The 59,856-nt window shown below is 39.2% G+C and overlaps 2 protein-coding genes across 2 annotated transcripts; one reads left to right on the forward strand and one right to left on the reverse strand.

Moving 5' to 3' along the window:
- Positions 1–1,337: 1,337 nt before the first annotated feature.
- Positions 1,338–5,088, forward strand: fem1b (fem-1 homolog b). The gene is made up of 3 exons (XM_053641234.1): positions 1,338–1,710; positions 1,790–2,190; positions 2,837–5,088. Exons 2-3 carry the CDS (start codon positions 1,943–1,945, stop codon positions 4,470–4,472), a joined length of 1,884 nt encoding a protein of 627 aa, XP_053497209.1. The 5' UTR covers positions 1,338–1,710; positions 1,790–1,942; the 3' UTR covers positions 4,473–5,088.
- Positions 5,089–7,770: 2,682 nt separating this feature from the next.
- itga11b (integrin, alpha 11b) lies at positions 7,771–42,013 on the reverse strand. Its single transcript, XM_053641233.1, has 30 exons — positions 41,879–42,013; positions 40,052–40,163; positions 37,192–37,301; positions 36,983–37,074; positions 36,240–36,354; positions 35,952–36,079; positions 34,942–35,090; positions 34,575–34,719; positions 31,332–31,494; positions 31,041–31,111; positions 28,051–28,195; positions 27,104–27,252; positions 25,812–25,955; positions 25,479–25,682; positions 25,242–25,372; positions 24,759–24,925; positions 19,310–19,449; positions 18,988–19,098; positions 18,778–18,863; positions 18,411–18,615; positions 17,796–17,894; positions 16,497–16,573; positions 15,518–15,601; positions 14,819–14,900; positions 14,583–14,696; positions 13,479–13,562; positions 13,094–13,204; positions 10,983–11,078; positions 10,221–10,334; positions 7,771–8,667 (listed from the first exon to the last, which is right to left on the reverse strand). The coding sequence occupies exons 1-30, from the start codon at positions 41,967–41,969 to the stop codon at positions 8,605–8,607; spliced, it is 3,582 nt and encodes a 1,193-aa protein (XP_053497208.1). The 5' UTR covers positions 41,970–42,013; the 3' UTR covers positions 7,771–8,604.
- Between the last annotated feature and the right edge of the window lie 17,843 nt (positions 42,014–59,856).

The following is a 59,856-nucleotide window of genomic DNA, read 5'->3' on the forward strand; positions in this document are numbered from 1 at the left end:
GTCCATGTTGATATGATTGCTTCACGCAATTCCTGCAGATTTTTCAGGTGCACTTTCATGCTGTGACTCTCCCGTTCTACCACGTCCCAAAGGTGATCCACTGGATTCAGATCCGGTGACTGGGAAGGCCACTAAAGAACATTGAACTCAATGTCATGTTCATGAAACCAGTTTGAGACGACTTTTGCTTTGTGACATGGTGCATTTAGTAGATGGGTAAATTGTGACCATGTAGGGATGCACATGGTCAACAACAATACTCAAATAATCTGTGGCATTCAAGCGATGATTGTTTAGTATTAATGAGCCCAAAGTGTCCCAAGAATACATTCCCTACACCATTACACCACCTCCACCAGCCTGGTAGGCTGGGTCCATGGATTCATGCTGTTGGTGCCAAATTCTGACCCTACCATCTGTGTGCCTCAACATCCATATACGTAACATTTTATCCTAATAATTAGCGTGTGACGTGCATAAGAATATGGACAGATTACTTAAAAGAAAAGCTCCAGATGCTTCTGGAACATCAACTTCATCCTCATGTAGTTAAAGCCTTGTTTATACTTTTTCCCGGCTCCGCAGCGCGAGCCTCCATTAACAGCGCGCGCACCTGCACAATCGCACGAGGCGTTTATACTTGATGCGCTCGCGGTTGTAATATTCTTTGAAACGAAAGGGGGCGACTCCGAGTAATCGTCCTATAAACCAAAAGGAAATAGCTCAGAGAAGTAGTTTGTCGGAATAACCACAGCAACGCTTACAAACATGGCGTCTCGCGTGGAGTTGCTGAATGCTGAAGAGGAATTGTCGTGTTTGTTGTTGACGATGTTTGTTTTCAATAAACTTCACTAAAACCCACAGTATGAAAGACAGAGTCATATAAGAATCATATACAACCCAGTAAACCTTGAGATTATCACTTGTCACATTACAACAAAATATAGCTATAAATATGAGAACATGTATAAAACTAAATTGAACAACCTCAATTTAAAAAAAAAATATTTTATTAATTTAATGAAGATTTTTTTTATTATTATTAAACACTGACCTTTACTGTCATTAAATATACTTATTATTTCTTGTAGGTTCATTTTGTAAATGTGAGCAATTACTATAGACATCAGCAAAAAGTGGGATCTTCCTACAAATGTCCTTTCTTACATTTACACTTACTTACATTTATTATTTTTAATTAATTTATTTTTTAAGTATCGATACATACCTGTTCACATGCTCATAAATGACTATTGGGCTCTGTACCTGCTTTTGTTCGAACTTTTCTTTTGAAATATTTTCTTGAGCTCAACCGGAAGTGAACAACAGAACTAGTTTTTCTGCTACTAACTCCGGAAACTGCTAGCTTAGCTTTGTGGCAGTTTAATATAAAGGTTAAACGTGTACGTGTTGTGTTTGCGGTTTTGTTTCTTTTATAGCGAAAACTCACGAACACAATTCGATACCGTTAATACGTTAATACGTTAATACGTTAATACGCAGAGCGCTTAGGAAGGACCAACAGGAAGTCTTCCTGTGTCGAGTCACCTGTAGTTAGCTGGCTAAGAACATCATTAACGTTAGCTAGCTAGCTGTCTAAATGCTTATACAGTCTCTAAACGGAGGGAAGCAGTGTATGTGATGGATATTTTTATTGTAATGTGTGCTTTGGCTTGAGAGTATTCAGTGTGGAGAGTGTAACCCTGCCAGGTTTGTTGACATCTCAGACTAGTTAACAGTATTATTATTATTATTATTATTATTATTATTATTTGTGTCGGTTTGTTAGGAGTTAGCATGCAGTCATGCGTCAAATCGAGCACATGAGGATGTTTCTCATGAGCTTGTGAGCTCAGACTGACTTTTTAATGGGAGCCGAGCCGCGTTTTTGTCAGACCTGTGGGCGATACTCACGCAGACGGAAGAAGAACCGGCGGCCCGAATGGAGTCGTTGGCAAGCTACGTTTATAAAGCGGCCAGTGAAGGCAGAGTCCTGACCCTAGCTGCTCTTTTACTCAACCATTCTGCCTTGGAGACTCGGTACCTGTTGGACTATGTAACCCAGCTGGCTGGTCAACGCTCCACTCCTCTCATCATAGCAGCAAGGAACGGCCATGACAAAGTGGTCCGGCTCCTTCTGGACCACTACAGAGTGGACACTGAGCAGACTGGGACAGTCAGGTTTGACGGGTAAGAGCACTATAATGTTTACAGCTCGATCGATACTGGATTTTACTGATACCGATACTGATAACTAAGTTGTGGCGGTACCGACCTGCTTATAATCAAACGGTAGTTTTTAAAATTGATACTGAATGAAAACACAACACTCAGTGTAAAGTACTGCTGAGCTTTATTTAAAAAATAAACATTACTGCCTGTACCATGAAAATGTACTGTGTGTATATATACACATGTATATGTGTGTGTGTGTGTGTAATTAATATATATATATATATATATATAGACATGGAGATATGGGGTGGCCCTAATCCAAACTGAACCAAAAAGTAGCACCCCACATAACAAATAAAAAGTGAGGCATCCAAAATAATTATTAAAAAAAACACTTCAAATAACACAACACAGTTTGTCAGTGATAGATTTTATTTGGCCTCTAGAGGCCGCTCTCGTACTTGTATAAGGACAGCGGACCCTTCTCAGCCGCTCACACTATGGATGCAACTGGGGAAACTATTGGTGTGGATTTTTGTGATCTTTAATAATATTGAACGAATAGCTCATGTACAGATTTCCTAGTTCTTGATGAATTAATCTGACTTTGAAGAATGAACAATCACAAATTCCTTTCCTCGCTCTGTACCCTTTTCTCCAGGTATGTAATCGACGGAGCCACGGCGCTCTGGTGCGCAGCAGGTGCTGGACACTTCGAAGTCGTGCGGCTTCTTGTGTCTCACAACGCCAACGTAAACCACACCACCCTGACCAACTCCACCCCTCTCAGGGCAGCCTGCTTCGACGGTCGGCTAGACATCGTGCGCTACCTGGTGGAACATAACGCCGACATCAGCATTGCCAATAAGTACGACAATACCTGCTTGATGATAGCTGCTTATAAGGGACACCCAGACGTCGTGCGCTTTTTGCTTGAGGAAAACGCCGACCCAAACGCGAAGGCCCACTGTGGCGCCACGGCGCTGCACTTCGCCGCTGAGGCTGGCCATCTGGAAATCGTGAAGGAGCTGGTGCGATGTCAGGCAGCCATGGTGGTGAACGGCCACGGCATGACGCCGCTCAAAGTGGCGGCAGAAAGCTGCAAGGCAGACGTTGTCGAGTTGCTTCTGTCGCATGCTGACTGTGACTCTCACAGCCGTATCGAAGCGTTGGAGCTGCTCGGAGCTTCCTTTGCTAACGACCGTGAGAATTATGACATCCTCAAGACATACCATTACTTGTATCTGGCCATGCTGGAGCGCTACCGCAACCCTGAAAGGGTCATTGCCAAAGAGCTCCCACCACCCGTGGAAGCTTACGGTGGCCGCATGGAGTGTAGGACCCCTCAGGATCTGGAGGCCATCAGGCAGGACCGTGACGCGCTACACATGGAAGGTCTGATGGTCCGTGAACGCATCCTTGGATCGGACAGCGTAGACGTTTCGCATCCCATCATATACCGTGGTGCCGTCTATGCCGACAACATGGAGTTTGAACAGTGCATTAAGCTGTGGCTACATGCCTTGCACCTGCGCCAACGAAGCAACCGTAACACGCACAAGGACCTCTTGCGCTTTGCACAAGTTTTTTCACAGATGGTACACCTGAAGGAGCCAGTTCAGGCGCCCGATGTCGAGCAGGTGTTGTGCTGCAGTGTCTTGGAGATCCGGCGCAGCATGGCGCGCTTGGAAACGGCCTCCGAGGCTGAACGTCCAGCCTGCTCTGACAGCTATGAGTCAAACATTTTTACATTTCTCTACCTGGTGTGCATCTCCACCAAGACGCAGTGCGACAACGAGGACCGTGCACGCATCAACAAGCAAATTTACGATCTAATCCGACTCGACCCACGCACCCGAGAAGGCTCGTCGCTGCTCCACCTGGCCGCCAGCTCCAGCACTCCAGTGGATGATTTCCACACGAACGATGTGTGCAGCTTCCCCAATGCGCAAGTCACTAAGATACTGCTGGACTGTGGCGCACAGGTGAACTGCGTAGATAATGAAGGAAACAGTCCTCTGCACCTCATCGTGCAGTACAATCGGCCCATCAGTGACTTCCTCACCCTGCACGCCATCATCATCAGTCTAGTGGAGGCCGGAGCTCACACTGACATGACCAACAAGCAGAAGAAGACGCCGTTGGAGAAGAGCACCACGGGTGTCTCGGAGATCCTCCTGAAAACGCAGATGAAAATGAGTCTAAAGTGCCTGGCTGCTCGGGCCGTCCGTCAGCATCACATCCTCTACCGAAACCAGATTCCTAAAAGCCTAGAGGAGTTTGTTGAGTTTCATTAATCTATTATATTTCTTTCAGTTTCTGAAGTTTTTAGCTGATCTGATGGTGCTGGTTATTCTTGATCAAGTTTTTTTTTTTTTTTTTTTTTAAAACAACAAACTCTCTTCCCCTTTGTTAAAAGTGCTCGTCACATGGATCTAAAAATGACCTTCACACTCATATGCATCTGATGTACAGATTTATCTAGACTGATCCCCCACCCCGGCCATCGTTTACACTCACTTCATACAAAGTAATGGGGTGCAACATACGATATTGAAATAACCACTCAGTGCATTTTGGGGGCCATAGCTAAGGAACTGAAATGAAACTGTCGTTTTTATGTGAATGACAAAATCCCCAGAGAGAACAGCTTTTTACTGACTGCACTTTGCGTAGGATGATTTCGTTAATTTTGTTTTATTAACATATTTTATTAAAAAATTATTTAAAACATAAGATCTATTTTCTAAGGAATCTTTAGCAGATTGGTGTACTAAAATTGAAACTTTCTTTGCCAGGCTGTACACAAATTTCTTTTATAAATAAATACACTAAGCTGTGCCTCTGATGGGTTCTTTTACATTTTTTTTTTACTTTTTTTTTTTTTTTAGTTCTTTCATTTTTCAACGTTTCCCATCATGCCATTGTAAAGTCATTTGATATCTACATGACCGTGTGCTGCTGTGCCTTGTCCTGGATGGTGCTTGGATCTTTTCATTAAAGTCTGAGAAGCAACATCATGTTGCATGTGGATCTCTGTGCAAGGAAGAGGCGGAGTCTGCAAACTTTGACTTTAAATGTTGAGTCTTTGCTTTCTGTCTTTGAGAACTAGTGATTGTAACGAGGTTGTACTTTTTATTTTTAATCTAATGAACCGAGATTAAGCCAACATTAAATGTTTTGTCATCTCTTCTTTACACAGTCTGATTCAAGAGGTCATGTGTTCAGTTCATGTTCTCAGTAGCCATTTTATTAGGTACACCTTAGACTGTACGATAACGTGTGTTGTTTGTATACATCATCCATTCATATGATTTATACATATACATATATGTATGGAGAATGCAATGTGATGCAGTCCACCTTAAATTGGATTTTAAAAATGTGCTCACCTTGCTCAGGTAGCACAACGGATTTTAACCCTCTTACCCCTAAGTCCCCACAGTATTAGGTCCCATAACCCTATATTCCCCAGAGAAACAGCACGCCAACCCTGAGTTCCTGGGCCAAAATCAACATTTTAATTTTAACATTTTTAGGCCTTGAAACAACTTATAATAATGTATTTGTGTAATATTACTTTGAAAATGAAGCAGTTCAGTGTTTTACTAAACTTAGAGCACAATTCTTAACTAGAGAAATTACGAAAAAATGCTTGCTAAAATCCTTCTACTAATTTAGAAGTACCATACGAGCATCAGCGTGGTCAATGCCTTTATAAATAATAAATAAATAAATGCATTTTAGCGCCAAAAGTCAAGTTTCTGGTGATAATCAGACCAGCAGGTAGTGTTTTCACGAATGCACAGAAATGGTCCCGTTATGACTCCAGACCCCTGCAGTGTCGGTCTGACTGGTTGATGCTGAAGATGAAGACGGATCAGGGTCTGAATCAGGAGAGTTTGCGTCTCTATCAGTTTCAGTTTCGGTTTCGGTTTCAACATCGCCTGAACTTTCACTGCTGTCACTATCTAGAATCCTCGCTCTCGCCTGTGTGACTGTGTATGTTTTCTTTTTTTTCACTATTTTAGATGTACCTGTGTTCACTGTAGGTGTAACTTTAGCTGGAACACGATTAGCTTTTCGCTTTGGCATTTTTAGTTCACTTCTACTATTACACCTATATTCACGCTTGGATCAGCTTCATCGTAATGCCGGCGTAATAACGTAATCACGTCGTGACGTCATCAACCTTCCGGGTCAAAAAATAATAATTAAATAAGTAAGGAATCATAGCAGAGTAATGCCGGTACACTGGCCTTACGGGGATAACGTTTACACTGTAAATCCTCTATATCGGCCTTACGGGGATTTGGCATAGACGACCAAGCCGGTCTATCGTCCTTACGGGAATAGATCAAAGACGGGCAAGCCGGTTTTTCGGCCATACGGGGTAAGAGGGTTAAGTCTAAATTTGTTACAGATTCAAATTCGTGCCTTTTTTCCCCTCCGATGTCCAGATACTGGCTATGAGATCGGTGCCGTCTATTGCAATAACTATATTGGTCGGCATGTAAATCAAAACACCTGAATCTATAGTATGGAATAATACTAAATTTGTCCTTCATGTACAGTCCTGGGGGGAAAAGAAAAATGGTCCAAGTCCAAAATGCCAAAATATTAAGCTTTTAATAGTCTTATACAAATTATTGGTCAGGAAATTAGCAAGAATTAAACAAACAGATAAAGTAACTTTTGTAAGGGATATTTTTTCCCCTTTGATTTCTTTAAATGTTTAAACCTTTTTATTTTATTGATTTTATTTTAATTTGTACACTCAGAAATATGTTTGCCTGAATTTGACATCAAACATTTTAATCGTTCTCATGATTTTCCCTTCGAGTACTTGAAGACTACATAAGTAAATTTCCCAAACAGTTCACTGCAGTAAAAGTAAACAAGCACATGGTGCCACAGGAGGTCTCAGGAGTACCTTTGTTTAATTCTTGTTAATTGTCTGACCAATGATTTGTTGTTAAGACCATTAAAATGAAGACCATTTTGAACTTGGCCTATTTTATTTTATTTTTGCCCAGGAGTATATAAGCCTATTTGAAATTGTTAGTGTAGGTCGACCTAAAAATAAACAGCCAACCTACTTCATGCATTTGCTGTGATTGTAAGTATGTAAAAAAAGAACCCCCCCCCCCTTTTTTTATTAGGTGACCAATAACTAAGTGCTCACATGAGCAGTAAACTGACTTTCTGACTACAACAAGAGCATTTAAATAGCGCCGTTAAAATTGTACTAAAAAAGATCGTAGCCTAATAAGTAGAGCAGATGCAATGATGTGACTGTAATATTTAATAAGCTGCTTGTTAAATACTTACGTTATTGTTAAATGCTTTGAACGACTTTGAGTTTTTAACATGAAACGCATACTTTGGTTTTTAAGTAAAATATTAGCGTAATGACATCATAAATGTTCATCGCAAGCCATTGATTGTTGCTGTCTGCTTTTATTCCCTATAGCGGTGTAAACTGAGGCAAATTTCATATGATTCAATTATCCAATATAATATCTTCTCAGTCAAGACCAACACATCAACCTGTCCATCTTAGTGTTAACTCCAGGAGAATATACAACAGGCCTCTCACGCAGATATATTCTTTTAATTTAGTAAATTTAAGAAGAAGCCATTTCAAAATAACACCAACAAACAAACAAAAAATGAACCAACAACACAGTTATCCCAACAGTTGGCCTTTATTCTACCCAACAGTAGCTCATTGCCTTATCTTCTTGTGCTGTATCAAATAAAGTCGCTGTTAAATGTAAAATGTATGATTAAAAAGTGTGATATCTGCTTCACTTACAGTCATTAGATGGTAAATGTCAGCCTGAAGTAAAGAAGATGCATCCATGGAGGAAGTGAAGTTCCTTTAAGGTGCAATGGAACATCTCCATTAAAGCAGATATGTAATGTATTTTATATTACCTTGCCATAATTCATTCCAAAAGGAAATGTCTTTGTCACTGGTTAGTTACTAGTTCAAGTCTATATGTACAAGTGCATCCACATGAATTTATGCTACTGCAACTATTGAGCGATTATGTGCGATCACTACAATGCAAAACGCGTTCTAAATGATCTGTTTAAGCATTTGATTGTACTTCCATCTAGTACTGTACATTTGTTACATTTACAAATCCCACATTTCTTTTTAACTCTGTATTCTTAAAATAGCTAACAGATCTAAGGTCTTGTATTGTCAAGGCCTTGCAAGGTTTAAGAATTTGGTCATAAGTTACGACTCGTCAGAGATCCGCATCTTTACTGCATTCAAACGTTTTGGTCCTGTGAGAAAGTGGGAGGGCTCAGCAGTGCATGACGAATGTCAGATGGCCGGAGTTCTGCGAAGACGGACCCATGCTCCTGGAGCATCCCTGAGTTACAGCCTTGTGAAAGAAAGAGCACACCGTGGCTTTACCGCTGCTCTGTGGTCTTCTCATCTTTTTCACGTTGTCTCTCCCTGTGAAAGAATCCCAGCTACAGAAAAACAGACAGAGCCTATTGTGAGTTTTTCCCTAATGTGTACATATCCATTATGACTGACTTCAAAGACTAAGATGTAAGGCAGTGGTCACCAACCCTGTTCCCGGAGCTCTATCTTCCTGAAGACTTTAGCTCCAACCATAATCGTGTCCACCTGACCATCTAATCATGCCTTAAGAAGTTCTTGATCAACTAAAACAGGTGCTGTAGAGTTTGTGGTTGGACATGAAACCAGCAGGAAGGTAGATCTCCAGGAACATCTCAAGGAAGAGCATTGGTGAGCACTGAAGTAAGGAACAACACACTCCAGACCCTGCTGTTATACAAACAAAAGGCATGCAACAGCATGTTCTGGAGTGTGTTGTTCTGCTTAGACCACAGTGATTTGCCAACAATTACAATGTTTAATTTATTAATGAACACACCATGCATTATAATGGTTTCTGCTAGTTAGATTTAAACTTGTGGAACATCTGAGAAACAAGTTGTTCCAGTTCTCCCATGTTATAATGATAATGAGTCTTTATTGGTCACCTATACCTTATAGCACAGTGATTATAGCTTATAGCTGATTCCTCTCTCTCTCTCTCTCTCGGCTACTGAGTGCGCTTACAACTGATACTCCTTCCATAAATGTTAATGTCTCCTACCAAAGGACTTCACTACATCAGTTATAAGAATAACTTTGTTAAACAACAACCCATTTTACACAACAAATCTATTTATTATTAGATTATATGGAGCTTCTGCCCTGTGTATGAACCGTTACTATAGAAACAACAATACATTAGTGTATTAATATGAATTGTTCGTTACGACCTTTGCTGTTATACGAAAATAATGCACACCTACTGACCAATCAAATTCAAGCATTCAACCATGTTGTAGTATATATATACTCAGTTTCCACATAGCTTATAGTTATGTAGTTTTTGGTAACACATTTAAAAAAATATTATTAGCCCTTTTATCAGTTGGAACAAACATATTGGTCACTTTGTACACAGTTACCTGTCTGTTGCTATGAATAATTTGTCAGCCATTTTCTACCCTGTCCTATAGGAGTGGTGAACATTCTCAACACAGCAGTGACTGGCATTAGTGTTGCACTGGTACAAGTGTATCTGGCTCTGATAGAGTTTTTAAATACTGGGTATTTTACTGATCTGTTTATTAGACAAATCGACATTATTGTTGCACCTTGTAGGTGTACACCAAGAGACTATAATTTTTGTCTTATCCATATGCATGTCACTGAGATCATTAAACATTTAACACTGAGGTGTTTAAAACCCCCAACAGTGCTGCTGTACCTAATAGACCCATACCAGAGTAACACACACTGCTATGTCAGTGTTAATGTGGTGTGGTGAAAATAGTGTGATAAATATTTGGTTACCAGTTACTATATTAGTCCTTGGTAAAGGGGGACTGACTAACTGCAAAGCAATAGATGGGTTACAGTCATCAATTCTACTCTACATGCAGGTTTACCTGATTAATACAATATAATGGATGTTGTATAATAATGAATCAGGATAACATGCCTTCCAGAGAGCTAGTACCAGCAGAGCCAAAAGCTGTAGGCCTCCCAAAGTGCTTCCGATTATAATCCAGATGGGAATTCTGTAATCTTCATCCTTTCTAATCTCCAGAATTATCTGCACACAAGACAAGACAAAAATAAATGCTTAATCCTGGATATACAGTATGTGCATATATGGATGTATGAAAAAAAGGCTGAGTCTATATATATATATATATATATATATATATATATATATATATATATATATATATATATATATATATATATATATATATAATATAGTGGGGGAGATAAGTATTGGACATGTCAACATTTCTGTTGCCTATCCCAGGGAACTCGGGGCACAAGGTGGGGATACCCTGGACACAGTACCAACACACATTCACACACTATGGACAAATTTTAAATGCCAGTCAGACTACAGTGCATTCGGGGAAACCCCCGAAGCACAGGGAGAACATGCAAACTCCACACACACAGGGTGGCGGTGGGAATTGAACCCCCAACCCTGGAGGTGTGAGCCACTGTGCCCCCTATTATTATTATTATTATTATTGGGTGATCTTGTTAGGGAATGTAACTCTCTTTTTATTGTAAACATGTTCAATATTATTCAAGAAAGTAGACATACATGTGCACATATGATGAAAACTTTTATTCTCTATTATTATATGTTTTCATCCTTATTGTTTTACTACTTGGCGTTTATTAAATGCTTTACAGGGTTTGTTTGTGAATAGAATTATTTTGTAGTGCTCACATGTCTTGTAGGTCTTTCCTCATGCAGGAACACAGGGCTGTTTGGGCTCAACTCGATGGCTGCCATTATCACCAACTCCAAAGCCTTGAAGTTTATCTGGGCAAAACAGAAGTACTTTTTTTTCCCCACTCAAACTTTGTGTTGTTTGGTTTTATGGGTGATTGCTTTCCACACCCTTTTTCTTTCAAGTGATTTGCTGCACTCAAAATATTTTACATTACTATTTTACATAAGGATCAGAGGAATGGTAATTAAGATTGTTGATTCAAGCCTAGTTCACACTACATGATTTTAAACCCGATTTGCAAGTCGCTGAGCTTGCCGATAAAAACCCTTTTTGTAAAATCGTGAGCAGTCGGCGCTCGCCAATCGGCAGTCGATCGTTATGTGTGAACTATTCAACGACGCATCGAACAGCCTCGGCAACACATCACCGAGGCATCATCGACGCTAGACAGATATTTGGTATGCTAAATATCTGGAGCTGTCGGACAACTCCACATCCTGTGACGTGAAAAGTGTCGTCACTGGCAAGGATTGCGGCGATGAGCTAAAGCCAATGAGAGAGCAAACCATGGGGTGAGGTCACAGTGAGGAATAGAAACCCGCTAAACCTATGGCCTATAAACCATAAATTGAGAAGCACCTCCAACTCTCTCTCCAACTCTCTTTATAGCACACACAATCCCTGCTGCCCGCATGTGCTAATCCGTTCTTTTCCTTTTTGGGGGTTTCTTCAGCACAAATCATCTGCTCGCAAAAAAACAGCTCGCACCACTTGTTTGTATCCTACGTCCATCTTCAAATAAACAACACCTGTTTCTCACTTCATATATCAGTGTCACTTCTCGCATGTGTTTTCGTGACAAAACGTACTTTGGACACCAAATAGTCGTCGGCTGACAAAGCCGTTGTCAGATCGTGTCGTGCGTGACCCCCTGTCGCTGGGCAATCATGTAATGTGAACACCACAACGACTTCAAGACTTCCGATTACAAGACAGAAAGTCGTGTAGTCTGAACAGCACAGCGATCTGCCGACATTGAAAGTCGTGTAGTGTGAACTAGCCTAAGAGACTTCATATAACACTGCCAAGACCGGCTGGTAAAACGTGTTCTGAGAGTTGTGGTAATGGTAGCTCTTCTAGTAATTTCATTTCATAAGAACTTCAGTTGCCTTCTCGAGGTGGGGAAACTGTATAGCATTCTGGCACATAAAGTACACTAAACTAAATTAGGTATAGGACATCTTGCCCAAAATGTGCCATCCAAAAAGAAGTCTCGGTTATATATAATTTTGTTGATGTTGGAACATAGCTGGTATTTCACAAGCAACGTACAAAACAAACAAGAAAAACATGCGGATTCTTTAAAATGAGACCGATAACTTTCCTTATATTGACTTTACACTGACTTTCTAATAATTTACTACATTCTAGTAGTAGCAACACATCATTTTTGTTACGTAGCGTAGACGGAGACAAGCGCGGGCGAGCGGAGAGATGGCGTGTGACTGAACACAGGACGAGAATCGACTCGGGACAGAGCAGGTATGCTGTATATCAGGGACGTAGGCAAAAGCGTAGTGAGAGACGAGCGTGAAGTCGAGCACCAGGGAAAACACTTATAATGAAACCGGCTTGGTAATCAAACAGAGACTAGGCTGCTGAGCGGTTACTTCACAAGCGGGTCATGCTAGGGAGGCCCTTATATAACCTTAGGTGTGTACAGGTGTTCGTAATTAGAACTCCGGCGAACTCGAGCGCGGGTATGAGCGGGAAGTGTAGTCCTCCTCCGCCACGTCCCTGGGCGGCACTACACTTTGTGAGCCGCCGCGCCGATTTTGCCGTGTCTATCACGTATTTAATCAGATCTATCTGATTAAAAAAAAGCCGAAATAGTTGTTTCTTATATGAAATTAGAGACATCATCAGTCGGTATCATCAACAAGCAGAGAGAAGACACCGTGAGAAACGAGTACTGTTTAATGAGAAACATGATATTAGGGTTAGGGCTTGATCTGCCACACTGAACACATTAAAACCTCAATGAGCAAAGAGCAAATTTAATTTCTGAAAAGGAGCCACAATGCATTAAAGTCCAGCCGCTTACTTTCTGTAGCGTGTGGAGGTTTAGCCATCCTGCCACAGTCACTCTGATGTCTTGTTGGGGTAGAAGTATGAGCTTGCACTGTGCAGAAAAAGCTACAGCAGTCGACGAATTCTGTTTCAGTAAACAATAAATAGGGATACAGACGTGTAAATGACAGGGATTGCACTGGGACCTGAAGAGGCAGTACAGGAACAAATCAAGTAGTTTAGTCTTTTTGATTTATGGCCTACTAATTAAAATGATTATAAACACTTTTTTTCAGATCAGTTTTATCTCAGCTAAAAGGATTTTTGCACTTGCTAAACAGTAGCCAGTGTGGACAGGAGCTCTTCAGCTCTTTTTATCAAATCGATCTTTTTATCAAATACAATAAATAGATCATTACCAGCTGTGGTGTGAGCGAGAGGTCTTCATCTGAGGGCACATCTGTTACAGTGACGCGTGGAACTGTACACTGAGAGCCAGAGTTCTGGAGACAGCACAAATACACTGACTCTTACACTGTAAATCATTACTGAAAACCAAAGCACATACACATTAACTTAAAGTGATAGTTGACCCAAAAATGAAAATCCTGTCATCAATTACTCATCCTTATGTCATTCCAAACCTGTAAGACTTTCATTCATCTTCGGAACACAAATGAAGACATCTTTAATGAAACCTGGGAGATTTCTGTCCCTCCATTTACAGTCCATGTAACCAAAATTTTCAAGCTATGAAAAGTTCATAAAGGCATTGTAAAAGTAATCCATGTGACTCCAGTGGTTTAATCCCAGTTTTATGAAACAATACAAATGTTTGTGTGTACACAAAATATCTTTACTTCTGCATAGATCTCCGACGCACATTCACAAGAGAACCATGACGCATGTGAAAGCAGACAAAAAATGCAAGTCTTCCTCTATGTCAAAATCTGCAGACACTTTTTTTTATTTTATTTTTTTTATACACAAAGATTGTTTTAAGTGACTCAGTTTGTGTACAGCGTCCCTCTGCTGTAAACTGTGCAGTGCTTCCAGGTCCGGACGGTCTTGCTATATAACCGGACCCAAAAGCGCTGCACTGTTTACAGCAGAGGAAGAGGGACGCTGCAGATTTCGACATAGAGGAGGACTTGCATTTGTCCGCTCTCACGTCAACACAACACGCATACGTTGTGGTTCTCTTGTGAACGTGCATCGGAGATGAATGAGGAAGTGAAGATATTTTGTGAATAAAGACTAATTTTTAGTTTTATATCACTTCATAATGTTGAGATGAAACCACTGGAGTCACATGGATTGCTTTCACGATGCATTTATGAACTTTGTGGAGCTTGAAAGTTTTGTTTACATGGACTGTAAATGGAGGGAGAGAAATCTCCCGGGTTTCATTAAATAATGTGTTCATTTGTGTTCCTATTTACCAAAGGTGCCAGTGATAGTGGAGGGCACTGTAGGTATTTGACTGGAAACAAATAATTTAAAAATTAACTTTTATTCCATACCTGATCCACATTTATGTCTGAGATGTACAGGAGATGATTGCCCTTTTTAGTCACAGAAAAAACATCTACTGTGAGGAGCAGGTGAGTAACAGGGAACAGACCGAGGTTCTGGAGCTGCAGTGTAACATAAAAAAAAGGGTTTAAAAAACTGTATCACTGAGTGAGATCTTTTTGCGAAGTTGGCATAAAAACACACGAGCAACTTCACAGCAAAAGGAAGAAGAAGTTATTCCTACCTGATAGGACAGATTGAAGGTAGAGCCTGCATAGCCTAGATTAGGCACAGATTTAATTTCAAAGCGAAAAGGGCTGGAATCCCTGGATGATAAAAGTAGTCAAAAAAAAAAATCAAAAAACAGTGAGCTGCATAGATTAGCTTCTAGTATATGGTTTGTACTTATATAAAAGTGTGCACAGTGTACTTTCTCTTTGCTGCACTCACACTGAAAAAATTACTACTTTGCACATTTTGCACATTTGTTCATGATGATATCACTGGGAAGTAATGAATCGCTTCATGCTTGATAGGGCATGGTGTTACAGGAAAATAATCAGCGATGGGGTGGTCTGATGCGGCCCGACATGAAACAATATTACAGTTACAACCTCAAAGAGTTTTATTTTCCAATAACAGCACAACTCTTACTACGGAAATGATAATTTATTAGAACAAGCACATTAATAAAACCCCTAATATACTGTATTGTATAGTAGTGTATAAGATAGGTATATATAATGTAAGATGCTAAGGATAAGAACATAAACATAGGTAAGTTATGTGCTTCATCACTGACCCATAAGACAGTTGTTTAAAAAAAAAAAAAGAAAGTTCATTCATACATTGTCTTATTTCATATAGAAACACTGACAGAGATATTCATGACACAGTCAACTTTATTGTTCTGAATATGAATGTGTTATGTGTGGTTTATTACCTTGTAAAGAGGATATCAGCTTCATGCCTTAAAGGATGATGTATGTTATTGATGTTGTCTTCTGGGGTCACTTCTTCACCATTGCTAGAAAAAAAGAAAAATATTGTTTATCACAGCTAAACTTTTATGATGGATAAAATACACATTTAAAACATCCAAGTTTGCTCACCTGCCAATTCCCACCCATCAGCTAACTCCCTATTACCAACTAGGGGGTGAAGTTTAACACATGTTCCGCCAAAACATGTCAACCCAGCAAACTGCATCTTTTCAAACTACTGCTCACGCATCACAAGACAACTGAATGCGCATGGAAGAAAGTGCTATATACCCTGTTCTGCATACTGTACATGAGCTTACAGATGACCAGCGTCACTGCCAGGGGAGGGAGTTCACCCCTCCCACCCACTGCCAGTTTTGCTCCCTTGGCTCCTGGCTGTGGCATCATCAGGATTTGAACTCGCAACTCCTGACAATGACTATGTTTACATGCACATCAAATTCCCTTTAAGGTCTACATTCGGGTTGCAGAATACGATGTTTATATGCATAGAGGCATTGAAATATTCCTGTATACATGGTTGTTGTAAATACAGTATGCCATTCCTAAATACCTAGCCTACAGCTAAGCGTCTGTTAGCACGCACAATTCCTCGCGGACTGAGCATGCGCATATATCTCCTTTGAGTGGATTTTCTGAATAAGGTGTTTATATGCAACACATTTCCAATTAAAACAGGCATATTCAAGGGGTGGGAGTCAAAATTTGGGGAATCAGAATATTGTCTTAATCTCAATTGGGCAATCGTATTACGGTGTTTGCATGACTCTGTACAAGTCAATAGGGTGAATGCTTTTTCTGTTGCGCCGCTCAGTAGCCCATAAGATAAAATACACATTTAAGAAAAGTGGAGATCAATGTGACTTTTCTGTTTACTGTGTGAGTGCACTATTAAAACAATAATATATTCGTATTCACCTGGAGGCCTTTAGCAAAACTTGCATGTAATCCAGAAAGACTGATCTGCTAAACTCCAATTCCAACCGGAAGGTCACCTAGGATGAAGCACATTCAAACATATGCATACACACCCAAGGTAAATTAAGCAGCAATCTATATTGTTAAGCTTCTATATACAGTAGTAATGCACTTTTTGTTTTTCCAAGTCATGAGACAAAATAATTTGCTTTTACACACTCACAAAACACAAAGCTATCAAACAGTTTAATGACGTGTTTCACAAACAGGTTCATAGGACCCCCTGAAGATCCAGAATTTTGTTCTCCTTTAGATACCAATACAAATAAAGAAACAGAACCCGACACAGGTGTGTGGGAAGCCGTGAGAGTGTAAAAATGAGGACCTGGTTAGAAACTCTGTTTGGGAAAGTGTCTCCTCTATCACGGTTTATATAATTTGACACTAATGGCTCTGAAAATAATACATTGGGTATATTATACGTATATAATTAAAACTCACAGCACCAAAATTATTACGAATTCTGCAAGAACAAAGTAAGGCTTAACAGATTGAACATAAAATATGGAAAAGCAGAGTATAAGGAAAACATTATAATATGGAAAACATTACTGATCTACCACACTGCGGATAAATTAAACCTCACAGGTATAAATGAAATCCTTCGAAAGATAGATAGCTTATGTCTACTTGGAGAGATGAAACTGACTGGAAATTTGGCTGAAATTATTGTTAACCTTTCTAAGAATTATATACTTTCAAGGAATTTACGGATGACAGTCTAATAGATTAATGACCGTTTTCTCTGGACTGCGTCTTTGTTGATGTTCTACAGCTTTTGCTGCAGATCTTTTTATTATTAGCAAAGCCCTGGCCCTTTCCCATCATCAGCCAAGAACCATGTGGGGATATGCCGGTGACAGGCATGTTTATCATGCATACACTGAAGGCTGTATCTCATAATTTCCAAGAAAGAAAGAAAATGCCCCTGAACTTGGAATTCCTACTCAGGAATTTGGGATGGTATCCTCAGTCCTAAGTTCAGCACGTAACATCAAATCAACATGGCTGCTCACAGCATGAAGCAGTTTTTTTTAACCATTAAATGATTTATGTTGTATGTATGAGTATTTCCTTTAGATCAATCAACATACATACATGTTTGCTTGTTAAATCTATAACACTGATTATACAGGTCACTGTTTTGAGGACGTCAATATACATTATTCATCGCAGTTAGCTGGCTAGCTTGTTGCATACAAACATTCCGAGGTAAGTGGGATGCAGCATTTGTCTCACCTGAGCGAGAGACCTCATCAGTGGAGCACTGACATTGCAGTTCCTCTGGAGACTTATTCTTTCTGCTGCCTCACACTTGATTTCTACATCAGGAGGAGTCTGGAATGCAGGACACACTAGCATGTCACCTTGAATGACAAACCATGACACTTTATACTCCTAACTCAACATCCCTCCCTCAGTCTCTTCAAGGCAGTAGTTGAAGTCATGTGGTTGGACTGGCTGACCGATACACACAATAGGTATGTTTACATGCGCCCATTGTCGTCAATCTGAATGAATTCAGTCCAATTGCAGATTCGGAAAGTACTGTTTGTTATATGTGCCCTAAACATTGTAATCTGAGTCAAATATCCATTTACATGTGCACTACATATATTCCGAACAAAACTTCTGTGCAAGCGCAGAGCATCTGTTGTTGCGTTCCACTGCACTGTGCATGTGCGCAAGTTATTTTTTGAAGCCAACTTAGAAAATAGTCGGATTCAAGCATTTACATGGCTATTTTTTTTCCTATTTACCTGATTATTTCAGATCTACACCACCAAAATTTCAATCGGATCAAGCTCAATCAATTGATTGAGGTGCTGTGCATGTGTGTGTGTGGAAGCAAACCTTCACCATCAGGCTGGAGAAGTGCAGGTTCGCTGAATGAGAAATGTGAAGCTGTGTGTTGTAGGCATTTTCTCCTCTATTCTCCAGTCGAACCTCCACCAGCACTCTTCTCCTGCTGGTTTCCACCACACGCTCAGTGTTCCCCCTCGCCCCCTTCAGGCCACACAGTGGGCATGTAGCACACTGTCTCCAAGCACAGAACTGTCTGGAAACAAAAACAGAGACACATACAGTACAAGGCTACCAGGGAGAGCAGTGCACAGCGTAATGTATGTGCTTGTGTGTGAAAGATCACACAAAAACATTACTTCAGATCTGGTATGTGTGCTACAGATTTATCTTTGAGTGTGGTTCCACAACAACACACCTACGGTCCAGTAGGTCAGTGCTGCTCTGTAGCATCAAGTTAGGCGCACATCGATCATCTTCCTCACATCCATTCCAGAACGGCAGCTAAGGAAGGAAAATGTGAGGAAGAAACACCATTAATCTTACACTGCATTAAGCATAGCATTCCAGCAATGAACAATGTTTAGGTAACTTTAGCCATTTAAAGCTTATTTTAGCTGTGAGTCACCTCTGAACGTAGTGAGGTGGACCAACTATCATCCAGCACGGGGCCTTCATCAAGGTTCTGCAGTTCCACGTCCACATTGAATACTACTGGCCGAGTGTAATCGGCAGTTTCCTGTACACACAGTACACAGACTTTGATACACAAACCTGTTAAATCTGTTAAACCATGTAATGTAATAAATGATAAATTGCAAAAATTCTAAATATACAGAATTAAGATAAATATGTCTAGACTGGTATGGATTTGATATCCTTTTTAGTATTAACAAAGTGATAAACTTTGGGAATAGAATATATAAGTTAAGAGGTGATGTCAGACTCACATGCACATGGAAGTAAATGTGCTCACAGTGCGGTGTGTCTGGTAGAACAGTGATATTTGCAGAAGGCTGTCCTTCAGTGTAATCCAGTACTGCTCTGGGGCTGTAGCGTCTCTCTTCAAAAGCCCAGCTCTGTTTAAGAGCTTCAGAGACAAAGAGAGACAAAGAGAAACTCAAATGTGATAAGATGAATGCTTAATAACCACATTCTTGCTTAGTTAACTGGTGTATTTAACATGCATATGCAAAATTTGCAGCATATCCTACAGTTGTATTTATACTCAGCCAAAAAAATAAACGTCCTCTCACATTCAACTGCTTTTATTTCCAGAAAATTTCTTAACCCGTGTAAATATTTATATTAACATAAAAAATTCAACAACTGAGACATAAACTGAACAAGTTTCAGAGACATTTGATGAAGATAATTGTAATAATGAGTCCCTGAATAAAGGGACTCCAGCTGCTGTTAAAAGTAACAGTCAGTATCTGGTGTCCTCCAGCTGCTTTAAGTACTACGGTGCATCTCATCCTCATGGACTGCACCAGATTTGTCAGTACTTGCTGTGAGATGTTACTCCACTCTTCCACCAAGGCATTTGCAAGTTCTCGATCACGTCTGGGGGGGACACACGGTTACATGGAATTTTCCACTGCAAGGACAATCAACTGTCCTTCCTGTCTCCCTGTAGCACTGTCTTAGGCGTCTTACATTACAGACATTGGAGTTTATTGCTCTGGACACATCTGCAGTCCTCATGCCTCCCTGCAGCAGGCCTATGGCATGTTCACGCAGGTGAGCAGGAACCCTAGACATCTTTCTTCTGGTGTTTTTCAGAGTCAGTAGAAAGGTCTCTTTAGTGTCCTAAGTTATTGTAACTGTGACCTTAATTCCATACTGCCTGTAAACTGTTCGTGTCTTAAGGACTGTTCCACAGGGGCACGTGCAATAATTGTTTATGGTTCACTGAACAAGCATGAAAAACATTGTTTAAACCCTTTCCAATAAAGATCTGAAAAGCTTATTTTGATTTTACAAAATTATCTTTAAAATACAGTCTTTTTTCTTTTTCTTGTGAAGTGTATATATATATATATATATATATATATATATATATATATATATATATATATATATATATATATATATATATAAAATGTGAATAATAATGTGCAGGACCTAGAGGATTTTTCTGAAGAACAGTGGGCAGTTTAACTGCTCAGGACAAACAAGGGACTCATGAAGTACTCTCACAAAACATAAACACAGTTGTTGATCATCCAGGTAACAACACACAGTATTAAGAATCAATCATGTGTAAACTTTTGAACTGATTCATTTGTGTAAATTCAATTATTGTGTCTTGCGGCCTTTACATCCCATAGTACAAATCATATCATAAAAAATAAAATGCAATTTAATAAAAAAAAAAATTTTACATTTTGTAGATTCTCCAATGCCTATGCAAACGTATGACCTCAACTGTAAATCCAATGCATTTTCCAGAACACACACTAGTGTTATGTTCTACAGTTGCTATGGGTTGGGTAGTACAGTTAATTTAAAATTTGTATTTCTATTAACTGAATTTGGTGCCATATTTATACTGCCAAAAGTGAAAAAAGAGGGGGAAAAAAAATCACATTTAAAGACAGTAAAATATGCTCTGCCTACCTCTAAAGTGTCTGCAAAGTTAGGAACCAATAAGAATGAATGTACCTACAGTGGATATAAAAAGTCTACACACCCAGAAGTTAAATCATGTCAGAACCTTTTTCACCTTTATTATGAAATTGCAACAAATAAATATCAAGTGACAAACACCCAGAATTACAAAAAAACTTCCAACACGCAGCTTGCATAAGTGTGCACACCCTTTTATAATTGGGAATGTGGCAGTGTTCAGAATCTAACAATCACATTCAAACTCAGGTTAAACACTAATTAGTATACACCTGCCATCAATTAAAGTGACTGATTACCCCAAATAAAGTACAGCTTTTCCTATAGGATTTTCCTGACATCATCTTTCGTAACATCCAACTGGAAAAAACATGAGACACAAGAGCTTACAAAGCAGGTATGAGATCTCGTTGTGAAAAAATATCAATCAGGAGAGGGTTTCAAAAAAAATTCCAAGGCATTGGATATACCATGGACCACTGTAAAGACAATAACCAACAAGTGGAGAAAATATGGCATGACAGTGATATTACTGAGAACAGGATGTCCCTCTAAAATTGATGAGAAGATCAGGAGAAAACTGGTCAGGGAGGCTGCCAAGAGGCCTACGGCAACATTAAAAGAATTACAGCAATTTCTGGCCAGTACTGGTTGCTCCTTACATGTCACAGCACTCTCCTGAATTCTTCATTCTTCAATTCGTCATCTCTTGGCTATGGGGTTGGCTGGCAAGACGGAACCCTTTTTTATTTTAACAAAAATAAAAAAATTACACAAAATCCCAAAATCATGTGTTATTATGCGTTATGGTCTGATGAGACCAAAGTTGAACGTTTTGGCAATGATACCGAAAGATATGTTTGTCACAAAAAAACAAAGCACATTACAAAAAGAACACCATCCTGACAGTGAAGCATGGTGGTGGAAGCGTCATCCTTTAGGGCTGTTTTTCCTCAGCTGGAACTGGGGCTTTAATCATTGTGGCAAGAATAATGAATAGCTCCAAATACCAGTCAATTTTGGTACAAAACCTTAAGGCTTCTGCTAAAACTCTTAAAATGAAGAGGAATTTCACCTTTCAGCATGATAATGACCCAAAGCAAAGCTCCAGATCAACAAAGGAATGGCTTCACCAAAAGTCCAAGGTTTTGGAATGGCCCAGCCAGAGTCCAGACCTAAATCCAATCAAAAATCTGTGGATTGACCTGAAGAGAGCTGTGCACAGGAGATGCCCAGCCAACTTGACAGAATTAGAATGCTTTTGCAAGGAAGAATGGCAAAAGTCAATATAGATATCTACAAATATATGCATACAGATGTGCCAAACTGATTGACTCTTACCCAAAAGGATTGAATGCTGTGATAAAAACTAAAAGTGCTTCAACTAAGCATTAGTTTAGGGGTGTGCATACTTACACAACCAGGTTATTGTACTTTTTTTTCTTCTTTTTTCCCCCTAACATGATTCTTATTGTTTTTCACTTTAATTAATAGGTTAAAATTTCACAATAAAGGTAGAAAAGTTTTTTGTTTTTTTTATATATCCACTGTATACTTACTTTCGTATTTATTATTTACCACATATGCTCTACATGTTCACCCTTACGCTCTACGGATTTTCTCAGCAGCTGTATCACATTTTAGTGGATATTGCTCAACATAGTCCCATTGGTTCCTGACTTTTTAACATCCTGTACATTTATAACCTAATGTACTTATGGAAAAACGATATTACTGACAAATTTGAATGATTTTTAAGTTTACAATGAGAAATGAGTTATCACTTTGACCATAAGCATCTTTCATATCTTTCTCATCACATCTCATCAGCATTTAAAAACAAGCCTCATAATTATCCTGCCTGTTCACTGTACACTCTTACATTGATGAGAAAATGACATTTGACATGTATGGCATTACATTTAAGGGCTTTGCTCAAGGCCCCAGCAGTGGCAGCTTGGCAATGCCTGGATTTGAACTCACTACACAGCAAAATCACCAGTGTTGATTTAACACCCACAGTGTTGAATTCACACCCTACAGTGTTTATATAAGTCAACTGGACTCAAATAAACACTCCGGGTGTTAATTCAACACTAGGGATTTTACTGTGTACCTTCCAATCAGTAATCCAATGTCTTAAGCACTGAGCTTCCACTGCCCAAACTGCACTGCAGTGAAATAATCATGAGGACTGTGCTTTTGGCTAAATGCTTTATTCTTAATAACCTTTTATTAGGTCATTTATAAATGTTCAAACTTGTCATTTGTACTGAGATTGTAAGCTCTATTCTCTATTCTGTTGACGATGCAATAGTGCAGGATCCCTGCAGACAATCAGCGAGTCTGAGAGTATCTGATTAACTAACTGAATTGATTCGACTTGTGTCCATTTTGCTATAGCAACAATGCAAAAAATTACATCAGCAAGTGGAAATACCTTGAATATAGTCACATGTATCCAGTATTTCCTATTATAAGATCGCAACAAACCAAATATAATATTACGGAGCCTATTTCATGCCATGCCAAATTTGAAATTTGTTTGTTCTATTGGGAGATAAGGATTTTTTTAAAAAAAAGAAAAAAAAGAAGAATAAGAATAAGAAGGAAAATGATCTGCCAATAGAATATAATTACAAGCTTGCAATGAGTAATGATGTCTAGAACTATGTTTAATGATCTTATATTTGGTTACTTGTAATCCTATAATAAGAAATACCAGATACATTTACTATATGAAAGATATTTTAACTTTTTTTGCAGTGAACATCTCGATCAGACTTTAATTGCTTGAGAAAATCACACTTAGCTAGCAAGTTTACAGCCATAGAAGCAGTCTGACTATTTTTACTACCACGTTAATAAAACAGGCTCCTTAACTAATGAGACCTTTGCAAGCAGAAAGTTTAGAAAGAGTCCCAAATAAAAACATTTAAACATCATTTTGGTAAAATATATGTATGTTTTCATTAAAAAAAATAGAGATTTCAAATGATATTATTGGCAGAAAAACTACATTTTTGTCAAAGCCAGAGTTTGGGATGTTTTTCCAGAATTCATCTACAGTGAATAAATAAATAAATAAATTCGATTGAATATGCTATTATGTCATGGCTACCACTAAAGAGAGAGTTCTCCTTATTGTAATGGGGATTTTTTTTTTAAAATTTTGTTACTAAAATATCATCTAATAAAGGAAAAACTTCTGACTCAATTTCTCCAAAATGGATGATGGAACAGCTTAAATAATCTGTGTACTGATCCAGACTAAGAAAATGCCAGCCAAGTGTTAAGCCTGATATGAAAGAGTTGGAGAAAGTGATAAAGTGTGTGTGTGTGTGTGTGTGTGTGTGTGTGTGTGTGTGTATGAGGGAGACAGAGAGAAAGAGAGAGAGAGAGAGAGAGTTTCAGAAATTAGATCCAGATGAGGAGTGAGAGGGAGAGAAAAGGGACAGACGCTGTTTTACAGTGGTTTCTATGGCTGTGTTTTCTGTGGCTTAACACATTAAAATAAAATGAAAATCTTTCCATTATAAAAAAAATCCAAAAAACTGACCCTTCAAACACATCTGATGGAGATTTCACACAGCTGCAGTTCAGTGGAAAATACTACACAACTCTCTTGTCTGTGCTCACTTGTATACAAGCAGACAAGCAATCATTTCTATACTTTATGGCTAAATCTTTAAAGCAGACAGTAATAATTTAATTTGTCCTTGTGTTTCCAAGATATTTCTACAAAGATGAGTAACAGTGATTACATACCCACAGTTTGCGTATCTGGCATCGGGGTTCGTGCCTTTACGGTGATGCAGACTCTGGCTGCCATGCAGGTCACCTCTTTGCCTCCTCGCACGCAGTCTTTGTTGAACACATTTATCTTTGATGGCTCAAAGTGAACATCAAGGTGCACACGGACCATGCTGCGAGACCTGCTCGTTAAACCAGAAGCAAGCAGTAAAGAAAAACAGAAAAAAAAAACACTTTGTAGCCCTTACATTGAGCAGTGGTAAACAGTGGAGGTTAAGGCTCTGGGCTAATGATCACAAGGCTGTGAGTTCAACCCCTGGCTCTGTCAATCTGTTACTTCTAGCCCAGCTTAAACAACACCCTTAACTCTCTCTGCTCTACGGGTGCTGTGTCATGTCTGACCCCAGCTTAGATATATGAAATAAAGAATTTCAATTTACTGGACAATCAAGGCTGTCTTCTTCTTCAGCTATCAGTTTCTTTGAGCCAACGACTCACCAGAGTAAGACGGCAGCACCGAGAGCACCTACAGACAAATCAATCAGTCCATCTCCATTAATGTCCATCACACCATGGACACTACGACCAAAATACTGCAGGCCTGAGGATATGTCCGCAGCTGCTATTCTCTGACAAACAGAAATATAAAGAAAAAGAAACAATTAGGTAGAAAATGAGAAATTCATAGCACTGTGGATGAACATAATATCAACCCATAACAGCTTTGAGTTCTACCTGCGTATACTTTGGCAGAATACCATTGTGCCGGCTGTAGAAAAGGTAGATTGCACCACCATGATCATCCTCTAGAGGGGCACCTACCACCAGCTCGCCTTGACCATCACCATTCAGATCAGGCACGGAGGACATGGCTGAGCCAAAACGAGAGTTGCGAGCCCAATCTGATGGCTCAAGAATGCCCTCCAGGTTGACATTTCCCTTCAGATAGAGAAAAAAGAACAAGACAAATGAAAGTACTTAGAGGAAGACATAATATGTAAATATATTTAAGCTGTGTTCATGAGTCTTGGTTTTGTAATAATATTGCTTTGCTTTGCTGATGCTTACCTGATAGTCCAATCTGTAGATGTAGACTCTGCCTGTTTCCCAGCCTCTGCTGAAGTACATAGGAGCAGCCACCAGCAGCAGATCAGTCAATCCATCCTCATCCTGATCTAGTGGAGTTAACTCACTGCCATAATATGAGCCAATCTGCAAAAGCGCATGAAGAGAAAACAGGCTGAATGGATTATATTGAGATAATAAACCTCAAATAAAGCTCTCCTCTTTTCTTAATCATGAAAGTTAAATCTATATACGCATCATTTGTTCCAGCACACATCAATTCCCCTGTGTAAGATACAACAAAGACACCCAAGACCATGGTCTCTCTGAGATCACCTACTTACACACACACACACACATACACACACACAGATGAGCCGCACATGTTCTGTAGCATCAGCTCCCATCTGGACTTGAGTCTAGACTGTCACACAATGTCTTCCATTTAGAAATGTGCGCTCCTTTAAGAACCTCAATTGCTCCTTCAATCAACACTGCTATTGCTAATGATACCACGATACCAGGGTAACCTTGGATACAGAGCTCAATGTCCATCTGTGGCAAATGAAGAATGAGTGAGAACAGAAATGTTCCAATACACAGTTTATATTCCTACCAGTGTCATGCCTTAAAGCTTCGGTTTTTGGATTAGCTAAATTACTTGTACACTAATAACTTTCAGCCTACTCAGTTTAGGGGCTATTAAAAAAGAAGGAAAGAAAAAAAGCAGGCCTGCTTGGCTATCATGGCGCAATAAGGATGATTAATTATCCTGCATATACATCTGAGTATAAACAATAAAGTATTTATGGCATTTTGACTAATTCCTTCAATATCTTGATGTGTGTTTTTGGTCAAATCCCCGCTACTTTGTGCTAAGTGTGCAGGCCAACAATTACAAGCTTCAAAGAACATGTAGCAACCTCCAATCAAGACCATATGTTTATCCATCCATCCATTTTCCATACTGCTTATCCTACACAGGGTCACAGGGAGCCTGGAGCCTACAGTATCACAGGGAGCTCGGGGGCACAGGTAGGGGGACACCCTGGATGGGGTGCCAACCCATCGCAGGGCACAATTGCACACCCATTCACACACTACGGACAATGTGGAAATCAGTCTTCAAATTGATGTACACAGCTATGGATTGAATGAAGATGGAGGACTAGGCAGAAGACATTAGAAATATGAATAATCATTATATATAAACATCCTGTATATTCATGATGGAGAAACATGAAAATAGAGAGCAAGGTATACTGAAAGAGTGAACAAAGCAGAGGTACATTCACCTGTTGTCCTGTTAGAGAGTGCAGTATGGTGAGGTTGCCTGTGTTGGTAAGGGTGAATATGATCACTTTGCCTGTGTGGTTATACCGAGGAGCTCCTGCCACATACAGCTGGCCATAATGAGCTGACACTATTGAGGACACCACATAACCTAGAGTCGCACAAACACACAAAACATTCACTTCATGTTCGGGAGATCAATTCTCTGATGGAAGGAACGTATTTCCTTGGGTCCAATCTGTGGTAATAAATAAATAAAGGGGATGGTGGAGTGAAGTTCCTTGGTAGCTTGGTTATGAAAAGCATTGATATCGGTTAGATTAGTTTAAGTATAGGTGTAAAACTCAGGCTTCCACACAATACAATATGATTTTGATTCTTAAGGAAACAGTTTGATATTTGACAATACCACTGAATCTGCTACAATATGGTAGAAGACGATTCAATTTAGTAGCATCCGGCTAATATGTGACCAAGTTTTCCAGAATCTGGGGTAGGCCTACTGTTAATCCTACTGTTAATTTGCAAATGATGATGATGTGCTGTAGGACTATATTAAGTATCAGAGTTAGGGCCAAATCACCTCACTAGCTTATTAAATTATTTACACATCAGTTTAAAAATATGAATTGTTTAAAATTTAATATTATATTTTTAATTTGATTTGGTTCATTATTATTTTACATTTTATAATCAACTATAATAAATAATAGATGTATAATGATAATTATCTGATGTATAATTTATTTATTTATGATTGCTGCCTTGATTCATTTAAATTGTTGGTGCATCGATCCAAATTGTTCGATCGCTACATCCGTACATCCATAAGCTGCATTTGAATGAAAACCTGATTTTTAAATAAAGCTTAGTTCAATGGAGATTTATTTCAGGTGTCCCCCATCCACCTGTACAGCTGAATAACATGTACGTAGCTTCTATCTCTCACCCAGGTAAGCTCCATGGTTCTTCAGCTCCTCAGGAAACTCTTTGAGGTACGAGGACTTGGGAGGAATCACCTTGCCATTCGGTGTTTGTTTGAGGACAGCGCCATTCCACTCATAAGCCCCTACAGCACCCACCAGAATACCATCCTATGGACACATAACTCCAGGTTATTGTAGAAAGTTCACTAATTTATTTAAGCAGTTTATTCAATGAACATATTTCTGTTAAATGTTATTCATTTTGGTGCATAAAAGGCAAACATTTATCGTTAAAGCACAAACATTAAAAAAATCCTTGCTGGCCAAGGCCTATATATGACCTATTGGTCTATATGCAACTTTGAGTGTAAACTAATAAGAAGGTAAAAGCTAAAACATACACCATAAAAAGTGACATGAAAGGTGCAATACTGAGGCTGAGACTGGGAGTGAATCGTCCACTTCAACAGGCTCGGCACTGGCTGTTCTCTCTTACATAACCTATTTGTAATGGCAAAATATCTTGCCTCATAAAAGCAAAACCGATACCCATGAAAACGGAAATAGTTTAGAGTAATATATACTTCTTTCACAGGTCTGTGTGACTGTAATGGCTTTTGCAGTTACCTAAGTGCTGTACTGCACGCTAGCAAAGTTATATAGGTTTAACTAATGTGTGTGTGTGTGTGTGTGTGTGTGTGTGTGTGTGTGTGTGTGTGTGTGTGTTCGTACCAGAAAAGTCAGCAGTGCATCACCCCCAGTAACCTAGCACTTAACCCAAACTTAATTGTATTACACAAAGGTTTTCCACTCCGATGAATTCCTACATAAAATAATGTTGGATTGAATTCACATGTGAATTTAAAACCTTCTGCACTAGACACTAGAGTCAGCACTACAGCCTTCAAGAAATATTGAGAGCTATGCAAAGGCTCCCAGCTCACACACTAGCCAACTATTCTTTCATAGACCGTCGACGTGGACACTTTGACTGACTGCCACAGCACATTTGCACAGCAAACTCCCTCTGTGATATCAGTTCTATGATACAGGCTGCTCTCAGTACCTTTTATGGTTCTATTATGATTAATGGGCATCTATTTGTGCCTGGGATACAACTGAGAAAAAGTTTATATGGATCGTTAAAATAGTAACAGCATGGTATATTTTTATAAGCAAAACTGATTCTAAGAAGAATATGAAGGAAAGGTTCTTTAGACTAACTGATACTGTCTGAGAAAAGGAAGAACCAATGACAAAAAGTCAGTCGTAATCATATCATAATCCTCATCAATCATTACACAGTCTCCAAAAGACCTAAAACACACTCAGAATTCATACTTATACCTAAAATTTCTAAATATTAGAAATAGGAAAGGATTTCAACCTTATTTCCATGATTGATCTTAAGCATTACATTTCATGCTCAACTATTTGTACAGAGTCATGAAATGCATCAAGATGAAACATCATCTTCTGTGCCTCAGGAGGATCCTGAACTTGTATCCTTGAAGTGCTTGAGTCTGAACCAAAGACCACCCGCAATCAAACAGCAAGCAAAAGGAAAGATTTTTTTCACCTTTCACACTGGGGAAAATAGGCGCAAATGGGAAATAACTGAAAAATTATATGTGAAGGGGAAAATAACCTCTGCTAAAAGGGGACTAGATCTGCAAATGTAATCTGTTCGCATCTCACAGACTAGAGTGTTTGGCACTTGAAGGTAAACAATGGAGAGATTTAATATTCCACGTCTGTGCTACGAAGCCAAGCTATTAAACCAGAATCTCAAATTTATTTTCTTACAATTGTGTTTTATTTGTACCAAGTTTGAAAGATAATGCCCTTATTTCTAATAAAATATATGAAGGTGTTGTTATTTAACATTTCATAGGTCACAAGCAAATAAAACGAAACCCTTCTTTTATATTCACATGTATAATTACGCACAGAAAACCCGATGACACGCTAGTGTGTCTTTGTTTTCATGTCCCTTATTCAAGGAGCCTGACTTCAACAAAACCATATGTGGAATGCTTTTCCTTTCAAAGTCAGTGAGTGAGTGAGAGAGAGAGAGAGAGAGAGAGAGAGAGAGAGAGAAAATATTTCCATTACATTGTGTTGTCGCTCAAAATGCCACTGTGCAGAGTAGCACCAGAAATCCAACAATGTGAGGTATGACCATGTGTTATTTCTCACATGTTATTTTTTCCAGGAAAGTGCATTTGCCTGCTCTGAAGAGAGACTCACCTGCTACAGAGCAACATCATAGCAACTTCATAACATCATATGAAGCAACTGAGAATAGGACAAAAAGTCCCTGTGAATTTTCTTCTTCTTCAAGAAGCCTTTTCAGTTGATCTAATTAACATATTTTGTTTCTTTGTTTCAAAAATCAAATTTATATCCAGGACATTTTGAAAAGATTTTTTTTTTTTTGAATGACTGATCTTTATACTGTAAATATGAAACAAACCAGCGATTTTACTTCCTGGTACTTCCTACATATTCCCTTTATCTCTTATTTGCAATCCCTGTTTACACACACACCTGCTATCCTCAAGCATTCTGGGATCTATTTACATGATAAAAAAAAAAAAAAAAAGATGAAATAGCATTTATTATCATTATACATATACATGTGTGCAATACAATAATATAAACTTATTCATATAAAATGAAAAGTAATATATGAATATATGCTTAGAAGCAGAGAAGCTGAATTTTGACCAGTAGCCCAAAGCCTTCAGCACTCAGCCACCACTGCCACATACTAATAACTGAGATGACTCAGCTTAGAAAAACATACGATATTAGAAAATCATATTTCATTCCTTTACTAAATTTTGTACCTCATTTACATACACTGTAGATTCCCTCTATAAAAAATGATTTGGAAATCATGTGGGACAATTCAAAACTATTATAAAACTCAATAAATCTATGCTATTAATTAGTTAATCATATATGGATTAATTTAAAGTAGGGCTCCTGATCAAGGGTTCAAACTTACCTCCACGATGTGTAAGGAAAAACCTGCCTGCGACATCTGTAGTCCAAAGGCAGTTCCATTCTGACTTGTACCTATGAAGTCATGGTAGATTATTATGATACTACTCTGATATAAGATATTTCATTCATTAACTTTGGACTAAGGTAATAGTGTGTGATCTGTTGTTATGTCCATTGATACATGCAGAAGAAAAGCATAGCACAAACGATTCATTGTAAACATTCTAAACCTTCATAGCAGATTAAAAGCATATAAACGTTTACATTGTAGACTGATTTAACTAAAAGTTACCCTCCAGGCTGAAGATCTTCTCTCCGAGGGCATCCACAATGTCCTTCAGAGCAGATTCATCTGTCACACTGAAGAAATGCTCCTCAGGGTCAGTGGCAATGAATTTGATCTCTCTCAAGAACGCTTCAGGGTTGATCCCACGTCGATTGTAGTAGCCAAGCACCTGAGGACACCATCATGGAACTTGATCCTCATCCACAGCCTCAGGAAATACCATTGTAACCAAGATATATCAGATAAGACCGGTTAACTACACAGTAAATTTAGTTCTGAAAGATTACCTCTATGCTGCAGGAGTGATTGTACTGTGCAGACAGTATCTAGACAATATGTAATCACCATCATTAGCCATAAAGGCCAGAACTTGGCACAGATCAGTGAAATCTATAAATACTGATGTACATATAGGAGAGAATATTTCAGGGCAAGTAATATCCTCAAAAGACATGCACTGGACCAATGCAGAAAGTGATGTAACTGAAGACATATAAAATATTAATAAAGGTGGTGATTCTGTCTCTTGAGTTTCTGTGAAGTTAGAGGATGTTCTGAGAATTTAATGCAGAAGGAGAAGACATAATATTAAGAAATGATATTATGGTGAAATCTGGGTGCACGGTGGCTTAATGTTTAGCATGTGTGTGGAGTTTGCATGTTCTCCCCATGCTGCAGGGGTTTCCTCCGGTTACTCCGGTTTCCTCCCCCAGCCCAAAGAGATACATGGTAGGCTGTTTGGCATGTCCAAAGTGTCCGTAATGTATGAATGGGTGTATGAATTTGTATGTGATTGTACCCTGCAATGGATTGGCACCCTGTCCAGGGTGTACCCGCCTTGTACCCGATGCTCCTTGGGATAGGCTGAAGGATAAGCATTATAGAAAATGGATGGATGGATAGATGGATGAAGACTTTAAATCAATTGACTACTCCTTCAAAAGCCAGAGAGAAAACTGCCGAGTGTGGTTGAGCTTCTGGATATGAGTTTGGAATTTTGTGCTGTCTTGTAGAATAATTTTTTTTATTACAAACTACTCACAGAAGAACATTTCAAAATGTGGGTTGGCTGTGTCCTTTGTCACTATGCAGATGAATCTCACAGCTGTGAGTGTCCATTTAACAAGAATTCAACACACTAGGTATTATATGTTTTGGGAAGCAGTCCGAGTATTCATAACTTTGAGGATGACAAATAGTCTGCTACCATTGTAATTACAGAATAAACTGTAATCAACATGTCACATTTACTGAGTATTATGTAAAAGATCAAAACTGCTTTCTTTCAACAACAGCCAGTTGTATAGCTACTGTCTACCAGGTAGGTCTCACTGTGAATGCTCATCAGCAGTGACTATGCACTGACAATGCAACTAGTTATGCACTCACCACCGACTATTGTCATCTCTTTAGCTAAAATAACTTTGCAGTGAGAAACCATTGTTCACTAGCTTTCCACTAAATCAGAGAAATGCCTTACTTATTCAGCAAGGTGGAAAAAAAAAACTCCATTATATATGAATTTACATTGACTATATTGACTTGCTCTTAATCTGTCTTTTCTGAATGACTGCCTTTCACCATGGACTTTCACCATGGTCAACCTTGGTTGTTTTTAAATGTGCTCTATAAATAAATACGATTGACTTCTTTGATGCCTAATGTTGGGATGTGATGACATATGTGAGCTGGTGTATGCCATGTACATTCAAATTTCCCACTGTATGCAGGTGGGGGTGTGGTTTAGTGTGGTTCTGCACTAGAAGATATACGTTTGGGATGAGCTAGAGAGATAATGACTAATGTAGCATACCTGAGCCTCATTGTCCTACATATATTTATGTGATCGCTCAATTTTTCTATATCTCTCCCAGAACAGTGTGTCTGTGTGGCCATGAAGAGAGCATTGCCAAAGCCAAGCTGAAAAATGGCAAAATTGCTGGAAAGTGTTCCCTGAGAGACATACTGTTACACTGGTGCCTAAACCTGGTAGCTACTTGGAAACCATGTCAAGTGGGCATTACAGCCCCTCTTCCAAATGGTTCAGTGCTTGGTCAAAATGAAGGAGCAGCAACAATAGTTTGGGAATGGTTTGGTCAGGTTTGTTCAGTAGCCGTGGACTATGGACTGGGTGGGTCTTAAAAATAAGAGATTGTGAGATTTGCATGGTCTTGGCAGAAGATGTACTTCCTGGTATGTCTTATTACTGTGAGTGGGTGGGGGTGAGCAGTGGGGTGACAGGACCTCCACCTCTGGTTAACATGTTCCCTCTCTCTCTTCTTGAGCCGTTTGTGGGCTTCCCTTTGGAGCACTCATGTGATGGTAACTTGAATGCTTTCACCAGGTTGCTGTGATAAGTGGTGGGGTAGCACCAACCTTTCCCTACTTTTCAGTGACAGTCTGTACAGGCTAAGCTGGGACACTCAAATGGGAAAAACTAAACGTGCATCCTCTTGCCTTTTTTGAGATCACCTTTGGAAGAATTGGTACAACACGGCGGTATCACTTTGTATTAGCCTCATGGACCATGTATGGACTATCCTGAAACAGTACCTCTGCAGAAAATCTTATAAAAAATCTCAGTTAGAGATCCTAGGCTAGGCAATATTTTCTTTAATATTATTTAGTTGCAATTCTAACAATGTGAAGATGAGAACAAGACAGATTCTTAAAATATCACACAAAAAGTAAGTATTTGCTATGGTTTTATTTTTGTTTCTCCTTTATCTATATTTTGTAGCTTGTAAGGATTATTGGGTAAGTAATATGCTACCAAATGTTGTTGTTCAGGCAAACAATGATAATGATTGAAGAATGCATTGCTAAAGGAGATGTTTGTGCCTACACCTACATTGATGGAATGGCTTCAGCAAGCAGCACATTGCAATATGATGCTCTAGAGGCAAAATACAATAGAATGCAATATTCTCTCTGCAGAAATTAGTCATAAAATTGTCCGACAATTTTCAGAGTGCTCTAGTGAATTTGATATATCAGGTAATGAGCAAAAAAACTATCCAGGATTAGCTCAAAGTCAGCTAGCTAAACACTGATGTCATGAACTCCCCTCCTCTGTGAGTTTGTAACATAATCGTTACTTGTCAACAAATACCAACATACTTATTGGCTAATGATAAAGCAAGCATATTAACAATTAAGCGACTATACATTAAAGGACCCTTGATATATTTGGTGGGAAATTAATATTAATTGAGTAGCAAATGGATGGTAAAGGTAAAGCAGACTCACAGCGATTCCATACAGAGTGATATTGTCTTTTTCACTGTCTTCAACAGCTTCTTTTAGGTCAGGGCTATCATGTGATTCTCCATCAGTTATCACAATCATCACTTTCTTGGCATCTGGACGCCCTCCACGCTTAAATGCCTGGGAACTACAATTGACATTAGAAAATAATTTATTCCACGTTCCATGCACAATTTCTGTAATTAAACAAACCTACATTTGTAATTTCAAGAATTTCAAAACCAGACTCTGAATAGTGAAATAATAACTACAACTGAATATCACAGAATGACTGTAGACAAGACATTTATAATGTTTTCAATAAAAACTAAGACATTAAAAAAAAAAAACTGGTCTGCTTTCGGTATACCGTGCAACGCTGATCCCAAGTGCTGTGCGAGTCTCCTCTCCTCCACGTTGGTTAATATTCTGTGCTGCACTCACCACTTCATCAACTGTGTGGAAGTCATCCAGGTGGAACTCATGAACCACTCTTTCTCCATACTGCACCACTCCAACCTGTTGAGGGAGAAAGTGGAGCAGGAAAGGCCAGGCATAAAATTCCTAGAGCCATGGTTCTCAAAGTGTGGATCCCCAGGTGTCCATGTAGAATAGCTTAGGAGTCCATGATTTTGAGAAAAAAAAATTGTTAAAGTGGAAATCCAATATTAGCATAAATTACACTTATTATTGAATTCTTATAGTTATCTATTTGACTGGTAATTTGAATTAAATGGGTTAAATCCTAAATCATTAAAGCAAAAGCAAATATTCAATTCAGTGTTATTTGTGTAGTGCTTTTTAACAATAGACACAGAAATGTGGATGTAGATTTAGTTTCCAAATAAGCAAGCCAAGTTCAACAGTGGCAAGGAAAAACTCCCTGAGACCATAGGAAACCTTGAGAGGAAGCAGACTCAAAAGGGAACCCATCCTCTTCTAGGTGACACCCAATAGTGAGATAATAAATCATTACAGAATACAGTTGTAGAAGAGTAAAGGCAAACAAAAAGCCTGGCTCTGGATTGGGACTGATTAACTAGGTCTGTCATAAATGAGGTTTATTACAAGAAAAGAGAGCCCCGAAAGGCCTATACATCTACAGACCTGAGTCTAATGACAATTTCACTAGACTTACTGGACTAGTCTATCTATCTATTTATCTATCTATCTATCTATCTATCTATCTATCTATCTGAGATATCGGTCTGTCCATCTGTCCGTCTGTCTGTCTTTAATTATTATACAAATAATAAATACATCATACAAATAATATATACCACATATTTTTATTTTAGATATCCAAATCCCAATCCATACAAAGCTTTATATCCAGCTACAAACATTTGCACAACAGACATGACTATGTTTCAAACATACCTGAATCTGTCCTGGACCAATAGAAAACTTCTGGAGGATGTTGATTAGGAAGTCCTGCACCTCAAACCAGGGGTATATAGAGTTTGATCCATCCAGCACTATGACTATATCCATATATGTTTCACATCCTGATAGGAAAAAAAAATGCACATTCAAATTCTATCCTTCAGTGACTGAATATTTGCATTTAGTTCAAATGAACATGTGTAGAACCTAAAGCCAGTCAATGGCCATGTGGCATTTTAAACAAAATGAGAAATAAAAACTGAGAAATGAACAAACTCTTACTCTGAAAGGCAGGTGCAATGCTGTGTGAAAAGTTAAAAGCGCTGTCAACACTGGAGCAGATTCCTGTACTGTATAAGGATGTACCACATTCGTACGACCATAATGGACCGCAAGCCTGAAGTACAAAAGTACAGACCTTTGTGCCAGTCCAAAAAGTTGTTATAAAAGTTAGAATATTCAGAGCTCTATGTACATGCAGGTGCAAGTGTAATTTCGTGCTTTAACACTGGTTTACATTTACGTGGTTAGATGCATAATTTTTTCCCATTTATGATTAGCTGCTATTTTTGTGACCAGAAATAGTAAAAACAGAGGGTGTGACATCGAAAGTTTGCCAGAACAATGGGATTTTTCAACCCATTTGATCCATCTTTCTTGTGCAAAATCTAATCGAATAATATATTTTTGCAACTAAATGTGCACTGAAACACTGCCACACACCTAGCGTTTAAGTGTATCACTGAGCTTTTTAAAAGAAAGGAGTTGATTATAACTGGATATCACCTAGTGTAAATACACCTCTTGCTAATGTATTCATTCCAACCCAACCCCTTTTTACAAGGAAATTGCTTTTGACTAGGGTAATGCCTGCACTGATGGTCACAAAAATAACAAACATTCACCATGCCTATCTGCTACACCCACAGACTCCAATGCTGTGATTTTGTTCCCAATTTTTATGATTGCATTATGATCATAAGAACAGAGCTTCTGACAAGTATTATTATGAAAATCACACTTACCATAAAACTGTTATCTTTTGGGTTGGAGGTTAGGGACATCCCTAGTCTCATTTTATCCTTGTGTTCAAATACATTTTTTAGAGTTGTCCCTCCTTAAGGGGGAAAAAATAGGTAATAACTTTAATTTCAATGAAAACAGAGCTGTTCCACAAGAAGTCATTTTTTTTATTGGTGTAAAATGAATCTTCCATCAGGAATCCAGATAATACCCAAGTTGAGGCGTGAACAGTTTGTCTTAGTCGAGCTATCCAATGGGCACTTGTACACATCACCAGTCTCATTTTCACCATTCTTCTCAAATGGAGCTCCCACAAGGAGCCTACAACAAGACAGAGTAAAACACATATGCCATGACAAATTTATTCACTTGTTTTCTTTACTATAAAATACTGTACACAGTGAATATCATATTATGGTTTAATTTATTCAAAGAGTTGCTTAAGTTCTGATGAAAACTGTATCTGTAGTGATTCAAACTTTATGTAAAATACAATACTTTAAACCAATTAAATGTAAAGTTTTATTGACTCCTCAACTTTACTAAATTATTCCTAACAGATTACAATGAACGTTCCCTAAATTCTCTTAAGTGGAGACCTTGAACTAAAAAGTCTAATAACTAATGATTTCCAGCATGTATGTTAGCAATCTTGTGCCAAATAATAATACATAATTAGGAAAAATGATGATTAAATCATGAATTTCTTGGCACCGATCAACAGAGACTTATTTCCTGGAAAATGTATCACTGCTCATAACTTTTTTTTATCCCTGAATCATAGGAAACCAAAAACGTCACTAATCATAATACCATATGTGGTGATACTGGACTACTGAGATTTTTTAGACTCTTACATACTACAAAATTCCTGACTCTGGTGTGCTGCTGTGGATTCACTCACATTCCTGAAGCGTCACATGCCAGGAGGTTTGCTTTCTGCCACTGTGTTAAGTTAAACTATGATGGGATGCACAGTGGGACTCTTGGGAAAAACAAACCACAACACATACTTTCCAGAAGCCACTAGTGCTCCATGAACCAAGCAGACAGGTTGCTAGACAAGTGCAAATACTTTCCATTTATTTACCTGCAAACTTCAAAGGACAAAACATTTTGTATTCCAAAAGGAATGCAAGTTAACCATCAGGACTGAAAAACCTCACACTTGAAAACAGGAAGTAGGTGGCCAGCTTGAGTTGTGTGGAGTTACCTTAATTGAGTTACACACTAAGTGTTGTCTGCAGGGTTTTATGATGCACATATGGAGCTGACTCAAAGATAATAGTTTTAAATGGTAATCTATGGCAACAAAACAATGAAGAATTTAGAGCCCTTTGACCAAAAAAAAACCCCAAAACATTAAAACAAATGATTTTGCACAAGGGTCAAAGACAAAAAGGGCTTGGAAATAAACAAACAAACAAATACATATACAATACGATGTGTAGAAATAATCCACAAATATTAACATGTACCTTATTTGTGACTTTTGGGTTTATATAATAATTATACATATTAATATGTGTCTGTAAACTGAACAGCTTTAAGAATACACATTTAGTTTTTGATACATAGATAAGCTAAGCCATGATAATTGAAGTAATCAATCCATCCATCCATTTTTCAAACTGCTTATCCTACACAAGGTCACGGGGGAGCCTAGAGCCTATCCCAGGGAACATGGGACACAGGGCAGGGGACACCCTGGATGTGGTGCCAACCCACTGCTTGGCACAATTTCACACACACACACACACACATTCACACACCACAGACAATTTGGAAATGCCAATCAACCTACAACACATGTCTTTGGTCTGGGGGAGAAAACCGGAGTGCCTGGAGGAAACGTGCTCCCCTAGAGCACGGGGAGAACATGCAAACACCACGCACACAGGGCGGAGGTAGGATTCGAACCCCCAACCTCAAAGCTGTGATGCAGGGCTTGAGGCAAACCATTTATGTTTAAGGGCTACAGCTAATAAATAAAACACATTCAGACATCACAGACAATTTGGAAATGACAATCAGCATCTACAATGCATGTCTTTTGGACTGGGGGAGGAAACCAGAGTACTAGGAGGAGCAGAAGGAGAACATGAAAACTTGGGTTGAGGCAGGATTCGAACCCCCAGCCCTGGAGGTGCGAAGAAAAAGTGCTAACCACTAAGCCACCATGCTCCCAGTGAACTTTTATTTTCATTAAAAGCAAAAACATGAGCAGCATTTTATTGCACGATCTAAAATGAATCCATACCTGTCTTTTAGACCCTCAATTTGTGAGGCCTGGTTTGAGATGTTCATTTTGGATCCAGATGAACTGAAATTGATGGCTCCAATTAAACACCATGTGGAATGAATGAGAAACTGCATTTTGCATTCTTTTTACCTGAGCGTGATTTAACTGATTTTCCTAGTCTGAAATAAATATTTGTGTATACACCACATGTAAAGTGTCTTGAGTTTTTATTGTTTATTTCACCTTACCTGGACTCTATGACTCACTTTATTGATGTGAAATGCTTTGAATGAAATCAGGCATGATTATTTGCTCAGAGCTCTCTGGCAAAGCAGAACTCAGATTCTTTGCCAGGAGACAGCATTTGGGAATAAATACAAATCAAAATCTGCTCTGAGAAATATATGACTGGGATGTGTGTTTAACTGTTCAGTGCTATGGAGCTTTCATAGAGCTTTTCTTTCTGAGAGCTATGCAATAAATAAACCATTATTGAATGAGATGTAATATATTAAAAATTGCCACAAAGTTTCTGCCATAAAACAAATTTTGTTCTTGAAATTCACAATATTGCTTTTCCTGCTTTCTTAACAAATCAAATGACACCTTTCGTTGTTTAACTTAGAAATCTTATGTCATTAATATAAATATCAGTCCTTTCTGTATCCATTGAAACCTGCAACATCTATCACAAATCTGGACAACTGAAAGATGTTACTGTCTAGTTAAAGTATATTAGTACAACCACTGACTGTTTTTGAAAACTGAATATTTTTCACCACCACATAATTTTGCTAGACATATTACTGAATGAAAAAAAAAGTTATACCATTTCTGACCAAGTGCCTCGTGTTGCTGCACTGTGTAGCCGAACTGTGTTTCTTTTGGTCCTTGGATGATCTGGGCTTTCTTTGTGTCAATACTGAAGCAGTTTCTGCTCCCTTAAAAGAGACAAAATAATATGCTCAGTAATATAATTTTCTTCACTGTAAAGACTTGGATTAGAAAGATGCTTCCCACAATTTTCATACTTCAACAAACAAAATATTACATACAATAGGAAGCCAGGTATATAGCTCAACATTTAATGGTTGTAAAAAAAAAAGTTTGGAATTTGTGTCTATTTAGCAGGAATAAACATCTTGAACTGCAATTGGATTTTATCTTTCATATCCTACTATCCATAGTCCTCTTACCCAGTATCTGATTCAGCGATTCAATGGCATCTGGTTTAAATTTAATAGTTTATCTGCAGAGGTCAGTGAAATGAGTACAGGAAGACTTCTCTACTGCTGCCAAGTGAGGCAGAAATACCATATTATGCTAATTATTTCAAACTGCTCTTTATATTTCATTTCCCCAACAGGAAGCTGTGAATTCTGTATATAGATGGACCAGCCCATATTCTGACAAAAAAAAAAAAAGGTAAACTGGTCAAGATGATTCCCCATCTGGTATCATGCTGTCTTTTTTCACTCTCTCTGTTTCCCTCTCTTTCTTCTTTGTCTTCATTAGCTTCATCTGCTCTTTGGACATGGGTCTGTCCAAGACTCCATATGCCTCTTTTAAGAAGTGTTAAAACAATGTGCTGAACTTTGGGAAACTTCTAATAGAAATACCACCAAGCTTTATCCATACAGAAAGTTCTGATGTTTGATGCCCCAACTGTCTGTTTGTCTATCTTTGGAATCTGGAGTACTGACCTTTACTGTGAATGTTCCTCCATGAGAGTATAACAGCTAACACATCCTCTCTAACAGCAAATTTGATTCATTTACTATAGGTCAAATGATTTTTTTTTTTTTTAACACAATATCAGATATGATCATGAGGCACCTGAAAGTGTAGGAAACCTCTGCTGTATTTGCAACACTTTTTAAACTACACTACTAGTAAAATGTTCTTAAAACATTTAATGGGTTGAATGGGTTAAAACATTGAATGGGTTAATTTTTAATACTCTAAAATTAGGAAATATGGAAAAGTGAAGAATAGAGAAGAAAAGGGAAATGTCTGACTTCTAATTCAGTGAAACAGTATGAATCTAATGAAAAAAGACTAGATTTTGACAAGTCTTATTAGGCACTTATAGAACATGCAACATATTTGTCTTATAACTGATACATGCAGTGTCTGAGACTTATCTATAGTCTTAACTTGTTTACCCGCCCAGTACACCTGCCCCTTATTAAGCATCCTATTAGGATCTGAGAGCGGCCAGTTAGTAAGTCCAGAAATACAAATACCTGTAAGGTCTTTGGTAAACAACTTTTGGTTATAAAAATTTAATAAGAAAAAAAACTCAAAAATCTTCAGGTGTTGGTCACCTTTTGACTCACATTGTAAACATGCCACCAAATGACAAGCCATCTACCGATCAGCAGATAAAAGTGTACTTCACCCAGTAAAGGATCAATTCTTTTGAACGTTGTAATTTAACCTCTTGACAACACTAGATAGATTTTTTCTGACAAGCCATACGCTTCAATAGTTCACATATTAGAAATTCCCATATTACCATATTACCCTACCATCCCCATCTCACATGCAAATTGTTTTGATTAACTCTCCATCATAACACATTCTCTCTTCAGACTTGTTTACAATCACAGACATATCCCAGGTCACACACAGCTACATATGTGCTCTGTCTTACCTGGGAACAGGATGCAGATGGAAAGTAGTATGATAGGATAATGTTCCATAAGTGCAGCCGTGCATAGGGGAGTGTGAGTGCGTGTGTGCATGTGTGTGCTGGTCCACACAGCTTGCTGTGATTGGTTTACTAGACACAACTACTCTGCTGCAGCAGGACTAAATCTGAGGAGGAGTGTCTGACATTAGCAAGGAGGTGCACTGAAACTGCACACTCTAGGATGACAACGAGGCACACATACACACACACACATTGCTACACACATGCCATGAATGAGTGAGCGTGCAAGCGAGAGAGAGAGAGAGAGAGACAGAGCGTGTGAGAGAGAGGGGAGTGTGTGTAAAGTGAAAAGTCTTTTCAAAGTTTAGCCATAGAGTTACTGATGAAGACAGAGGCACATGCTATTTAAAATGTTTTTTTTTTTTTTTTTTTTTTTTTGTTTGTTTTTACGAAGAACTGTTTTTTCTGTTTGAAATTGCTGCAGGTTTACAAAAATCCCTCTCTCAGTGAAGAAAGAGGAAACACTTTAGATGCTCAGCCAGTGTATGTTAACCAGTCTACCGCCTTAGGCTTCATAGCTTACAGTAAACACACTGGCTACATTCCAGAAACCATCCACACATCCACAATGGCTGTGCATACCTGGTAGTGCATACAAATGACTGTATTTGGTACAATTATGGAAATAACACAATCATTAAAATAGCTACTGAATAATAATTCCATTCAGTAGTATCAAAAGAATGGGAAATCACTTAAACTGACCATGTTCACATATGTTTGTCATATGTGGTTCATACCGAATATTGTAATACATTATGTTTTATAAAACTTTGCCTTAAATACAAAAAGTGAAGTTGTTATTTTCTTTACCCTATTTTTCTAATTAAAATCTGTGCAAGCAAACTCTATTGTTTAAATCTCTACTCCAGTGATCCATCAAAAACAGCCTATTAGACTGAGACAACCTGCTGAAAATTACACTCTTAGGAAAACAAAATATCCTGGAATCAGGAGGAAAGTCAGTCAAGTAACCACACCAAAAGCATTGACCTTACTGGTGTATTCCACAGCTGTGACTCAGAACTTAAAAATTGTTTCCAGACTTACTTTAGCTATCACACGAGGCTTGACTTAATATCAAAGAAAGACCCATTAAGTGGTACCGGAGGCTCAGAAGTCCATTAGAAAGTGTGTATGAAGTTTCTTAGACAAAGTACAATTATATTCCTTGTATTCAAAGAATATTCAGTTGCAACCTACAGTCATGTGAAAAATAAATACACCCCATGGAAATTGTTGGCTTTTTTGACACGTTTGGACAAGCAAACATGATCGTGTTTGATCAGTTCAATATCAATAGATGTATAGTATTGGCCCCTTTAGCAGAAATATCTTCTTGTAGGTGTTTTGTGTAATTGTCCATCAGGCTCTGACATCAGCTTGATGGAATTTTTCTTTACCTCTTCTCCATGTAATATTCATTCAGTTGCAAGATGTTTGAAGATTTTCTTGCATTTTCTGCCCGTTTCACAACATTTCAGTGGGATTCAAATCCAGGCTTTGACTAGGCCATTACACAACCTTTGTGGCTACTCTAGGCTGCGACAGGCTGAACACAGACACACTGGAGGTGGTGTAAGTGGAAAATAAGGTGTTCTTTTATATAGGATCAAGTGCAGGGGTGAAGGTGTGGAGGTGAGGGGAGCGGCATTGGTGATCGCTGTCTTCCCGGTGGGGGCCCTGATGAGCAGGTTGGAGCAGCAGCGAGACGGGACCCAGGGGGCGTGGAGCAGGCCGAGTGTGCCGGCGAGGGGTGCAGCGCAGCCGGGGAGCTTCTTCTCTGCTGTTGGCATCACCATCTGGAGGGCAGAGTGAGACATGTGTCAATATTCATGCATTCAGAGAACAAACTCCCCCTCTCTGTCCCTGCTGCTCCCTTCTATAGTTGGCTGTCTGGTGAGAAGAAGGTGCTCCACTCATTGGCTGCCAACCGTGTGTGTTTCTGATGACCCACCTTGCAACCACGTGCTCTGTTGCTGTGCAAAACAAACAGGGTGCTGAAATGGCAATGCCCATTAGGCACACGGCCGGCAGTTGCGTGAGGAGCACAGTCTTTATGTGTGTGGGTTGCAGGCCTGCCGTCCCAGTACCCCCCACTCAGCTCCGTGCCCACAGCCGGCGAGAGTTGGGCCCAAAGGGCATGTCTCCTGGAGAGGCCATCGGCACTTCCGTGTTGGGCTCCCGCTCGGTGTTGGACCTGGAAAGAGAAGTCCTGCAGATAATGAAGCCATTGGTTTACCCTGGCATTCATGTCTTTCACCCGGGCCGTCCATTGTAGAGGGGTGTGATTGGTGACCAGGGTGAAGTGGCATCCAGCAAGGTAATACAGGAGCTCCTCATTGGCCCACTTGATGGCAAGGGCTTCTTATTCCATGGTGGCATATTTCTTTTCGACAGGGGTGAGTTTTCTGCTGACGTAGAGGACTGGATGCTCTTCCCTGCCAAAGGGCTGTGACAGGACGGCTCCAAGCCCTGTCTCAGACATATCCATATGGATGATGAAGAGAAATCAGAAGTCGTGGTCCCTGAAAAATTTCTGGCAGTATCCCGCCATCCCCAAAAATTCACGTACCTGTTTTTTTGATGTGGGTTGGAGATACCCTTTCACCGCCTCCAAATTCTTCCTCTGTGGTTTTAGCAGGCCCCAGCCGATGCCGTACACTAGGTACTGAGCCTCTGTCATCCCCAGATAGCAATTCTTTGTGTTGGCCATCAGCCCGGATTTCCGGAGGCATCTGAATACCTCCCTGAGGTGGTAGAGGTGGTCAGACAAGGTGGAGGAGTGGATTATGACATCGTCCAAGTGGGTGGCTGCAAACTGGTGTAGTTTTAATCTTGTGTTGGACCAGGTGGGTTAGGCGTAAGGTGGATTAGAAAACGTCAGCAAACTGACCTACCAGCTCCGTTAGCTCCTGGTGCTGTGCGGAGATGAGGTCCTTTCCCCACTGGGCCAACCATGTCGCTGACCATTTAGGGGCCCTGCCAGCAGGCCAGGAACTTGCAGGAGGCGTTCAGGAGTAACAGGAGCACCTGGTCACCTGGTTGGAATTCCCAGGGCTGGGCTAGTCAGTTATAGGCCCACTATTGTTCTCGCAGCGCCGCCTCCATGTGCTCATGGATGATTGACATGACCTGGCTGATCCATTCCTGCATCTCCTGCACGTACTCCAACAAGGAGCGGAACAGAGTGGGTTGCTCCTCCCAAACTTTGCGGACCACATCAAACAGTCCTTGAAGTCACCAGCCAAAGAGTAGTTCAGTGGGGGTGAATCCTGAAGAAACTTGGGGCATCTCCCAGACAGCAAAGAGAGTGGAGGGAAGGAGGAAGTCCCAGCTTCAGCCTTCTTCCTCCACCACTCGTCGGAGCATCCGCTTGAGGGTTTGATTGAAGCACTCCATCAGGCTGTCTGTCTGGGGGTGTTAGATGGAGGTTTGAAGGTGTTTCAGCTGCAACAGCCAACAGAGATCACTCATTAATTTAGAGATGAAAGGCATACCTTGGTCTGTTACAATGTCCTTGGGGAGCCCCACACGGGAGGTAGCTTTCCGCAGCTGGACTGGCTCGGGTTACCTGATAGCATAATCAAGGATCACTAAGATGTACTCATGACCCCAGGCAGACTTGAAGGGTACGCCAACAATAGGAAGTGGGATAAGGGGTGTGGGCTTTGCCAGGGTGTTGTGGACCCCGAGGTGGCCCTGGAGGGGGTGGCTGTGGGCCAGATGGATCAGGGGCCAGGTTCTGGGGCATGGCATGATCAGGAGATCAAAGGGTTGGCCTCTACATTATGTCCTGAATATAGAAGCCTGTTAGACACTAGGAAGTAGGCTGCAAGGAGATGCAATCAGATGCACCCGGCTCCAGCAGTGTCTCAGTCATGCATCCTCCTTTTGCTCACACCTGAGGTTCCCTTCCCGAGCAACCTGGTAGAACACAGAGGAGACAGGGTTAGAAGGTGGGTGTGTCTCACCTGTGGAGGGTCGTCCGGTGGCATCCCCTTCATCTTGGGCCCTGTAGGCTGGCCAGACCCGGGCTGTGGTGGCGTCTGGCCTCTTCTTCTCGTGCTGTCAATGGCTAGCGGTGCGAGGGACCCAGGCCAGTCCTGCCTGAGCAGCAGTGGTACTGGGAGCTCAGGGATTAGCCAGATGAGCAGTGACCATTGCCCAGCCGAGTAAGAGACCAGGACCTCAGTGACAGGGATCTCCCTGACATCTCCATGGACATGGGAGACCAGCATGACATGTGTAGGTTCCTATACGCTACGTGACTCGACCACGCTCACTCTTGTAATTAGAAATTTATTTAAATTAGGTTTATCGTGTGTTGATGAGAAACCTAATATTTTATGTAAACCATATGTAATATTTTTTCTTTAATCTAACCGACCACACATTCCAATTTTTCAGGCTCGACAATGTTTAATGTGCTCTGCTGCTTGTTGCAAAATGGTTTGATAGAGGTTCAAAGATCCATGGGCCAAGCACAAGCAGATCATGGACTACAGTACAAGAAACAGCACCATTTGGTTGGTAAAAGAATGTATGTGTATACAGTATATGTCTAAGCAGAACTACTGTATCTACTAGCAAGCTGTGTTTATTCAAATGAAACATGACTGCCCCCTACTGGTCCTGTATCTCCTGTGCCCGCAGCATGCGCGTGATTCCGCGTGATACCACATGAAATCTTTCCTTCGACACGCATTTTTAATAGCCACATCTGTAGCTGTGTGCATGTCCGGGTCTGCTCACCCCTCTCTGCATGACATCTACACCAGACAATGTAGTACAAGAGCTGCTAAAATCATCAAGGACCCCACCAACCCCAGTAACTGTCTGTTCAGCCTGCTGCAATCAGGCAAGCACTTCCTTAGTCTGATGGCTAAAACTGAGAGACTCAGGAGGAGCTTAATCCCTCAGGCCATCAGACTCCTCAACACCGCTATGTCCACCACATAGATCCCTTAGGACTCCATAAAGACTCTCTTGTCACTCTGCACTCTAATGACACTCCACACACTGCACTTTGCATCATTACTACACGTAACATACTGCATATTTTGGACATCCCGTTTTGCACATTCCTGTACAAATATTGCATATTTCTTATCTCATATCTTATTTATTATTATTATTATTTGTATTCATGCTGATCTTTTTTCATTTTAATTTTGTATTTAATGCACAGTCTAAAGAGGAGTAGGCCAGGTTTTCATTTCACTACAAGTTACACATTTATATATACAATATGTTCATTGTATGTAATAGTGTATGTGACAAATAACAATCTTGAATCTTGAATCTAAACTCTCTTTCCATATTCATCTTTTGATCTCAAACCCAAATCTCACAAATATTTCAGTCTACAGCAAAAAACAAATGAATCGGCCTTGATGTTCCAATAGTTTCAGAGGGGACTGTACGTACAGTATATACATGCACACAGATACACATTTTATACATTCATTGGGTCTGTGTAAGGAATCATAGGTGAAAGGTAGGTATGTAGAAGTAGTACAGCAGGGATTTAATGATATAAATGTCCATAACCCAACAATAAAAATTATATTAAAGGCATCACATTGGCATTAATATAACACACGTCAGTTGTTGTGTTAATTTAAAAAAGGCGAGAAAGAAAGCTGCATTAAGTTGAATCAAATGAAGTGAAAATTGTGCTGCTCTATACTGCTCAATAGAGCCAAACAGGTGGCAAGCTGGACTTGACTGCAGTTAGACACTCTTGCCAGATTAAAAAGTTTCTGATGTTAGCAGATTTAGAGTCGCCAGTGTTCGCCAGCACACGTCAGTTCTCTCTTCGCTTGCCATGTGTAGAAACAGGCAAGAGTGTTGGCAGTGCTGTGCCCTTTCGAAAAAAAAAACCCAAAAACATATGGACAAAAATACCACATGCATACTATAAAACCAAGCTTGTCAACCTACCCCAGTGAAGTATTGCAGAACTACACCACACAAGTGCATATTACATTTGGTGACATAATGCAATCATTTACATATTTTTAGCAGTGGGGTGTAATGACTTGTATTCATATTCTTTCTTGAAAGTGCATTAAAAGGATTTTAAAATTAATGTTATTTATTTGGCTGTCACTGATATTGCTTATTCTTCGATTTTGTACTAAGTTGCCAGCTCCAAAACTGAAGTCACCATTAACTGGTGTTGCATTTGTATCCAAATCAATACAAAGTCAACACAGCAAAAATTCTTGATGAATAGTGGAAAGCTGTGGGAAATCAGACAGCAAAGATAGACAGACAGATCACACAGAGGCTGTCTATACACAGATGCATTGGCACACACACACAGACACACACACACACAGAGAGAGAGAGAGAGAGAGAGAGAGAGAGAGAGAGTATGAGGGAGAGACAGAGCGAGACAGAGACAGAGAGTGTCTGCCAAAGCATACACTGATGAGTACATCAGGAACCAACACAGAAAGAACTCTCTGCTACTAAGAAATAGAAAAGTTGAGACAATGTTGACACATATTGCCACTAAAAAGTCTGTGACATAAACAGCACATAACCTTAATGAAGTCATGACATATAAATGTTTTAATTGTTTAGTGTCCGCCACCCCCCCCCCTTTTTTTTGGGGGGGGGGGGGGTTAAAATATTTAGCCTTAAAAAGTGGCAGTGTTCTTTTTGTAAGAATGACAATGGAGTCTTAGCGCTATCTCCTGTTTGTTTCTGTTTTGATTTTATAATGGAGTGCTTAAGTGTTTTACTCCTAACAGATACAGGATTTTGGTAAAGTAAGTGAGTCTGTACTGACATCCACATGAGGGCAGCATAGGAAAAGCATAGTAAACTGTACTCAACCATTTACTGTGTTAATTGGGTAGTACTGCAATTCTGTGCAATTCAATTCAGTCAAATGATTCTGCAGTAGTGTGCACCAGCTACCACACATAATGCAATTAAGCCCATTCACAGATTAGGACTTTAATAACCCTTTAATATACGGTTTAACCCTATAGATGATGATGATATACTGTATAAATTTAACTTGAAGCACTGCAGACCTAAGAGCTGGACCCTGTAACACATACTAACACAGAACATTCCCAGATCAGCACTATTGAAACCTAAATATAAACATCAATTATATCATTAAACAAACTCAACCAAAATATAATGTGAACACAAAAGGAAAAATTTAATCATAACATATCAGCCAAATATCTCATTACTGCCTGAGATACAAAGCAGAGATCAAATCTTAACCAGGCACGGCCTTTTTATCCAAAATCTCACCATGGAAAAAACAACCAGTACAATATAAATTTCTTGTATCTACAATTCAATATTTACTAGTTAAATGTCAAATAGAAGTTATCTACGATTACATTTCTCCTAGGACAATATTATTTCCAGATATCTTTAATCTACCCATGAAGGTGTGTAGAAGATGTGCAGAACATCAAATGGAGTCCTTTATGCAACAATATCACTACTTCCATTTCAAAGGGCTTCTTGAGTTATACACTCACTAAACACTTTATTAGGAACACTGTACCAATACTGGGTAGGACTTCACTTTGCTCCCAAAACAGTCTCAAAGCTTCATGGCATGAATTCCACAAGATGTTGGAAACATTCCTTTGAGATTCTGGTCCATGTTAATATGATTGCATCACAATTCCTGAAGATTTTTCAGGTGCACTTTTATGCTGTGACTCTCCAGTTCTACCGCATCCCAAAGGTGTTCTATTTGATTCAAATCTGGTGACTGGGAAGGCCACTGAAGAACACTGAACTCATTGTCATGTTCATGAAGCCAGTTTGAGATGACTTTTGCTTTGTGATATGGTGCATTATCATGCTGGAAGTAGCCATTGGAAGGTAAATTGTAGCCATGTAGGGCTGCACATGGTCAACAACAATTATCAAATAGGCTGTGGAATTCAAGTGATGATTGATTGGATTGGTATTAACAGGCCCAAAGTGTTCCAAGAAAACATTCCCCACACCATTATACCACCTCCACCACCCTGGACTGTTTACACAAATCAAGTTGGGTCAATTGATTTATGCTGTTGGTGCACCTGAGAAAATATGTCTCTTTTTCAGCATCCAAGTTGCTTTTCCATCACAGTACTTGAACAGCATTAATGGTCATTTGCATTAAGGTCAAGTTTAGGATCTCATCTCACTGAAGCATGGGATACTGAAGAATCACTGAACTTTCTTAGAGTCACCTTTAAAAAGACTAGATTCAAAAACACTGCAAGAAAATTGGCAGAAAATGACCTTAAAAAACTTTTCATAATATTTATATCTGATGTGTTAATATCCTACACACTTTTTTTATTACTATTTCAACACGTGTTAAATTATTCAATAAATGTGTTAAAAAAAGAAAAAAAAATTCACATGATTGACCAACACAACGTGTTAAATTATTGTCCCATCACTTTGCGAACTGCGCTGCTGACGTCATCATTCAAATATAAACTCACCTCAAAGTGAATGTTTGTTGCTTTGACTGTTTGATTGTGACAGCGGAGTCGGAGTCCTGAGGCGAGGAAACCAAATGACCACAGGTAAGTTAGTATTCAGAACTATTTAGCGTTAATGTTGCTGAAAATGCCTGGCCAAGTTTGTGATGTTTAGGCAGGGAGCTCTCGAAAATGTACTCATTGGAAAACAGTAACTCAGCAAGTGATAATTAACTTTACCTATCGTTACGGCTTCAAAAGTGAATATCATTTACTGCTTCCTCAGTGCTGGCGTTACACTACTAGTGTCACGTTTATGTTGGCTGTGAAATATAGACCGAGGTTATTCTATAATTCTCTGGGTCTACATCTTATCTGAGGCTCTGAGTTGTATTAAGCTAGCTGGATGCTGTCACCAATCACAGAAGGGATGAGTGATGCTAACCTAGATGCTTACTTGAGCTTACGCTTACTTGAGTAACGAACATTATTTTAGCATACAGCTTGCGGTAATGTTAGACAATCCCATTCCCTTTTTGAAAGTTAACGATAACCTAGCATTACAGTTATTCACCATGATGCAATACACAGAGTGGGTTAACATTACTTACATTTAGCAAGTGTTTTGGACAAGGCAAGCTGTAGTAATTAGCATTAGGAATATGGGTTTCTTCATGTATTCGGTGAATGTTAATGCTGGGTAATAGGTGCAGACAGTCAGTGGCTAACGGAACTTAGCTAGCTCAGTAATGTCGAGGCCAAAAGTTCTTCACAAGGTTAACGTGACAAAAAGAGAGCATGGGATTATAGTAGGTTGTAATGCTTTCCACTATCTCTGTAATGTTGGTTGACTTAATTAGGTTGTGAAAAAAAATTGGCAGTGAGGTACTAAAGGCAGGATAAATATTATAAGGATAAATATTCACAAATTAGCTAGATTTTCCTGATGAGTCTGCAGCACCATTTTGTTAATCAGGAGAGTGGTCACATTTCCAAAATTACACAATTTGGGATTCTGTAACGTAGTTTCTCAGTTAAAGCCCAAAGGCATTTGTTTATATTTTGTAGATAACAACTAACCAACACTCTTTTACAGCTTTTTAAATAGAAGGGAGTGGGACTCTTGTCGTCCCAGATGGCCGAGAGATTTGCAACAAGATGCATCAACTAGAAATATTACATCTGTCAAATGTTTTAATGATTTTAATAAAGGTCACCTGAATTTCATGCAATTGTTTGTGTATTTCATGAGCATTTTTAGTAGAATTTTAGCATGCAAACAAATAGTGTTTTAGGATAATTGTAGGGGAAAAAAGCATAAACAACACATCTGTTATTTTTGCGTTATTTTTTAATACATCTTTGTGTGGAAATGTACTAACACACAGTGTGTGGTAAATGTACTAACACACAGCATGTGTAAAAATGTACTAACACACAGCATGTGTAAAAATGTACTAACGCACTGATTGTGTTAAAATGAACACATGATGTGCTATTTATAACACATCTGTTTTAAAATCTGAGCGTAGTTCTTGATGATTTTTTTTTTTCTGCTTTGCTTTATAGATATTCTGGCCACCAGATGATGAATAATAATACCATCATGGAACTGAGCTACATGCCAAAGGAGTCACAGTGAGAAAGTGAATGACAGAAAGCAGTAAAGTAACACATAAGACAAGAAAATGTTCGATAAAGTAAAATCATGTCCCAGTGCATGATGTAGCAGTAATGTAATCTATAGCATTTGACAAACATTCCAATGGCATTTTGATAATGTCTATTATTGAAGATATAATATATATTAAAAAAGGGATTCTTGGGTAAAAACAAAAATGTTATCATCATAACGCTATATTGCCAAAGGTTTGTGGACACCTGATCATCACATCCATCCCTTTGCTGTTATAATAACCTCCACTCTTCTGGGAAGGCTTTCTACTAGATTTTGGAGTGTGGCTGTGGGGATTTGTGTTCATTCAGCCACAAGAGCATTAGTAATGTCAGGCCGTGATGTTGGGTGAGGTGGTCTTAAGCCAGTTTTAAGTGATGCAACATTCTGACTATACTGGAGTGATATTCCTTACACAGGGTGATTTATAGGTACTAGAGATTTGTAGGGTCATTGCAAACTGAAATGCTTTTTACTTAAAGGGTCCTGTAAAAGCAGTTGTTCTTAAAAGGAATACTTCATTCCTGAGACTCTTTGGACTCATTTTATACTTGATGGAAAAAATACACCATTAGCTTTGCAACTCACTTGCAAACACTCAAACTGAAGACTTAACATGAGCAGGATGCAAGTTATTTACCTTTTACATTAACTGTCAAATTCAACATCCCCAATTGTCATGTAAAAACCTTCTCTAAAACAATCTTTGACCCCTAACTATATGACGTGTAGCTATTATAATCTGTTTATGTCACTACCAATCAAACCGTGAAAGATGTGCAGCCCCCAAATAGGCAGTCTTGTATATAAGTGAATTTTTTGTGTTAAGCCCCTGCTATAATCACATGCTTCATAAAAACAAACCCTATTTCAGTGAAATTTACACTTCACCAGAATTAAGATTAATTTTACCGAAGAATGAATGATTTAATTAAAGTTATAACACTTTAAGGTGTAGACAGTGATGGTTTTCTGCAAACTCTTAAAATTGGTAGTGTATGTAAGGATTATTAAATAACTTTTGATTACATCAGCCATGAGAACTGCAGGGAAATCAATCCTATAAAGCTAAAAAAAATAAAATTCTTTACATTACTGATTACTGTGTGTCTTCACAGTGCCCGGAAGAACAGTGCTTTCAAAGTATTTTGAGTTTATAAGCATTTCATTTCATTATGAATACACCACAGGACACTCCAGGGTCAATGTGTCTTTAACATACACTTAAAGAAACCATATGTCATGCTACAGTGAGAGGCCCACAGACATATCATTACCCCTAACACAACTGAAAATCTCATTAATTCTACACACACTGGAAAATGCAAACAAATTCCATTGTGGTTCACTTATTATTCAAAGACTCTCTACTTGTTTGTGGTCTCTGGGCCTTCCTTCAGTATTCTGCTTTATTATATCATCCTTTTAAGTGAATTCTCCCACTCTGGCGTTTGATTTATTGCATTCTAACAATGTCACTTTAAATGGAAATGACCCTCGTAAAATTGCTTATTCAATAGCTTTGCATAAATCAGTAGATAACAGGGACCATGATATGCTTATCAACAAACACAGAGAAGAGTTGAGAGAGATGGCCTGTGTACACTGATTCCATTTTATATTTTGCATTGATTATGGGTGGGGTGAATGAGATATGCAGCACACAAGCTGTGCCATAAGCATCACAGGTACTGTAAGATGCAAACCATTGCAGGCAATTCCATTAAATACTTTTACTTACTTCCTTTAATTAGCACTGACATATAATACAAGCATAATATTACTTCATGTAGGACCTCTTGTTCAGCTAGTGTGATTCTGTAAATTTACAGAGGCAAACTACAACTCCAATTCCAAAAAAGTTGGGATAGTATGGAAAATGCTAATAAAAACAAAGAGGAGTGATTTGTAAATGTACTTTGACTTGCATTTAAACAAAGAGGAAATGGACCATCCAAGCTGTTATCAGCATCAGATCCAAAAGCCAGTGTCTGTCATGGTATGGAGGTGTGTCAGTGCCCATGGCATGGGTAACTTGCACATCTGTGAGGGAACCATTAATGCAGAAATATATGTACACATTTGGAACAACATATGCTGCCATCCAGAGCAGAACAGCGCCAGACCACATTCTTCCCGGATTACAAGCGCATGGTTGCGTAAGCAGAGAGTGCGGGTGCTAGCATGAAAATTCCGCTTGCTAAACTTAACCAACTGGTGTCTTCAGCGTCTAAACTCTTAATAAGTGTTATTAAAAGAAAAGGTGATGTTACACAGTGGTAAACAGTCGACTGTCCCAACTTTTTTGGAGTGTGTTGCAGTCATTAGATTTGAAATGAGTGTATATTTTCAAAAAGTAAAACATCAAATAATGTGTGTAATGTATGTTCAGTTTAGTAAAGGGTGAATTGAAAATTCAAATAACTTTTTGTTTGGGCTTTTTTTTTTTTTGCAGTTTCCTTACTGTCCCAACTTTTTCGGGATTGGGGTTGTATATTAACAACTAACTCACTGGGACTTTTACGGCAGACGCTCACATCACTTAACTCTAACAACATACTGATTTAAAAAGGTTGAAGATTAATGTTTTTTAAGCATTAACACTGTAGGAGACTCTACATGCCATGCTCTGAGGTATATCTGTTCCTTTAAGTTTTCCTGACGTGGAAAAGTTCTCTGAATGGTGGTCTTGCTACATCTCTGTGCATAGGGGCTCAATCCGCCTCCTCAAAGGCTTATCTATGGGGTACCTTTACAGGATATGTGTGCTGCAGCATGGTGGTCTACACCACACACATTCATTAGGTATTACAGTTTGTCCTTATTGGCCAGCTTGTATATGGTTCTTGGTGATAATATCTCTGCTGGACGGCACTCCCTGGGAGATTCCCATTCGCAGGGATCTATTATATCAAGCCAGAGGGCTGATTTATCACCCTCGGCCAGAACTATGGAAACTGTGAGTCTGGCCCCTGAGGGGCACCAGCTCATGTATTCCGTTCTCTCCACACTAGCACCGTCAGTGAGACTCAGTAAAATGCACAATGGCTACAGTCCTGGAGTTCTTACAGGAACATTTCTCAGCAAGGTTGGCTCCTTCTACAGTTATGGTCTATGTGGCTGCCATTTCGGCCAGCCACGCCCCTATTGATGAAGTCTCTGTGACAGGCCATATCCTCAGTTTGACGGAGTGGGTATACTCATTTCCACAGCGTGAAGCTCACGCAACGTTGCGTTCCCTTCTCAGGGAACAGGGTTGCATGTGTAACCCAGACATTTTTGGCAATAAACACCAGAGGTGGTTTTGGCGCACACAGCGGGGTAGCCATATGGAGAAGTACCTCATGCCCATGGTTAAATATGGTGGTGGCTCTTTAATGTTTTGGGGCTGTTCTTCTGCCAGAGGACCTGTACATTTTGTTAGGATACATGACATCAGGGACTATTAAGTATCAACAGATATTAAATGAAAACCTGACTACCAGAAAGCATAAGGTGAGTTCACATGACTTCACTCTATGTATGGGCTTCACTTTAGCAACTCTGTAGGGAGAAGTTATATCAGGTTCAGCAAGTTGACACAAAACTTGAGCAGCTGGCATAATCCACAGACATGTAACAGCAGTATTTTAATCCCTATTTTTTCTTTTGAAGATGATGGATAGAATGTAGAAAAACAGCAGCCATATAAATTATGGAGCGTAGACAGGAGTAAGTAAACAACGTTTGTCCTAAAGTTTGGGATCATACGGAATGAAAAATGAGTCTGATTAATTTATACAGTTATTTCTGGATAAACTACAGCTGGATAAACTTCAGCAATGCAGACTCAGGCTCACAAACACATTGAGGTCTGAAATATAGCTATGAAATCTATTTGCATATACTTTTGAATAAAGAATTTCTTTCGGTTACAGCAAATAATGATTGCTAATTATGCTACAAAAATACAGGTTTTTGGCTAATTTGACTCTTGTATACACTGATTGAAATAAAGTAAAACCAAAGACAAATGAGTTACAGTGTTGTCTCTGCACAAATTAGCTTATTAACCAATTACAGGTTCAGAGCAACTCTGTAAGTAAGGTGCCAGTTTGAGTTACAGATCACAGATAGAATTAAATTATTTGAACGTATAATTATTTGGACTTGTACCAGCACTGTTAAATTCTCGATTCTGATTGGCTGACAGACATTCTGAGGTGTGCAATTATTTTCGGTAAATGCACAGCTAAAGTAGTTCCAATCAGGTCTTGAACTCATTACAGTTCTATATCACTTTGCCAAGTTAACTGAACTATCGGAAAATAAATGATTGGCATAAAATGAAAGAAAAAAAAAAACCCCACACACCTGAGATCTCTCTCTCTCTCTTTCTCTCTCTCCCTCTCTCTCTCTCTCTCTCTCTCTCTCTCTCCACGACATGGACACATTACCACCTCGGGGTGTGCGTCATTTCTAATAATTCAAAGGCCCATCACCAATTATTCCTTACATATCCTGACCTCAATATCTATCAGACTTGGTATTGTATTTGCTCTGATAAATTTGGTTTTGCTGGAAGTCAGAGACTCTGATGTTTTATATATGTGAAATGAGAGAAGTAACAACCCGAACAATTCTAGAGTTTAAGCCTTGAAGGGCTCAGCCTCCACTGAGACTATATGATGTGCAACCAATGAAGAAATAGAAATACCTCTGTGACTGAATGCAAAAAAGAGCATTAAGTCACTTGTGTGCACATGTTTGTGTTGTGTACAACAAACACATGCTTGTACAGTATATGACATCTCTTTCTAAATCCAAAATTCTAAATATTATGCTATGTTATATGTTATAGTAGGTTAATAAACTATGTTAGATTTGGATTGACTCAATTACTGGTCCCCAAAACAAAAACAACACAAAGTTTGGCTTTTCATGGCCTCACTTTTGGCTTGATTAGCTCTTTTTTTGCTCTCTCTCTCTCTCTCTCTCTCTCTCTCTCTCTCTCTCTCACACACACACACACACACACACATACACACACACACACACACACACACACACACACTTTCTCTCTCAGGCTCTTTCTCTCACTCAAATTGTGGCTTCTCCATTCTGATCTCTCTCATTTTACTTGTTCCATCCCTTTGTTTTGACTACCTTTTCACGTTCTGGCTAAAGTAGTTCCACATGGTTTGATTCAAACCATGTGAGTAGCCTATAAATGGTCCCTGCATCATCATCCTCTTTCCCATTATCTTATTGTTGAGAACTTGAGGATATAGTTTGTTTATGCAACTGCTGGTGATAGTAATTCTAACTTTAGACTTACTACACATTTAGTTCATCTCCTTCATCACTTCATGAATACCGTGAGTATATTTCATGCTTCAGTGCTCTAGCTGTCGTGGAGTGGCTGACTGAGGAAACCAGGGGATTTATTGGATTGACCCAGAAGGGTAAAAATTGTTAACAGCTGTATGGCTTCCCAGTCCCAAGTCTTCCATAAAATGAAAGAAGACAAGCAGAAAAGTGAATTCTCGTATGCATTCTGGAGAATGGCAATGCCAAATTCCAAATCTCTAAGGATCACTGACTACAGCAAGACATGCAAATCACACAATACTACTGACCTTATAGGCACTGCAGAACGTATCACTCTATGTTACCCAGGATACTGACCAGGTAACATCTCTGAAATAACCAGAACATTAATTAACATTAAACAACCACAGCTGGCGGAACAGTAAAACAAATGGTCCTTTTTCTGTTTTCTTCTGGGTCAGATAAAAATTTGATCAAAAATATTGTAATTGAAGAAGGAATAGAAGAAAAGAAAAAAAGAAAGGAAATAGAAATATTATGTGAAGGGAAAAAAGAGTCTCGACAAAGAAAAGACACTGCTAAGCTGCTAAACCTTAATCTTATGTGTTAGATAATGGGCACAAGCTCAGCTCACCAACAGTGTGTTAGTAATGCTGGCAAAGGATTAACTCACTTCTGTGTTAGATAATGGGCACAAGCTCACCACCAGTGCATTAGTAATGCGCCTTCCCCTGATATAGTCCAAAGGGCTAATATGGGAGAATAGCAAAGCCAAAGGTCTAATGACACAAATGTAATCGCTGATGGATGCAACTGGGTGCAAGCATGGTGAACAAGACCATGGTCCAATACAACAAAACAACAACAGCACAGCAAAGAAATCATATCCAATACAGCAAAGCAATCATGGCCAAGGCAAATGCAAAGAACAGCCATACACTGAAACAGCCGAGCAGCAGTTGGTAGTCTCTGGCACTTCTAGACCCAATGCCAGCCTTTTCGCAACGATTCTGTAGCACAGGATCTTAAAATGGGCAGTCAAAGACAATTTCCCTTGGCTCAGTGGAAGACCCTCGGAACAATTTCCCTGACCTTTAATGGAATTTGGTCATGGAGCCAAATTTGTCCTACAAACTAGGAAACATGCCACATACCACATTGCATGTCAATGCCAAACCGTATTTGAGTTGGAGTTGAGTTTCCTCTGCTATCTCCTTATTCTCTCCACAAGGCCATTTTTTCCTCTCAGTGCAGTTCATCCCCCAGCTTTCGCATCCATTGCCATCCAAAGACTAGCAGGCCTCTACATTCCATTTTGTTCAAGTGTTATTTGTAATGTTGCAGAGGCCAAAAGAGATCCTGACTGATGAGGACACATCACTTATGTCACAAACACTACGCAAGTCAGACTTCATCCCAGGGCAGATCATTGCCATTTGTGTTGTGTGTAGAGACAAGTGCATTTCACCTGTGTATGACTATTTCGCCTGTGTATGACCTTATGCCTGTTTTTGACTTTGTTTATGCTCTGTCCCATTACGATTCACATAATACCATTTTATATATATATATATATATATATATATATATATATATATATATATATATATATATATATATATATGTAAAATATTTTGTTATTTAACACACTAATAGTCACCTTTGTAAATAGTGCACAGTTAAGAGTGGTTAGTAGGAAGTCGGCGCCATTTGTGTTGATTCATCTTTTCTCCTGTTTTTGGGTTAGCCAAGGAGTGAGGGAAGACGGTGTATTTTTGTTTTCTTTTCTTGTAGTTTAGTTAGTTTTCTTTGGTAAAGTTAGAGGGAATTTTTGTTTATAATTTTGGCCTGGTCGGCTTCTGAAGATTTAAACCACTGTGTATATAAAAGGTGCTCCGTTTGGAAAATAAAAAAAAAACAAATGCAATCTTGGTCTCGCCAACACTTTTTCTTTTTCTTTATTTATTTATTTTTTCTCCTTGTATGTTGCAGCCCGACCTAGACCGGGTTCGTAACAACAAGTTGTTGGGGATTAAACCAATTTGCACCAGAGTTTATCATCTGCAGACGAATGGGCTGGTAGAACGCTTTAATCAAATGCTTAAAAACATGATACGTAAGTTTGTTCACGATGATGCACAAAATTGGGATATGTAGTTAGAACCCATGTTATTTGCAGTACGAGAGGTCCCGCAAACCTCCACAGGGTTTTTCCCATTCAAATTATTGTATGGACGCAAGCCATTTGGCATGCTTGATGTCATTCGGGAAAATTGGGAGGAGGGAACTTCAAACAGTAAAAATGAAATTTAGTACGTTCTTTAGCTGAGAGCAAAACTCCACACCTTAAGCCACATAACACAGGAGAATTTGCTACAGGCTCAAGAACGTCAATCCCGGCTGTATAACAAGGGTGTTCTGCTACGAGAGTTCACGCCGGGAGATAAAGTGCTCATTTTGCTAAC

This window comes from Ictalurus furcatus, chromosome 14 (genome assembly GCF_023375685.1).
Source record: "Ictalurus furcatus strain D&B chromosome 14, Billie_1.0, whole genome shotgun sequence".
In the NCBI taxonomy this organism is placed as follows: domain Eukaryota; kingdom Metazoa; phylum Chordata; class Actinopteri; order Siluriformes; family Ictaluridae; genus Ictalurus; species Ictalurus furcatus.

Excerpts from the sequence above, each read along its gene's own strand:
- fem1b (XM_053641234.1), top strand. The coding sequence starts at position 1,943 with ATGGAGTCGTTGGCAAGCTACGTTTATAAAGCGGCCAGTGAAGGCAGA. Across the intron at positions 2,191-2,836 it reads GGGACAGTCAGGTTTGACGG|GTATGTAATCGACGGAGCCA; the intron begins GTAAGAGCACTA and ends CCTTTTCTCCAG.
- itga11b (XM_053641233.1), bottom strand. The coding sequence starts at position 41,969 with ATGCACACACGCACTCACACTCCCCTATGCACGGCTGCACTTATGGAA. Across the intron at positions 40,164-41,878 it reads CATCTGCATCCTGTTCCCAG|GGAGCAGAAACTGCTTCAGT; the intron begins GTAAGACAGAGC and ends GTCTCTTTTAAG. Across the intron at positions 25,683-25,811 it reads TCTACAGATTGGACTATCAG|GGAAATGTCAACCTGGAGGG; the intron begins GTAAGCATCAGC and ends CTCTATCTGAAG.